Source organism: Amblyomma mixtum, unplaced genomic scaffold (assembly GCF_055824585.1).
Source record: "Amblyomma mixtum isolate Tamu unplaced genomic scaffold, ASM5582458v1 scaffold_19, whole genome shotgun sequence".
NCBI lineage: Eukaryota > Metazoa > Arthropoda > Arachnida > Ixodida > Ixodidae > Amblyomma > Amblyomma mixtum.
In genome coordinates this window covers 81,493-153,581 of record NW_028317716.1, presented here as the reverse complement: position 1 = coordinate 153,581, position 72,089 = coordinate 81,493, and the positions used below count along the sequence as shown (strand labels likewise).

Genomic DNA, 72,089 nt, shown 5'->3' with positions numbered 1-72,089 from the left:
GCCTTTGACCCAACTTACCAAGGCGGACGTGCCTTTTAAATGGGAAACGCCGCAAGAGGAGGCTTTCAAAGAGCTAAAGCGCCGATTACAGTCCCCTCCTGTGCTCGGGCACTTTGATGAAAACGCCGAAACCGAAATCCATACCGATGCAAGCAGTGTGGGCTTAGGAGCGGTGCTCGTTCAGAAAAATGGTGGAGAGGAAAAAGTTATTGCGTACGCTAGCCGTTCACTGTCGAAAGCCGAAGCCAACTATTCGACGACCGAGAAAGAATGTCTCGCCATTATTTGGGCCACGTCGAAATTTCGCCCCTACCGGTACGGACGACCATTCAAGGTTGTGAGCGATCACCATGCTCTATGCTGGCTAGCCAATTTGAAAGATCCCTCCGGCCGCCTTGCCCGTTGGAGCCTGCGTCTTCAAGAATTCGACATAACTGTAGTCTACAAATCTTGCCGCAAGCATTCCGACGCAGACTGCTTGTCGCGAGCCCCCGTCGACGCAGCAAGCGAAGAAGAAGACGACGACGCTTTCTTAGGACCGGTAAGCGCCAGCAGTTTCGCGGAGCAGCAGCGCTCGGATCCTGAATTGCAAAGCCTAGTTGATTACCTGAAAGGCAAGACCGCATCGCCTCCCCGAGGGTTCAAGCGCCAACTGTCGTGCTTCGTCGTTCACAATAATGTCCTCCTGAAGAAGAACTTCGCGTCCAACAGGACAGTACATCTTATTGTCGTGCCCAAGAATCTTAGGCAAGAAATTATGCAGGCATGTCATGATGACCCGACTGCGGGGCATCTCGGGGTTGCTCGCACGTTGCACCGCATCCAGGAGAAGTACTATTGGCCGCGGCTAGCTACTGACGTTTCCCTTTATGTGAAAACGTTCCGTGAGTGTCAGCGACGCAAAACGCCTCCGATTAGACCAGCCGGACTCCTGAACCGCATACCACCTCCAACTAAGCCCTTTCAGCAAATAGGAATGGACCTCCTCGGCCCCTTTCCGACTTCATCATCAGGTAACAAATTGATCATCGTGGCCACCGACTACATGACCCGATACGCCGAAGCAAAAGCGTTGCCTAATGGTACCGCAACAGAAGTCGCAAAATTTTTTGTCGAACAAATTCTCCTGCGACACGGCGCCCCCGAAGTGCTCATCACAGACAGAGGGACGGCATTTACAGCGGAGCGGACGCAAGCCATTTTAAAGTACAGCCAGACAAGCCATCGGAGGACAACTGCCTATCATCCGCAAACCAACAGACTGACAGAGCGTCTGAACAAGACCATCGCAGACATGCTCTCCATGTACATCGACGCCGAACACAAGACGTGGGACTCTATTCTGCCCTACGTGATCTTCGCCTATAATACTGCCGCCCAGGAGACAACCAGGTTTACTCCATTCCAGCTGGTATACGGCAGGAAGCCCACGACAACACTCGACGCAATGCTCCCGCACGTTTCCGACGAAGACAACCTCGACGTCGCTGCCTACCTTCATCGCGCCGAGGAAGCCCGAAGACTTGCGCGGCTTCGCATTCAAGACCAGCAGCACACCGACGCCCGGCGCTACAATCTGCGCCGACGAGACACGCATTACACGCCAGGTGATCGGGTTTGGATATGGACGCCAGTTCGCCGCCGTGGATTCAGCGAAAAGTTGCTGCGACGCTACTTTGGCCCGTACAGGGTTCTCCGCCGCATCGGTGACCTCGACTATGAAGTCATCCCCGACGGCATGACAGCATCTCAGCGACGCCACCCACTCCCGGAAGTCGTACATGTCGTACGCCTGAAGCCATATTATGAACGTTAAAGGACTCGAAGTTTTCATTCTCCGTGTTTATTTTCATTTTAAAGCATCGAGACGATGCTTCTTTGGAAGGGGGGTAATGCCACGTATCATTGTAGTGTTTGTTCGTTCACGCTCAAGGCTGCAGGAAAGGGCTGTTATCATTTTTGTTCGTGACGCGAGAAGCGACCAGTCTAATCTCGATTGATCGCAGCCATGAAAGGCTGCATCTAGGTTTTTCCAGATTACTGTAGATGATCTTGTCCTGCTATCTGGAAGTTTCCTTGCCGGCTTTAAATTGAGCGATGCCGCGAGCAGAGGACATTCGTAGTTCGACGATTGACGAGCACGCTTGTTGCTTACGCCGCCACCGAGTGATCCAGTTCTTTTGCGGGCGCAAGTCAACCCAAATAAAGAGCTTCGTTTTCAAGTCTTTCTTGTGTCTTCCTGACCACTGGACTGCCGTCACTACAACGTGACAATATAGTTACAATACATAATAAGCCAAAATATGTCATTTACGCAGATGACACAAGTTTATTTTTTCAAGGCACCTCAATACAGCTTCTCATTCCAATTATAAATGACGCAATGAATAGATTAAAAACCTGGAGTGAAAATAATTTACTACTTTTAAATACTGAAAAAACTAAAGCCGTACTTTTTCATGCTAGGCAATCAGCAATTATTCAGAACTTCGACATAAACCTTGGCAACCCCAACATAGAATTCAGACATGATTAAAACACTAAGAATACTTTTCCACAATCACGTGAGCTGGAACGCCCAAGTTGATTCTGTCATCGCTCATCTGTTACGGTGTATTAGTATTCTCGCTAAGTTCCGAAACTTCCTTCCTGTGTCAGTCAAGCTAAAATATATAACGCCATTTTTTTGTCACATTTAAACTACTGTTTTTTGGTGTGAAGCACTACAACAGAAACAAATATGCATACGATTTACACGCTGCAAAAAAAAAGCTGTCCGTTACATTGCCAGTGTTGACTACCATGCCCCTACTGATCACTTATTTTCACACTACCAGATTATACCAGTCCATAGCTTTTACCGATATTACTTAGCAACCAGATACAAGAAATCTCTACAATGTAATAATCGAGCGTTTCTAGACTTGACCTGCCTCACTCAAACTGTACCGGCTTATACCCTGCGCAATACAGGAAAATGGTTTATTCCTTTTTGTCGCACGAGCTACGGCAATCAGATGCTACGTTAAAATATGCCACACTTATTAAACGAATTACAGTCCATGAATATCGATATTTCCAAAAGCAGCTTGCGCGAAATTAAAGCTGCCTTTAAATAAGCAACAAAGCGTTGTTAAGTATATTCTTTTTTTATGATGTATGAAATATTTTGTATGTATAACTCTGTCGGTGTAAAAAGTTTTGTCTCTAGCGTTTGACCGATCTTCCGATGTTTGTTGCTGTATGCCATGTAAAGGGGGGTCCGGGGGTCCCTCAAGTGATCTGTGATCACTTTTTATCCGGACCTTCCCACATCTATGATGTAAATAAAACAAACTTCAAAACTTCAAACTTCAAACAATGCTTATGGTAGGAAGGTCCCCGTATCAGATCTCCATAAACGGTCCAGTCCTTGCACACTCGGATCACCACGAAGGTTGCACAGCCTCAAAATGATGTTCAACATTGTTAACAAACAAATAAAACCAGATTTCCAAACATACATGCAATTTAACGCGGCACGTCCCACCCGGATGAAACACAGCAAGGCGATTTTGGTACCTCAATGTCGAACAAACGCGCTCAAAGCTTCCTTTTCCCCAAGGACCATTGTTGATTGGAACGAGTTGCCGAATGAGGTGGGGAACATTTCAGCGAATGAATACTTTTTAGCAGCCATTGTTCCCTACTTGTGATTGCTGCGCATCCGTTGCAACTTTTTTTAAAGTGGCACTTTGCTAATAACTGCCGAATTGAAGTGTTGTTGATTGAGTGATGATTTTTCATCGCATATTTTGTTCGTGTTTTGTATTTCATTGGTCTTTTTGTCGTCATAGTACGAGAACGATTTGTAACAACCAGCATTGTGTTCATTTGTCCTGCCTTATAACCACTCCTGCCTTGGCGGCCAAAAATTTGTGGCAGTATTGAATAAATAAATACATAAATAAAATTGGAACACAAACGAAAAAACACCACATGCTTGCGTTGGGATGCGAAACCATGAATCTCATTTTTTTTCCCACTATTTCACTTTCAGACGTATATATGTTGCCCGTAACCTAATCCTGAAACAATTCATACAAGGGGAGGAAATACGCGAGGAATTTTCGTCTCGGCGAATTGGAAAAACATTCGCTTAAGCAGTAATTGTGCCTCCAGCCGCTTTGATCTTAACTCAAGAAGTAATTGCTTCTAGCGGCTATAATAAAAGACAAGATTGAACTGTACGATTTCAGCAGCGCGAACACGGTTAGGAAAAAACAGACAGAAAGGGGGACAGGACAGAGCGCTGAACCAACTGTAGCTCTAGAAACCAAATTGTGTTTTTTTCCGGCCATTCATGCGTAAGTTCTAGGGGTGAAACCGTATCCGAAAAAACTTGAAGAACTATGGCTGCTTCTGAAGTGAAAACGTCATGTTTCTGCATGAAAATAGAACAAAGGCGTTGAATGGCTTTTCCATCGATGTTAAAGATCTGTTCTATTCCATACCTCATGACTTCCTCATAAGATGTGTGCGTGAAGCCATTGACAGTCATGGCGTGGTATCCTTTCAAAATGCGTGTGGCATTAATGTGGACGGTTTTATTGAGCTGCTTTGTACCTATTTGAAATCAACTGTAACCGAGTGGAATGGCTCCCGGTTTATCCAAAAACAGGGGATTTGTATAAGCTCATGTATTGCCCCCATCTTGAGTGACCTTTCCTTAGCTATGCATGACAGGTCTTTAAATGACAAGCTTCAAAACACACGTGCTTTTAAAATTTTCCGTTACGTTGATGACTACCTGGTCTTGTTAGATTGCAACACTGACGTTTTCACTTCAGAAGCAGCCATAGTTCTTCAAGTTTTTTCGGATACAGTTTCACCCCTAGAACTTACGCATGAATGGCCGGAAAAAAACACAATTCGGTTTCTAGAGCTACAGTTGGTTCAGCGCTCTGTCCTGCCCCCCTTTCTGTCGGTTTTTTCCTAACCGTGTTCGCGCTGCTGAAATCGTATGGATTCCCAGCCCAGATTGTGTTATTCAAGATTGAACTGCACGATGTTTCTGAAAGGAGAAAAGATTTCTCTCTCTCCATACCTTTTTGTTTCTGAGCCGCGCGGCCCTTGCACCCGTCGCGCATCCTCTTGGTGTTTCGCGAACTCCTTCAGCCGCATTATCTCGTGCGCTGTCGCCTGCTTCGCGGTGTCGGTCACAGACAATGGCGTCGTGTTCCTTCCTGTGTTAGTAATATCGGTGCTGCGACAGCTACGGTCGTTTTCTGTTTTTGAAATTGCGAAGGGCGCAGTGATACACGCACGGATAAGAAGCGAACCTCTGCCTGCGCTGGTCTACTCGCAAGCCACCGCTCATTTCAGCTCTGTGGATCATGAACTATACCTCATTCACTACTGCTGACGAAACAATCATCGTGCTTGCTCCGTAGAAGAGTTAGCAAATTGTGGGAACCCATTATGCCCCTGTATGTTAATATAATTCTATTCATATCTCTCAGCACTTCGCGCACTTTAGCGTGCGTTCCCGACACCCTTAGAGCGTGTGCGGGTAGCGGTCTCGGTCGCAAAGCGGATGGTCAGGGCTCAGCGTAGTAGGCTCAGTCAGATAACTCTTACCAAGTGACAAGGGGTTTGGTTGTTTCGTGCCCAGCTTTCGCCGGCCGCAAGCCAGAGAGGGTCGGGGCCCAAGGTTCACAGAGAAAACATACTTTATACAGCAAAGATGTGATACAGAGGATTTCACAATCACTCTTACGAGCACATTAAAAGTGATTGACAAAACAGTGCAACTCGTGCAAAGTTACACTCGAGAGAGAGATTACAAAAATTAATTCTTGCACCTAGAGTGCACGAACACAAGAGAGAGAAGCAAATAAACAAACACAATTTGTTTACCGGGCACTGCGACAGTCCGACGATCAGAGCTTCACGACGGTGCGTCCCGCAGACTGGCGCGAGTTGCCTCGTTGGAGCATGGCTGAACGAGTGGTGTTGTCCAGGGAGCCGAACGGGCGCGCTTCGATGAAGCTTTTAAAGGGGCACCTCCAAGGGCCCATCAGAGACGCAAGAGTGCAGCGCCTACGCGTAAAAACGTACGCCGTAGCTGGTCTGCACATGGGACAGGCGCAGACGTGAGCTGGCACTGGCGCTTGGCAAATATCTGTCCATGTAAGATATTCGCGCCTCGGTCGCGCCGGTGCCGAAAGTGGCTCGCTGGTTTGCGGTCGGTGTAACCCATCAGAGAACGCGTTCTCTAGGCGTCCGGTACGGCCATTCGCGCCGTTTTCTTCGCTAAGCTGAGCTGAGCGCGGGTACCAGCGACAGGAGGTGACAGGCCATTGGGTAGAAACTGCTTCGATATTCTGGAAGAGTCGATGACATGCGCTGACGTAATTCCTTGGTGCGAGCTGGTGAATGATGGTGTAGAGGGCAGCAACACACACAAGGCGAAGTTTCCTTCTACCCTGTTCTAGCTGCGCGCGCTGTCGAGATGGCTTTCGAGCGGCGCTGTTTTCTTTATTTAAATGCGCCCAATTTGGTGACAATTTCACATATATTTGCATGGACACAGAAGAGCTTAGAGTAATAGTGGTTTGCTTTCAAGTGTTTACTTAAGTACTAAACAATTTTTTGCAATTATCTACGATTGCAAGGTACATCGTGCATGCATTAAATTGCGTGAACTCACTGTGCACAGAATGATCCTTCTCAATTGAGTAAACAGTATGCGCAAAATGACTGCAGATGTACTGCTTGAATGATGCCCAAACTGATGGACTTAGGATGTCAGGTGCCCCGTTTGCGATAAACTTAACACAGCTGGTCTGTCGACACGCAATATCTGTATTGTGTGGAATGCTGTAACTGAGACATACTATATTTTGAGAAATATCTCTCCGTGTTTGAATGTACCGACAAGGATATATGTGTCAATAAAACCATGGAGGAATGGGTTCTCTGCCCTTCGTACATTAGGCCAGAGTCCCGGTTACTACGGTCGACTAGCAGCACATTCAATTTTTCCATGCCACGACAGCAAAGAAACGGCGTAGAAAAACCCATGTAAAGCACGGTGCACGGCCACGCGCAGAGCAGATTGACAAATAAACATCCGCCGACCTCCCTTAGCAGGCCCGAGTTTTAGCACTCCGTGCCTAAAGCAGATACCTTGCCAACAACTCCCCCCGCCCACGTGTTTCTGGCGTCCGTTGCCAGATTTTCGGCCTCCAACGGTTATGAAAGCAAGTGAAAGAGGGATTGGCGTAGCGTCCGTAATTTGTGGCTGCTGGGGGATATAGGAAGTGAACAGTGGATTTATTAGTGGGTCACGGCAACCAACTCACGCAGCGGTCAGGTCGCAGCAAGACGGCAGAACCAGCCGAAGGAAGCAGGTCCAGCCCGAGACTCGCGCCCGAACCACCAGCGATGACGACGAAGTGCGGCACCGCGGAGACGTCCTCTTCTTCTTACAATGGCCCCGGCGAGAAGGAATAGCCATCCAGGCGACTTACGGCGAAGAGACGGCAGGAGGATTGTAGTATGGTTTGAGGCGGCTAACGTGGACGACCACGCGATCACGACGGCGGTGGTCCGAGGAAGGTGTAACTGGCTCATTGAGGTAGTTGACAGGAGACGTGCGTTGAATAACGCGATAAGGGGCATGGTACTTGATGGAGACCTTGCTGTAGGCAGGAACCCAAAGCCAAACGAGAGAGTCAGTGGAGAACGTCGGAGCAGGCCAAGCATTGTCGTGCACGTCTTTGCAGTATCCTTGTGTGTCGGAAGTAAAGGTGCGGGCCAGCTGACGGCACTCTTCAGCCTTGTGGGCAATGTCGGAGGTAGTTGTGCATTCAGAGGGATCGGGTCGGTAAGGTAAAATGCTGTCGATGGAAGAGGATGGTTCATGGCCGTATAAGAGGAAGAAAGAGGATAAACCTGTCGTCGCTTGATGGCCGGTATTATACGCAAGTCACAAACGGAAGTACCTGATCCCAGTTGAAATGGTCAGACGCAACGTACATTGCGAGCATGTCGCCCAGAGTGCGATTGAATCGCTCCGTGAGGCCGTTTGTTTGCGGATGGTAGGCAGTAGTCGCACGGTGTATGGTTTGACATGCTGAGAGGAGCTCTTGAACTACCTCTGAAAAAAAAATGGCTGAGCCTTAACTTGGTTAAGCCTGGAGAATGCGAAGCATCATCGTGTCGCGTAATTTGCAGGCGCACAACCACAGCGACGGCGCAAGGTGGGCCTCCGTTTCTCCACTGTCGTGACGTCATCGTGTCACGTGGTGTGACGTCATGTATCACGTGATTGGGAGGCGCACAACCACAGCGACGGCGCGAGGTGGGCCCCCGTTTCTCCACTGTCGTGACGTCATCGTGTCACGTGGTGTCACGTCATGTATCACGTGATTTGGAGGCGCACAACCACAGCGACGGCGCGAGGTGGGCACCCGTTTCTCCACTGTCGTGACGTCATCGTGTCACGTAATTTGGAGGCGCACAACCACAGCGACGGCGCGAGGTCGGCCCCCGTTTCTCTACTGTCGTGACGTGATCGTGTCACGTGGTGTGACGTCATGTATCACGTGATTTGGAGGCGCATAACCACGGTGAAGGGCTGAAGAGGTAGCTAAAGTAGTATGCATCGCATAAAAATACACGGCCCCTGTCACTGAGGAGCTCCCGAGGTGCGCCGTGACGGAGGATGAAGTGGTGTAGAATAAAATAAGCGACGTCACGAGCCGTCGCCGTGGGAAGGGCGGCTGTCTCGGCATAACGGGTGATGTGATCGACGGCGCCAATTACCCATCGGTTACCGGCCGGAGTGCAGGGAAGTGGGCCAAAAGGTCGATGCCGATGCGGTCAAAGGGGCGCGTGGGGCATGGTAAAGGTTGCAGGGGACCGGCCGAGCGACAAGGTGAAGCGTTTCGTTGCTGACAGGCATCGCACGATCGAATGTAGCGGCGGACAAAATTGTACATTCCACGCCAGTAGTAGCGCTGCCAAAGCCGGTGATATATTTTCAGGACACCAGCGTGAGCACTTTGCGGGTCAGTGTGATGATGGGCACCAACGTCGGAGCGGAGAACCAGCCGAAGGAAGCAGCTCCAGCACGACACTCGCGGCCGAACCACCAACGGTGACGACGAAGTGCGGCACCGCGGAGACGTCCTCTTCTTCTTACGGAAGTTTCACCCCCTTGATTGCAATGCCTTAAATAACACGCCCCTGATCTCCCTTTTCTTCTCTCCTTACACGCAAGACGCAAGCTCCACAGAAATTCCCAACAAGCAGGTGCATCGGGGCCAAGGCAAATAAGCAGTTTGATGTGCCGAAGTTGCAACATATTCCTTCCCGGTCCTTCTGATGTCACGACGACTAACTTGCGAGGTTGCACAAGGTATGGTTTAGTTTCCAACGTGCGCAAAGAAAAATATACGCTTCGCCGTAGCCTAATGCCATTTACATTTACTTGCTCTCAGAGCACACGGCTGTTAATTTGGAGTCGTGCCTGTATTCGCAAGGAAGGAAACTTTACAACAGTCTAAGAAATTTTTAAGAAGGCAAATAACTGCTTGAGAATATTCGAGAGCGTTGAGAGGAAAGTAAATTTTAATCGTCCACCCAATGTTGATTCTTGAAGAAACAACACTAATATCAGGCCTCCGAATTAAGGAACTCGAGCAGGAATTTCAATGCGCCTAGAACACTGATAGGTGTGCCACTGCCGGCCCCCATTCCTTCGACTAGCATTTTGAGGCTATGACTGGCCATGTTCACTTGCTGCTCGCACTTTCTATGTTCGCATCCTGCTGGCGCCTCTTGCGTCCGTCTCTTCGCGGGCGCGAGAATGCGTGAAGATACGGCTTCACGAAGAGCCAGTGATTTTCGGCGCTGGCCAGTTTAGTGATGACTGACGCGGCGCCACGGCTCCCTAAAGACGAGGAAGCGACTGACTTCTTGGGCGTTCAACAAATGAGGCTTGGGCTTAGTGTATCTTTGCAATCACCACAATCTACGCAGGTGGCGGCAATCGTTTACAGCAGATAAAGTGTCGGTGCAGTAATGCAGAGCGCTACGGTATTGAATAAAGATTAATAGGAGCGGTTCACAACCTGCCACAACAGGAGAGAGCACACCGCACAGCCTTCAGTATGTGTGCGCTTACTAAGCTTACGACGCGTAAATTGTGAGCCCGCACAACTGCGAATCGGTTTAGTTCAAGGTAAGCGTAGCAGGGGGCGGCAGAAAAGTAGGAGGCTGGTAAAGACTAAGAAGTTTGCGGAGGCATGGCACGGTTCTGTTTTAATTGGAGAGATATGGGAGAAGTCTTTGGCCTGCAATGTGCGTAGTCAGGCCGATGATGAAGATGATGACAACCGTAAAGTGTCTAGGGCTGACGTCATTGTACGTATGAACGAGCCTTCTGTCGTGCTCACGCAGTTGCGGTCAATCAGCACATTACAGACCATGGACTTTCTAGATTCGGGCACGGCTGCACAAAGGCGGTACGTGCCCCACTGAAGCGCATCGAAGCTCTGGAGTGGTAGGTTTTGCGTGTTTAGCACCCCGAGGCTGTACGTAGGGTGTGGGCAGTACGGTATTGGAGGGCTCTCGGTTAAGCGTGATTAAATATCTTGGCCATAATAAATAAGATATCAGCGTTAACTACGACTGTACGGGAGTAACGCCTCAGTAAGCACGGTAATGGAAGGCCGTGTTATCGTATTGAACGCACCAGCCCTACGTCCGTGCTAACCTATTTTTTTTTATCCACCTGAGATCCATTTGCGCACACCGACATTGCGAAATGTGTTTTTGTAATTTGTCTCGATCGAAATGGGCAACATTCGACCCGCGACCATGGAATCAGAACCCTGACCCTAAATCCACTGAAAACCCGCGGAAAGAGAAAAGAAGAAAGGACCACAGCAAGCTGAGAGAATTCAATACAATGAGCCGAAAAAGCTGAAGCGCATTTGTTCCGCAGTTTTGTTTGAAGACAGCTTTTAATTTCAGTTTACATTTCCGACACCACGTGGTTATTTCCTCTCGCCAAAAAATATGGGCTTGGCAACAATAGCGCGCTTTTGCGCTGTGTTATGGAAGCCGCGAACACAAGCTACACTTTCTCTAAAGAAATAGTGCGCGCAAAGCAAGATTTTTACGACTAGCGTGAAAGTTTTTCGTCCTTCCTGATAAAATGCGTAGAGTTGCTCAGACAAGGCACTGTTCAATGCCGTCCGTAGCGTCCTGTAGCCTGGTTTTCTGCCGTCTCCATTTCCTGAAATGGGCAAGGCCTAGAAGACAACCACATACTCGTTAAGCGCAGTGCCAAATTTATCGGGGTAGTGTGATGGTTCGTTGCGAATCTTACTGATACCATGTAGGCCTGTGCCACCGCCACATCCGTATAGATACGACGTCCTAGATATCAAAGGAAATTACTCGGTCCGGGCAGCATGCTGTCGGCTACTTTCAATAAAATCTGATACACAAGCTATCACAAGTACTACGGGGAAACGTTAGGACATGGATAGCTGTGGGTTGATTGAGAGATGTTATTAGCAAGCTATAGATATGAGCCAAAAATATGTAGTCGTCAGCATTGCAGCCGAGTACATTCTATGGGATCAACCTGTGGAAAGAAATGCAGGAACACTTGAAAACTGTGTCACTTTCCGATGCATTGCAGATGCAGACGAATCCATCCTGGCGCCCAACTGTAAAACAGGATTACTGTCCAATCGGGGAAGTCGGACTGTCGTCTGCCTTGAAAAAAATGTCTCGTAGGTACTATATGTAGCTAGACACCAGCACGAGACTGAATGGGAATAGCATTATCCTGAATTACCAGAAGAACCAGCCAGCATGGAGCGAAACCGATGATATACAGGAGTTAATATTCATTCGACCAAATATTTCGGGCTGTTACACAAAGCAGTGCTTAACGGCTATATCATTATAAACTACTGCGTGACAGAACTAAGGCTGAGTCGAAAAGTTGTTTTAAACTAAAAGTGTTTATACATGCAGAAAACTCATTTATCATCCACCAGAAATCCAGATTCGTCGAAGGCACTCCATTTGCTTCAGGTTCAGCATCTGCGTGTGGCTTCAATTATGGTGACAGGATAGCATTGATCTGATTTGTGATGAGTGGGATCTCGCTCACATCCAGTCGTGCATCGATGACCGCAAGCAGGCATAAATTCTTCAGTGTCGGTTCCATGTGCAACACATGAAGATCGGTCAGAGTCTCGTCCTCCTCAACAATCTCCCCTTCCTGAATGTTCGCTACCGGGCCATAACCGCCGAACACGAACACTCTTTCGCCAGTAATGCAGCAGCCTGGAAACCACCTGGCAGACGGTCCTGAGCCCCACGGCTTCACCTCCATCCAGCACGATGTCTCAGGGTCGTACTTGTGCATGTCTGCACAGAAAGTGTACTGAAGTTGTTTGAACCCCCCAAAGATGTACAGCTCACCTCTGTAGACAAAGGCTGAATGCCCGTGCCGACCCACGGGGGCAAAGCCTTGTACCTGTGGGCGCACCCAGGTCGAGGTGGTCGTTTCAAGGTAGAATAGAGAGGTGAAGTTTTCAAAGCGACCAGCGAGAAAAGTGGCAGCTAAGCCACCACCCCACACGTATAGTCGGGGACAAAAGTCTCCGGACCACGTGTTTCTCTAACGAAGCCGATAGCTCTGCTATTAGTCGGCGGCTGGAGACCACACTTGTGGAGGAAAAAGTTAAATTTTTGTTCTTTCATCTCCACAAGTGCGGTCTCCAGCCGCTGTCTGATACTAGAGTTATAAGCTTCGTTTGAGGAACACGTGGTCCGGAGACTTTTGTCCCTGACTGTACATGCGGGTGCCGATTGCAGAGGCCGTGTGGAAGGATCGCGGAGCAAGGATGTCTCCACTGGTGGGGACAAGATGCCACTCCATGGTATCCAGGTCAAGCGCGCTGACATCATTGGAAAAATCCGCGTCTCCAAATATATACATGCGCTGACCTACCATGCAAGCTGAGGTGCCGTAATGCGGTGTCGGCGCATCACCATTCACTTGAGGGCAGATCCAAGTCATGGTGTTGGTGTCGAAACGATAAAAGACGCTTTCCGACTGCGAGCCGTTCCGTAAGCCCCAAAGGTACGCGCAGTGACTGTAGGCGACAACAGTGCGACGAAAAATGTTATTCGGCCGGCCATTGAGCGGTGAATTTGTTTGCACGACATCCCACCGCGACGTTGCAGGGTCGAAGATGGACACGTCGACGAGGTTCCTTAAGGGGTGAGGCCCGTTTGCGTCAAAAGAGCCGAACGAGTATACCTTGCCGTTGATGGAAACGGCACCGTGGTTGGCTTGCTCTGGAACACCACTCAGTCGCACCGTCCACATCTTGACGGGGCAGCTAGTGCTCTGAGAAACGCAGCGCGATCGTTCCAGCGATTATGCCGACCTCACGTGGCCTATTCCTGAAGCAGCGATATGGTGATCAGTTTCCGCGGCGCGTGCGGCAGCGATGATTTGAAGGGTGACTATGTTTATGTTTGTCATATATTACAATATTTTCGTCATTTCGTGATGCGCAAGTGGTTGAACGTTTCAGGAAAAAATTGTAAAGTTGCTGTCGCCGCGGAAAAATGTTCTAAAACCGTCTTAACGTTTATAGGAGCCGTGAAGAAGGCGCTTCGGTGATTTTTCGAGCCTGTATCTAACTGATCTGTCTTGACGCTACGAGCTACGTCGTTAATGCTTCCCAGTTGACTCTATTAGACACTTTTAGCTGACCAGTTTTGCGGTCCGCTACACGGCTGAGCGGGGCGGACGCTGAAGAGCGCATGCGCAGTACGCTCACCCGCTGCGGGTCAGCTGAAAGGCGCCTCTGTTCTGCAGGTGCGCTGGTTTAGTGGAGCGTCGTATCGTATAGAAACGCTTCCGGTTTTACGGTTAGTTCAAGATGTCTGCCTCTGGCTCGACGGTCGCGTCTGAGAGCGCTTCTCCACTTTCACCGTCTCAAGGGCTCATTTTCCAGACTACATTCGTTGAAAGCGCTTCAAAATTGACAAAGATCGCTGTTTGCACAGTGGCGTAGTCGTGGTGAATCCTTTGGAGCGACTGTGAGCGCATGTGGAAGCGGGTGTCTGAAAATGCCGCAGTCGCAACCAAGCGCGATTTGACGTTGCGCGTTGCGAAAAACCGCGTAGGCCTCCTTACGGATTACTTCCAGCAAAAAAGCAGGGCTAATTTGAGAAAGTCGCTGCCTTCACGCCTGTCTCAATTTATTTTGCTAATGAGTAGACGTTCGTGCATTCATATGCAGAAGTGTTCACCCCGACAAATTGCAAACGTTTCAAAATGAAGAGATCCTCTATTTATCGCCAGTTTAGTAGCGACAACGGAAACATACACTGCCGTAATCTGAATTCTTGTTGTGTGCAACGTAGAAAGCAGGAAAAAACACTGAATTGGAGGTTCAAAGAGACGCTTCGCACGAACAGTGCGGCATTGGTCAAGATGGATCAAACAATTAGCAATGCAAGCCGCGTTTTCTTTCACTGAGCTGCCGGAACAGGTGCTCTTCAAGTAAGCTTGTTCACTTTACACCAATAAAGTTCCAAGGAACCGCAAAAGAGAGATATGAACTATACACGCAAATTTTGATTATATTCATCAAATCTGTCCTATTTCTAACCGCTAGATGGCGTCACAAGTCAAAACCACTCCTCTTAGCCTTAGCAGAGTAAAAATTTGCTTTAATAAAACATGCTCGCTGCATGCCCGCTATGCTTATGTTGAGTGAGCTAGCGTAACCGGAGCTGACCATAAAACCGCTCAGCTAAAACTGTCTTACCGCATCCTTCACAGCGAACTGCAGTGATAGGGGCTAAATTTCAGGCGACCTTATAAAGTTATGTGAATCATATATTGGTGGCAATCTGTTGTCAATATTTTCAGAAAGAACGTTCTTTCTTTTATTTTCGCATCTCTATGATAGCGCAACCTTACCATCTATCAGTCCTGATTTCAGTTGTCACGTAGCGCCAGCCCAATCACATTCTGAGCAATAACCAATGTGTCCAGCTCTGCCGCAATAAAAGAAAGGAAGTGAATGGCAGGTAATGAACAATGGTGTTTCCGCTTCTTTCATGGAGAGCCCGAATGGCTGAATAGCCGCACATGTGTCTTGAAAGCTGGCGTCGTGTCTCACGATCGCTGAGACAAAACAAATATATTATGACTGCAAACTTTGCTTTCCCGTGAAGCGCGCGCAATTCTTCAGCAGCTCCTTGAAACAGTAAGACATATTTCCTTTTCTAACCCCGCAAACGTACGCTGGAGAGAAGCTATCAGCTTCTATGCTTGGTATAACACCCTTGCGCCAAATGGAGGGCAGCCTGAAAAGAAAAAGGAAAATAAGATTAGGTTTTGTGTGTCTTCAACAGGTACGGTGCTGACAGTAACTCGTATGTCAAAATTGCGAAAGTTTTTCGTGATGTGCATGCGAGAGCTTTTACGTACATCGATTCTCAAGCACGCGGCAACTTCTAGCCTTACTAAGGAATCCAACAGAGCGTCAAGAAGCCGCTTTGTTTTCAAAGACGTGCTCGTTAGAACCGGCGTTACCACCGCCTGCTCCTGCATGTCCTATTGCTGCAGCACCATGTTTATAACTATCAAGGACCGAACAACGTGCAAACCGAGCAACGAGTTTTCCTGCAGTTCTCGAAAAAACACCTGTTACAGAAGGTAGAGGTGAAAAACTTGCAATGGTACGAGAAGAAATGCTAGTCATTCCATGTATTGGGATCATGCCCAGTGTAGTGCAGTAACATCTATAGTGTGGATTCCCCAGCTGTCTTTAGCCGGTGTGGTTTTGTTTGCCGGTTCCCTCAGATTATGAAAAGAAATTGAGCACGATTCTGCGAGAAAAAATATATAGCAGCTTTTTCTTACCGGTAATAACCCACGAGGCAGGAACGTGTTGGGTACCGATCAGGATTCAAATTTAATTCACAAGAGAGCTAGCTAGCGGAAAAGAGCAGAAGGTACCGGAAGAGGACAGAGTGGGTCAGAAAACAAACCGAGGTGAATGGTATTCTAGCCGAAGTGAAGAAGAAGAAATGAGCTTGGTCAAGACATGTAATGCCTCGCCGTGGGTGTGTGCCATGAAGCCTGAGGCATCATCATCATCGCATGTAATGCGATGGCGAGACAACGCATTGTCATCAGGCAACGACTTGGATAGCAAGAGAAGGCGGGCGTAGCAGGGGACTGCAGACAATTACGAGGGCGAGTGAAATAAAGAAGTTTGGGGGGATAAGGTTGCACCAGCTGGCAAAGGACCAGGTTAATTTTACAGGTATGGGAGAGGCCTTCGCCCTGCAGTGAACGTAGTCAGTTTGATAATCATGATTTGTGTGTTTGCTTGTCTGTTTGTCAGGAGCCTGCCTTGTGTTTTATTGGTTTATGGGGTTTTAACGTCCCGAAGCAACTAAGGCTATGAGGGACGCCGTAGTGAAGGGCTCGGGAAATTTCGTCCACCTGGGGTTCTATAACGTGCACTGACATCGCACAGCACACGGGAATCTAGAATTTCCTCTTCATCGAAATTCGAACGCCGCGTCTTTCGGGTCAGCAGCTGAGCGCCGTAACAACTAAGCCACCACGGCGGGGTACCTGCCTTCCTTGTGTCAGGCTGCCAACCGTCGCTCAGAGTTGTGGGCCACCCACCAGGCTTGCATATAGCGGGTGTTTCAGCGAACACTCTAAAAAAATTTTACATTAAGCACTTTGGGGTAAAAATATGGCTTTTGCGGCACAGTATTCCCAGTCTTGGCGGACACCAGAAAACCAGTGAATACTCTAAAGTCGTAAGCTGGTTAACTAATTATTAATAATTAACTTTTAGCTAGTGAAATTGGGCACCTAGTCGCAACTGTACCCGGTTTTTTCGTAGACGGTCGTTAGTACTAGCCCTATAAGAGTTTAGACTTTCGAAAACGCGATTATCCTTGGCGCTATGGCTCGAGAAAATTTGGCTTTTTCACCTGCACTGAAGACGTTGCTTTGCATGCATGCTTTCGAAAGCGTATGTATTTCCGCACTGTGCCGCGAAATTGGCGCTCTTTCTCATTCTAAAACACCGGTGGAGTGCTGACACAATCATTCGTTCTCCAAGCAAATTGAGTAGCTCCGGCTATCTCCCTCGCCACTTTGTTCACGTATTTGTGAGCTATCGTGGTCCTTCCGAACAAGTGCGCCAATTTTTCAGGACTGTACCCTGCAGTGAGTCAGGAATATGGTGAATTAACTCTGGGTCTCTTGGGGTCGTGCGAAATAGTTTTTTATCCTGCGTTTTGCTCACGGTGCAAGAATACTGAGGTGTTGACACTGCGCCCGCTCGAGCGTCCAGATTATGTTCGGCCGCGGCGGCGCGGGCCTTGCAGTTCGGCTGCATGCCGAGAGATGGCGCCGATGTCAGCGGGCCCAGGATGATTTTCAAACTTTGGTTAATTGCTGTGGAGACGAAGGAGACGCTCTAGGATTCAGTGCTAGCGCAACTAAATCAGGTGTGATGATTTTTAACGATACAACTGATCAGGCGCTTACAATGCAAGGCCACGAAATACCCAAAGTGGCCGAATACAAATACCTCGAGATATTGCTAAACGAAGGGCAGATATACACTGAAAAGCATGAACAGGCTCTTAGGGCAAAAGGACGAAGAGACGCTGGGATAATGAAACATAGGGCATTATTGGCAGTTGGCAGTTGGCGGCACGTCCAGAGCCGGCCCTAAAGATTTGTTCTGTTACTGCAGGTGCGCAACTACGTCCCAATAGTTTCAAGTGGTCCATCGGACGTCGGATGCTCTTTTGCACGGATGGTTCGTCGGTGTGACAGCTCTGCTGAAAAAAGTGGAACTTTTCCCGTTCTTCTTGACTTCGGTTTGCGACGCAAGGTGGTGCTCTGATCAACAAGCGCCTAGAGAGCCTACATGTCCGTCTTTTAGGGTGGTGACAGCTGGGCCCAAGGTTGCCTAACGGCGCCTGTGGCGGCTGCCAAACTTGACGGGCCGCCATCTTCGTCCCCAGCGTATGCCCTGCCTGCTTTGAGAAGCTTCCTGCTTGCTTGAGGAATATCGACAAAGCAGCTTTTCAAGAGCGTCCTCCTGCTGAACACGATCGAGATTGCAGGGTCGATCGTTTACTGCGGCATTCACGTCTTCGGTAAAGGCTATTCTTAGAAGCGCGCGAGTACGCGTTTCGCAAATTCGTTGTCATCGATCGTTTCTCATATTCAGAATGTTGCTAAGGCGTAATTAACTTTTCCCAGGTGAAATCGTGCAACAGACAGGAAAACATCTGAGCATTAGCTATCAAGGTGGAAGTACTGTTACGCCGCTTCGTTTTGCCGGAATTACGTTTCCTTGGTGGCATTGAAGTAACGCGACTGGCTTTTATCTCGGCTTTCTTCGATGTCATTTTTAATCCAGAAAAAGACTCTTTCTTTTCTGTTGTTAATCGCGTGAAGGCGCTGGATTAAATAGACAATGATTTCGTTAGTTCATTTTCAGGTTTTCTTACTTTATGTATATGGAAATTGTTCCGAACAAATTGTAAAACTACCAGTATTCTATATTTACGCTATTATAACGATTAAATGTGTAACGTCGCCAATTGCGCATTTTTGTGCAGATACAAGGCGTTAAGGAGATATTTTGCTAGGGTACCTCGCAAACAATGCTTACACATTGCCGGAGCATTACCATTCTCAAAATAAGAAAAAATGCTGCGCGTAAACTAGGCCACAATTGCACTACCCTCCGAGTCAATTCCGTGAAGCATCGTACAGAAACTGGCGAACTGAACGTGCCCAATGTATCGATTTAATGCGTAGCCATGCATTTATTGAGGAACATTAAAGAAGGTGCTGTTGCGACACACAATAGCGCATTTATGACTCAACTGCCAAGTCGGCATAGCCTCAAGCGCCCTTTTATTTATATATATATTTTAGTGGGGAAGACACACACAATTCACAACAGGTTACTTTATTGCAATGCTTGCCTGACATGCAACAACCTGCTCGACGAATCACAGGGGTACATGGGAAATCCAACAAGCATATAAATATATGTCCGAATTATGAACAGTAGTATCAGATTTCAAACAGCACTTTGCCTAACAGGGTAAGGCATATAAAAGCAACATTGATCATTTTAGACTTTTTCAATGCATGTACTGAAAAAACAACCTGAAAATACAGCGGCTAGAAGCCAAAAAGCCAAAATGGGCTGCACAAGTGCACAATGCTGTTGCGAGCAAAGCAGAAATAACCATTTTACACAAGTGCACAATGCTGGTGCCAGCAAAGCCGACATAACCATTTTACGACAAATCAGCTGGAGAAGAATACAGTTTGCTACACTGATCACAATGGGAAAGCAATCAATGCGATAATACCTGCATAAGTTGTACTTTGAGCATGGACACATACACGAACAGAAATATTGGAAAAACCAACAGACATAATGAAATTAATTACCTCAAACAAAACGCTGAAAATTACATGACATGGTAAAATAATGTACAGAAGAAATACGTCGTTAGCAACGTGCACTTAGCTATGACAGCTATAAACCAAGTTAACAAAAGGCATGATTTGAATGAAAGCATGCCAGCGTTTCTTGGTTTTGGGTACCTTTTGCAAGCTGTGATGAACAGTAAAAAGAAAACTTAACAGGAAAATATTTCACAGCTATTTTGAACACACACCTATGTAATGTTACGCAGAAAAGGTAAAAACTTCCCTTGATCATCAATGTGCGGCAGTGAAGTTGCGTAGAGTGCGTAACAAACGCACAGTCGGCAACGAGTCAATACACAGCCTCTCGTATTAGCGCCCTGTAGGTGTCTTCACATATAAAAAAAATTGTCACAACTGCAGCACTACTCTGAAGTCTAAGCTGACTGCAGAGCTATTCCAAGTTTGCGGCAGCACACGTTTTGCTCGATGCCCCGTTTACCCGTTGTGCATGCTGCTGTCGAAGGTAAATATTCAGTCTTGTTTTTACATACTTTTCGAGAAGCATCTTCTCTACCTTAGGCTTGTGCAAGTCGCAACATCATATGTGCATTTTTACAGACTTCTGCAGGGCATTCAAAATGCTAGAAAATGGTTTCTTGAGCTTCATGACTTCATCCATTTCTGCAAAAGTTTTGAAGGTCTCTTCACAATCTATCAAAATATTCATTACAACCCTGGCTTGGCTGAATGAGGTTTCCAGAATTCTTGACATATTCCTTCAGGTGAATAAGGCTGCTGTATTCGACAAACGTACTGTCAATCCATACTTTTTCACAGCTCTTGCAGCTCTCTATAGAATTCAAAATGGACTTGAGAAGAAAACCACCCACATAAGCTATGATGTCGCACTCCGCAGTCGTCAGACCGATCACAAACAGGTTCTCCAACTCTTCAGACTGCTGGCTGGGGCCTCCTGCCAGCTCCTTCAGGCTTGGATCAAGGAGGTCAGCCAAATGATTACTGTCATCAATGCTGTAGCTAGAAGACTTAGGTGTGTGCAGAAACTGGCTAACACAAATGGCCTTCAATGCGCATTTGACATCGTACGCACTTGGTACAGGTTTCCTGAGCCTCACTACTGAGAAAATATTTCCAAGGCAATCCTGGATTAACCTAGCAGTGAGGAGGTACAAGTATCCGCGCTTCGCCAGGAGCTCCTCCGACAGGCGCAGTACAACACTTGTCGACACCAAGAGACCAGCTTGAGATGGCTTCCAGTGTGCAGTCGCTCCGATGTTCATTCGACTGAATGTGGCACATGCAAGCTCCAAGGTTGTAACTGCTTCCTTGTGCTTTCAGAGATCAAAATGGCTTAAAGCGACGATGGGGTGTCGTGACGACATCAAAGTGTACCATTTAGTCACAAGGTCAAAAAACCATGCAGTTGCTTCTGCTTCCGGCTTCAAGACGTTTTGTTTGATTAGATACCGAATGGCAGGAGGTGCTTCGCGGAACATTTGCCCTGCGATGCTAACTTTCATTTTAGTGAAGTGTCCGTTGCTGACGTGAATGTCCGACAGTTTATTAGCAATTTTGAGGTCCTTGTTGCTATCATATTCGAGAACAGCTTTAACATGTTCAATGCTAACAGTTGTTCCTGGGATGCCGTGCTCCTTTGCTGTCTCTACCGCCAGGGTAAAACTTCCTGCACGAAGAAGCTGACCACGAATATTTTTCAAAACGTGGCAGGATCGGCCATGAAATATAGCTCCCTGCCATCCAAGTGGGGGTGTGCAAGAGAGCAGACAGTTTCCGAGTGCCTGTGGCTTGAAAGTCCAAGGAGGCGCCACACTGCCCTGTTCGCTCCTCCCATGTCACTTGTCACAACAAGCACTCTCAAAGAAACCTCGAAACAGAGTTCAATTAAACGAAACACTAGCTCCTTCAAAATCCTTCCGTCAGTTGAACGACTAGTGAAGTGGTAAGCGATGACTTGGTTCCATCTTGTGTTTAAACCCCCAACCATAAACACAAGGGCATGGTTGGCGACATTCGCAGTTGATTCCGGTAGAGTCGTACCTCCGAAAAGACAATCGAGGGAGGCATCATGTTCGAAGCCCTGGCTAATCTCCATTTCGTCCATGAAAAGCACGCAGTCTTTCTCAATGTCTTCCATTGTTTCTGCCTTGCGTTTTAAAACTTCCATCACCTCAGTGAGGATGCCAGGCAGGAAACGAATGTTCTGCATTCTTCGAATCAAGGTCCTGTTAGAAGGCAGCGGATATGACAAAGACCTGAGAAATTCGTAGCCTGTCGTACCGCATGCATGCTTGATTTGGAGAGCTGCTTGTATAGTCTTCTGCGACCACTTTCGAATCCTGGTTTTTGTTGCCAGAGCCTTTGTTTGATCTGGAGCAAGAAATGATTTTAGCGCACTTATTTCTTGCTCAGCTAACTTGATTTTCTTATTAAGACTCCGTACTTTTGACCTGGCTTGCTCATGCAGTCGTATCAAATTTTTACACTTCCTGTTTAGGTCGCTGTTTTTTTTTTCGCAGCTCAGCATTTTCTCGGCGCAACATGAGCAATGTGGGAGTTGCTACGCCTGCAAGCATAAAGGCAGCTGGCGTGGTTGTTTGACCGTGTGGAGAAGCAGTGCTGTCTGCGTCATTTGCTACAATGTCGGGACGGAGATCTGGCAGAATGGCTGCTGACACATCATCATGGCTGGACTCAGGAGTGTCGTCTGTGTCACTTGATACAGTGTTGGAAGGCAGATTTGGGGGAGAGGCGGCTACTGACGCACGATGACACCTCAACTCACCAATGTGGTTTGCACCATTCGCTGCCTTGTCTAGAGGAATCTTGGACTGTGCATTGTGGTCAGGAACCTTCCCGTCGCCAGGATGTAGAGGCAGCTGCGAAATGTCTCCAGGCGTGCAAACACGCTTGGTGCGAGACAAATTTGCAGGTGTCAAAGCACAAGGACGCTTCTTTGAGGACTTCCTGTGTTTTGGAGCGGCTGAAAAAAATTAAGGACGCAAACATCACTACAATGAAATGCTTGCCTATGCTTTCTTATTTAGGAAACAGCTTAGATACCCATTTTTACTTTCACCGTAAAAATTACAGGAAAAATGATAGCATTTTTCTTGAATGAAATGCACCACCCAAAGCATTTTATGCAGTTTTGAGTGCTTCGAGTAGAAAAATAAAATAAGGACCGGATACCTCTGTGCATTGGGCTAATGAGTTCAGATGTGTGTGTTTTTTTGTAAACATAAATTACATTTATGAATGTCCAAGCGAAATGGAACTTCTTTCTCTTCCAAAATAGATTTTACATATGTACTTACCACGATAGGGAAAAAGAGTTGGGACAGCATCCGGCCTCAGCTTTTTCAATCCATCTAGCCTGTTCTGTTCAAAACTTGCGTCTTCAAAATGTGCCTTGAATAAAAAAAGACAGTTTTAACAAACTTATTTGAAAACACAATAAGTTGTTTCAGTTGCTGGAAACCTCATGTAATGAGGGCCACAATGGAAAATTTATTACCTGCTATTTTTTGCAATTAAACATTTAGGCCATGCGGACTACATTTCCCAATGACGCACCAAAAATTACCGACAGAAAGCGTATCTTGAACCATTGTAATATTTTATACGGGCGTCGAAATTACGAATTACCATAAACATATCAAGTTTGTTTTCACAGTGTTTGAAAGAAATCGCGCCCTACATTACAATGAAATACACGAGAGTGCATAATTAAGTGCTGGTTGAACGAAAAATATTTCGTCCAAATCACTTGGTTGTTCGTGCCTAAAACACCATACGCGACCTTATCATTAAATCACCACAATCGGCTTTTACGGCCATGCTTGTTTGAGCTACGTTTGACAAGTTTCGCAGTGCATAACTTCGGTTTTTATCTTTTGCACCCAGGCCGGTCAATTACTTTTAATAACACGGTAAAAAAAAGGATCAATCATAAATTCTACACCCGTGCAGAATTTCAGTACGAACAACTCAGCGATTTATTTTATTCGTAGATACAATAAATAAGCAGCACACTGCGTACTCAGCCGATTGCCGAACGTAGCTGAACGATGCGTAAAACTGAACTGCGGGGCATTCCAAGATTAAAATGCGACTGCCAAGTTAGAACATGTTCACAACCAGGCTTAATTATGAAAATTTACGTTTCGTACCTTCTTAATTCGGGGTAATGGAACGCCTAGCCTCCACTTGCGCGCACGCTCGGCTACGGGCGGCCGTCGCAGGCAACTATCAGCTGACAGCTGCCTGCGACGGCCGTCCCCGCTCACAAAAACACAAGTATAGAGCCCTTCAAAAATGTAGAATATAGCAATAAGTACGCGCGCAAATACATGGTGAAGCGAGGTACAATACTCACAGCGCAAACACGAGAAGCATCAGTGGGCTCCCAGCGGTCCCTTTTCACTTGCACAAGCCAGCGCTTTCTTCGGTTAGGGCTAGCCGGGAAACGATACATTCGTGTGCCCTTCCTGCAGTGGTTCGTGCATTGCGGAACGCAACACCCGGGAATTTTCGGTGCTCACACAACTCTGAACGTGGTCACAGTGCTAGCATGGTGCCATTAAATACTTCCTTCTCGTCGAGACCGAAAATCACAGACACTCAGCAGCAGCAAGACGACAGTCTTATGCGCACGGCGACGGCATGCCGACTGGGGACCAATATGGCGCGGCAACGTCTTCTGGCAACACTGGTCAACGGCGGGCGGCGGCACGAGCCAGGTCAAAAGGCGACACCACCCTAGAAAGACGGAGGCGCGCAGCATGTAGGCTGCCTACAAGCGCCGTCATCGTCCCCATAAAAGCGCATCGCTTGCAAGCAGCAAGCACAGTTGGCGGCACGTCCAGAGCCGGCCCTAAAGATTTGCTCTGTTACTGCAGGTGCGCAACTACGTCCCAACAGTTTCAAGTGGTCCATCGGACGTCGAATGATCTTTTGCACGGATGGTTCGTCGGTGTGACAGCTCTGCTGAAAAAAGTGGAACTTTTCCCGTTCTTCTTGACTTCGGTTTGCGACGCAAGGTGGTGCTCTGATCAACACGCGCCGTCATCGTCCCCATAAAAGCGCATCGCTAGCAAGCAGCAAGCGCAGTTGGCGGCACGTCCAGAGCCGGCACTAAAGATTTGCTCTGTTACTGCAGGTGCGCAACTACGTCCCAACAGTTTCAAGTGGTCCATCGGACGTCGGATGCTCTTTTGCACGGATGGTTCGTCGGTGTGACAGCTCTGCTGAAAAAAGTGGAACTTTTCCCGTTCTTCTTGACTTCGGTTTGCGACGCAAGGTGGTGCTCTGATCAACAAGCGCCGTCATCGTCCCCATAAAAGCACATCGCTTGCAAGCAGCAAGCACAGTTGGCGGCACGTCCAGAGCCGGCCCTAAAGATTTGTTCTGCTACTGCAGGTGCGCAACTACGTCCCAACAGTTTCAAGTGGTCCATTGTACGTCGGATGCTCTTTTGCACGGATGGTTCGTCGGTGTGCTAGCTCTGCTGAAAAAAGTGGAACTTTTCCCGTTCTTCTTGACTTCGGTTTGCGACGCAAGGTGGTGCTCTGATCAACAAGCGCCGTCATCGTCCCCATCAAAGCGCATAGCTTGCAAGCAGCAAGCACAGTTGGCGGCACGTCCAGAGCCGGCCCTAAAGATTTGTTCTGTTACTGCAGGTGCGCAACTACGTCCCAACAGTTTCAAGTGGTCCATCGGACGTCGAATGATCTTTTGCACGGATGGTTCGTCGGTGTGACAGCTCTGCTGAAAAAAGTGGAACTTTTCCCGTTCTTCTTGACTTCGGTTTGCGACGCAAGGTGGTGCTCTGATCAACACGCGCCGTCATCGTCCCCATAAAAGCGCATCGCTAGCAAGCAGCAAGCGCAGTTGGCGGCACGTCCAGAGCCGGCACTAAAGATTTGCTCTGTTACTGCAGGTGCGCAACTACGTCCCAACAGTTTCAAGTGGTCCATCGGACGTCGGATGCTCTTTTGCACGGATGGTTCGTCGGTGTGACAGCTCTGCTGAAAAAAGTGGAACTTTTCCCGTTCTTCTTGACTTCGGTTTGCGACGCAAGGTGGTGCTCTGATCAACAAGCGCCGTCATCGTCCCCATAAAAGCACATCGCTTGCAAGCAGCAAGCACAGTTGGCGGCACGTCCAGAGCCGGCCCTAAAGATTTGTTCTGCTACTGCAGGTGCGCAACTACGTCCCAACAGTTTCAAGTGGTCCATTGTACGTCGGATGCTCTTTTGCACGGATGGTTCGTCGGTGTGCTAGCTCTGCTGAAAAAAGTGGAACTTTTCCCGTTCTTCTTGACTTCGGTTTGCGACGCAAGGTGGTGCTCTGATCAACAAGCGCCGTCATCGTCCCCATCAAAGCGCATAGCTTGCAAGCAGCAAGCACAGTTGGCGGCACGTCCAGAGCCGGCCCTAAAGATTTGTTCTGTTACTGCAGGTGCGCAACAACGTCCCAACAGTTTCAAGTGGTCCATCGGACGTCGAATGATCTTTTGCACGGATGGTTCGTCGGTGTGACAGCTCTGCTGAAAAAAGTGGAACTTTTCCCGTTCTTCTTGACTTCGGTTTGCGACGCAAGGTGGTGCTCTGATCAACAAGCGCCGTCATCGTCCCCATAAAAGCGCATCGCTTGCAAGCAGCAAGCACAGTTGGCGGCACGTCCGGTGCTCTGATCAACAAGCGCCGTTATCGTCCCCATAAAAGCGCATCGCTTGCAAACAGCAAGCACAGTTGGCGGCACGTCCAGAGCCGGCCCTAAAGATTTGCTCTGTTACTGCAGGTGCGCAACTACGTCCCAACAGTTTCAAGTGGTCCATCGGACGTCGGATGCTCTTTTGCACGGATGGTTCGTCGGTGTGCCAGCTCTGCTGAAAAAAGTGGAACTTTTCCCGTTCTTCTTGACTTCGGTTTGCGACGCAAGGTGGTGCTCTGATCAACAAACGCCGTCATCGTCCCCATAAAAGCGCATCGCTTGCAAGCAGCAAGCGCAGTTGGCGGCACGTCCAGAGCCGACCCTAAAGATTTGTTCTGTTACTGCAGGTGAGCTGGTTTTGCTGTAGCGACTCTTCTGTACACTCCATGCCGCCAACTGCAAAACTGCCATTTGCTTGATCTACCGCGTGTGTTCTCTTGTACGCATGTGTGATGGAGGGACAAAAATGTGCTCAATGTGGGGATGATTTTGCTGACGAGGACCGGTGCATGGAATGCTCCAGCTGTGCATCGTTGTATCACCTCGGTCAGGAGTGCTAAGGCGTGGCTGAAGGCACTTTCTCGTCGATGGGCCCAAAAGAGATAAAAGTGGCGATGCAAAACATGCAGATCAGCGGATTCTTCGCAAGGCAGTTCTAGCCAGTTAACAGCTATTGCTGAAAAGCTATCGTTGCTGGATTCCATTCGCGAGAAATTTGAGTCAATTTCCCTGGTTCAGTCCAAAATAAACGAGCTGTTGTGCCTGAAGTCCGTGATCGAAGCAGTGAAAAAAAAATGCAGGATTATACACGACTCGATTGACTTTCTTTCAAAGAAGTATGATTCCTTGCTGAAAGAATCAGCAACGCGAGAGAAAGAGGTCACTGCATTGTCTTCTAAAGTGATGGTGCTTGAGGATCAGGTCGCTTCTCAGGCAGCTGTCATTCAAGATCTTAGAGGCGAAATAAATGCCTCTGAACGGTATTGTAGGTCCTCAAACCTCGAAATTCACGGCCTACCCCAATTTCCTGCTGAAAACGTGACTACTACTGTTACTGAACCGGCCGCACAACTAGGCATTGATTCATTCCTGCCAGGCCATGTAGTAGCTGGCATAGCTGGCAGGCATACGTGACAGCTGGCTGGCAAAGCGAAAGAAACTGGAATCTCTGGCGAAGGAAAATGAGTCCTCGGTTTTCTTTGTCGAAAACGTGACGAAATACAACAGAGAATTGTTCTGGGAGACAATGACTAAGGCCAAGGAGGCCGATTTGAAGTTCGTATGGCTGAAACATGGCAAAATGTATGCCCGAAAGAAGGAGGGTGACCCAGCTGTGCGCATAATGAGCCCTTGTGACTTGTCTCGGCTAGTCTGACCTCTTCTATTCTCCGTTTTGTCTGTTGTAATCTTTTTCCTTGATTCATGGCTTCGTGCGAACAATTTCGAGACTTTCATTCTCTTTCTGTTTTTTTAAAACCAGGCGAAGGCACGTTCACTGTTTTTCATGTAAACGTGCGCAGTATTCGCATGCACTGGAATGAATTTTGTGTCCACGCTGGTGCAGTACGTGATTTCGCTGATGTTTTTGTCTCTTTTGAAATTAATATTGGGCAAGAACATACTGGTCTGTTTCAACTCCAAGGTTATCACAATCATTTTTTGACGCGCAAAGACGGCCGTGGTGGTGGAATTGCCATCTTTATTAAAAATGGTTGTATTTCAAGTCCTCTGAACATAATCTTCACAAGTGCTGAATCGCTAGCCCTTCGTATTCACACACAATCTTTTGCCATCACATTGCTCGCTATTTATGGGCCGCCAAATCAAAATGTCAGAAAGTTTGTAGATGAATTGCGTCTACTTGCTTTTCCATCTGGTCACCTGTGCATGATAGGTGATGTTAACATTGACGTGCTGAAGAAAGAGCGGCACATTGTAGCTGATTGCTTGAACACGCTTGCTGACGTTGGAATAGAATCCATTATCAACCTTCCCACACGTGTCGAAATTTTGGGTGCATCACTTGTGTCTTCATGCATAGATCACGTCAACGTTCGCACTGAGAACGACCAGGTATTTCCGTTTATTATTGAGCAAAAGCTATCCGATCACTTCTTTGTTGGGTGTAGCTTTCTATCGTCTCACTATGCTGTGGCTAATAACCCGGTATCACAGATAGAGGTTGTTGATAAAAGAAAGCTGGACTTGTTGTTGCGACGCTATGATTGAAAAACTTTCCTTGCGAAAGTTCCTGCCAGTCACCTGTACGATTCTTTTATTACCGTTTATACGCAGACAGTGCACTCTTGCAAAAACGTAGTCGTCTTAAAGCAACGAAAGCCGGGATGCCCGTGGATAAATGGAAATGTTCTAACCGCAATAGCTGAAAAAGAACTGGCCTGGGCGCGTTGTCGTCGCTCCCCTAATAATCAGCATCTTCGTGAAGCTTATAAGATGACTCGGAATAAAGTCACTGCTGTGCTTAGAGGTGCCAGGCGAAAGCACTTGCAAGGTAAATTTTCTGAGTTTAGGAATAACCCGTCCAAGGCTTGCTCTGTGGTTAACGAATTAAGGGGTCGTCCCCGGAAAGGCGCATACCAAACTGTTGCTAAGAATTTCTGTCCACCACGTATAACGTTAGCAGACCAATTTAATTCCTTTTTCTCGTCTACTGAAACAAGTTTGTCTGGTAATACGGCTAGTTATTGTATGCCACAATCGGTGGTTGAGTCTGCCTTCCTGCCCGAGTGTACCGAAGATGATATTCGTCATATCTTATTCAACTTTAAACAGCGGAAGTCGGTTGGATTAGATGGTGTGTCTGTGGACGTCCTTCGGAGAAATTTTGAGGCCCTGAAGAATGTTCTTTTAGCAGTTATATATAACATTATAGCCACACAAGTAATACCGCCTGGCCTCAAGGAAGCGCTTGTAGTTCCTCTTTTCAAAAGCAGACAGGTTAATGTTGTCACAAACTACAGACCCATTTCGATACTTTCGTGCATTGCTCTGATACTTGAAAAAAACATATTTTTCACGTAATGCAGAGCTTCATTGATGCGCACAACATACTGTCGCCTAATCAATACGGATTTACTTGCGGGCGTGGCACTAGGTTAGCATTAGATGAATTAACCGATTTCCTTAATAGTACTCTCGAAAGTATTGCATTCGCTTGTGCATTATTTCTAGATGCATCAAAAGCTTTTGACTCCGTAAACCATGAAATATTACTTCGTAAACTTCATAGCTGTGGCTTCCGAGGGCCCTTCCTAACTTTCCTTGAGAATTATTTGCACGGTCGAATCCAAACAGTAGTTTTCGGAAATATTAAAAGCAAACCTAGACAGTTGACCGCCGGAGTTCCCCAGGGGTCGATTTTAGCTCTCCTTTTATTCAACCTGTGCGTTAATGATCTCAGTGAAGCAATTTTTCACTATAGGGTGTTTCAATACGCAGATGACACGCCTTTAGTACCGCGTCATACTAATTACCATCAAGCCGTGGCTGAATTGCAAACTGACACTGTAAATGTTATCAGTTGGTACCGTAACAACTTAATTTCTATCAACCAAAATAAAACTAAACTAGTCTGTTTTCACGATGCGATGAAATCTGTTGCTGTCATCACTCCAGTGTTTCTTCATTCTCCTCTGTGTAACAATTGCTTTTGCTCTCCTATTCCATACCTCTCAAGTGTCAATTATCTGGGTGTCCATTTCGGTTCTAACATGTCCTGGAACACTCATTTGGCTAACGTTTGAGAAAGGCTGCGCAAAATAGCCTGCCTGCTATATTCTATTAAAGCACTATGCCCAATTTACATAAGGAAAACAATAGCTCATGCATTGGCGTGCAGTGTGCTGCGGTATGGAATTTGTTCTTTTTATTTTTGTTCAGTGTTTTGGCGCAACAAAGTGAATTTTTTACTAAAATCTATAATTCGGGCTGTGATGTATAGTGTGCACATTACTAATAATTCCAATCTTTTTTCATGCTCGCACATGCCTTCGTTCAGGCTATTATTCAAAGAAAGTGTGAGCCTTATGTATATATGGAACAATGAGTTCTGCCTCCCGTATGTCCCCGCCAGAGCATTACGTCCACGCGACCGCTTTAGCTTGCCCAGAGTACGGACAAGATATGGTAAACGTGTCCTTTTATGTACCTGATGTGTTGAACGACCTGCCAGATAATGTTTTTTTCTTTCAGCACTCGGAAAGAAGTGAAATCTGCTATCTTTGATTTGTATGTGTAATTCTGTTTCTTTTCTTTTTTTCCTTCCCCCCCCCCCCCGTCTTTTCTCACTGCCTTTCCTTAGTTTCATTCTAAATTTGTGCAGTATTGATTAATTGTGCCGTTCTCTGGCTTGCTCCATTCTGCCGAGCACTGCCCCACAAGCCCATTGTTGGCTTGGGCAGGCTCGTATTTGTACTGTGTCTTTTTTCAATTAAATAATTTATTATTATTATTATTATTATTATGAGGGTACAACAAATGAGAAGTACAAAGAGGTATTGGAAAGGAATAATGGTGCCGGGACACACTTTCGGCAATGCGGTTCTGTGCTTAAGGGCAGAAGCTCAGTCGAGATTAGACGTAAATCAGAGAGCTTTTGGAAGATTATTACTAGGTGCCCACGGCAAAGCAACAAACGAGGCAGTACAAGGGGATATGGGCTGGGCATCGTTCGAAGCACGGGAAGCTCAGAGTAAAATACTATATGAAGAACGCCTGAGGGAACTGGACGATAACAGGTGGGCAGCTAAGGTATTTAAATATTTATACAGAAAGAGCGTTGACTCACAGTGGCGGAAAAGAACTAGAAAACTAACCAGTAAGTATGCCGGTCAAGAAGACGGAGAAAGAAAGAGCATTAAACAAAAGGTTAAAAACGCGGAAGTTAAAAATTGGATGAATTCAATGGAAAAGAAACATAGTGTAGAACTATATCGATACTAGAAAAGGCAGATCAGGAAAGAATTTTTCTATGATGAAAGAATTTTTCAGATTTTTCTATGAGAGGCAGTGCCCTACTTTTTGAAGCTAGGTCAGGGTGTCTTAGAACTCGCAGCTACAAAAAGAAATTTAACGAAGAGGATGACGCATGTGCAGTGTGTGGTAGATCTGTGGAAACAACTGAACACCTCATGCTCAAATGTGATGGTATCCATCCGGATATCGATGCAGGCACAATCACTCTTTGTGAGGCCGCAGGGTTTAAAGATTACAATGGTCATGTAAATAAATCTGCAGTGGAAGTTAGCAAAAAGTGATTAGATGTTTGGTGGCTGAAAAGCAGAGATGTGGCATAAAATTATAATTGAAGGAAACCGTAGGTAAAGATGATGGCGAATCGTAATGAGAATTGCCAACACAGCAAAGAAAGAAAAAAATAATAAAGAAAGACAAGCTGAGCATGGTAGCAATTGCCACCACCCCGTTTCAAAGGGCGCGTTCCCGTTCGTCCGTCCACCGGTCCATCCATCCATCCACCCGTCCGTCCGTCCGTCCGTCCGTCCGTCCGGCCGGCCGGCCGGCCGGCCAGCCAGCCAGCCAGCCAGCCAGCCAGCCAGCAAGCCAGCAAGCCAGCAAGCCAGCAAGCCAGCAAGCCAGCCAGCAAGCAAGCAAGCAAGCAAACAAGCAAGCAAGCAAGCAAGCAAGCAAGATAGCAAGCAAGCAAGCAAGCAAGCAAGATAGCAAGCAAGCAAGATAGCAAGCAAGCAAGATAGCAAGAGAGAAAGATAGCAAGAGAGAAAGAGAGAAAGAGAGAAAGAGGGAAAGAGAGAAAGAGGGAAAGATATAAATAGGGAAGGAGAGAAAGAGGGAAAAAGGGAAAAGGAGAAAGAGGGAAAGAGAGAAAGAGGGAAAGAAGGAAAGAGGGAAAGAAGGAAAGAGAGAAAGAGGGAAAGAGAGAAATAGAGAAAGAGAGGAAGAGAGGAAGAAGGAAAGAAGGAAAGAAAGAAGGGAAGAAGGGAAGGAAGGAAGGAAGGAAAGAGGGAAGGAAAGAGGGAAAGAAGAAAATGCGGAATCTCGTTTAATCGTAGCTAAGCGATTAAAATGAAAGCGTTCTACAGATGTCTATCTGATTTCGGATGAAAATTTAAGAGACAAATGAACGCCAACCAAGTTTTTGCTTAAAAACACGATGTTTCGCAACCTTACTCGGTTTGTTCGTCAAGTTGTGGTAGCGGGCGAGTTGCACCTTGGCTTTAAACAACACATAATAATTGTCCACCAGATCGCGAACCTAAACTGCCGATCTAGTGAGGGCGAGCCGAGGCAGCGATTAATATTTTCTGGCTCCTGTTGGACGTGCCATGATTGAAGAGGCAGCGTTGTGCGCGTATTTGGCTTGGTGTCGAGTGCACAATGATTGCGTCACTATCCTGTGGTCACATGCCTCGCAGTGCTAGGCCACTGCGCTTCACTCATTTTGACATCAACTTTGTGGTGCTTCACCATTTCCTTGAAGTGCTTTCTTGCCACAACTCACAGCACCTGGTACTGCGAACAGGATTTTTTGTAGACAACGCTTTGCGCCTTTTCTTTTGAATGGCGCTCTTTCGGGCGAGCCAAGATACGTCCAGTGGTGGTACTGACTTGAGTATTATTCGCACCCCTTCCTTTCCGAGAATACGAGCCGAGATTGTGCTGGCACTTTTTACGCATGCACTGCATACACGTCTTTCACGCTGGCGCATGCTTGTACGTGCTAGGCGTAGAATTTTTTGCATGCGCTTTTTTGGTTTCAGGTGATACGTGGAATGAACAAACTGTAGTATCCTTTTCTTTGGAGGTCAGTAAAAAATAGTCACCATATTCGCTTTTCCAACACCCCGGAAATCTGCGATATGCACTCAACGCAGAGCCGGATCCGATTGGCAGCTTCTCCAGTCCTCAAAGAGTCGTACGACCGCTTTGTCCAATCACGGGCGGCGGCGCGGCGCACCGTGTGCCCCGCGGCACAGGCCGTACATTTCTGCTAGAAAAGGCAATTCGCGTTTGGTTTTGACTTATTTGGGTTCGATATTCGGGCATACAGCATGAAAAGCTGTAGAACGCAGCTGCCATCCTGATTTTTAAAAAAAGTGCTTCAGTCTCCCTTTAAGCGAATTGCAGTTGCTGCCCCAAACATTAGCTTGGAATTTTACTGCTGCAAAATTTGACTTTGGTAAGCAGCGAAATTTTGTACACATCGAAGCAGAAGAAAGGTACGGAAAGCATTTCTATAACGGACAACACACAGCAGATAAATTTCATCATCATCATCATCATTTATTTTACCCTTAAAGGCCTCTGTTGAGGCATTACATAAGGGGGGGGGGACAAAGCAAATGCAACTGAGAATAATACGTTAATACAACAAAACATAATGCAATACAATAAAATGAAAAACGATACATCACAATACAACGTTGGTCAATAATGAAGGGCGCAAGGCTGAATTAGGCGGTAACAACAACAACAACAAGAAAAAGAATAAGTGTAACTGGGTGAAGTTTGAGCAATGTCTTTTATTCAGTACAGTGATTAATTAATGCCTGTCGAAATTTAGTAGCGTCGCGCTCGTTAACAATGTAGTCGGGTAGCAGGTTCCAATTTTCTATTGCAGTTGGAAGAAAAGATTTATTAAATGCCAAGGTCGATCCATGTATACGTTGAATGCTGAGGAGGTTAAACAGGCGGCGCGATGTTCTGATGGGAGCTAGTAATAATGTGTCACGAAGATCAGGAAAATTGTAATATAACTTATGAAAGAGGCAGAGTCGTGCGATTTTCCGTCGGAGCTCTAGTGGCGGGATGTTAAGTGAAGATTTAATACTGGTGATACTGCTGTGTCTATTGTAATTTGAGGATATAAAACGGGCTGCTCGGTTTTGAACGGCTTCTAAGGTGTTAATTAAGTATGCTTGGTGAGGATTCCATATAGCCGCTGCATAATCAAGTATGGTACGGGTGAATGTTTCGTATGCTAATTTTCGAACAGAAGGAGGGGCTAGGTACAGGGATCTTCGGATGAGGCCAAGTGATTTTGATGCTCTAGATGCCAGATATAAGATGTGTTCCGACCAGGTTAATTTGCTGGATATAGTGATTCCAAGGTACCGATATGATTGGACTTGGGTTACCGTGTTTGACAGGAGTGAATATGCAGATCTGATGTTGGAACGTTTTCGCGATACTTGCATGAATTGGCACTTTGAGACATTCAGCTGCATAAGCCAGTCCGAACACCACCGTTCTATTATGTGTAAGTCATTCTGAAGCGATAGTTGATCCCTGTTAGTGTTAGTGTTCATCCGCTTATTAATGCACAGCATACTCACAACGTGACTGACTCTATGAAAACGCCGCTGCTCTTTTTGTTTGAAGAGTGTTCAAGTTATCCTATGTGCTTTGTTACATGTAGCGCTCGGGCACACATTCGTAGCTTGCCTCTAATGTAATGTTGCCTCCGATCATACGTACTTAAAACGTTAGCGTTTCTGTATTCGAGTGTAAGTGTGTGTTTGGTTGCCTCCTCGGGCATGTCATATATTTGCACCACAGCTAGGGTCCTCGTAGCTTGCACCCGCCAGACCAACCATACCTCTAGCTCGTAACCCAGTTGCACTGTACATGAACTTAAAAACTAATGCATGCGCCGAGACGCCGATTACAGGTGACGATTCAAGCAAATGGGCGCACACTACTTTTCATTAGGTGCTTACAAGTGCCGTAATGAAACAACTGCCCACATACTTCGGTGAAAAGCTTCCTTGTTTTGCTCTATGTGTATGCGTGGCATCTAAACATAGAGCAGCGAAAATGCTTTCCTGATATCAGGTAGTCTAGATACTGCACGTATTATGCCACTACTTTTTTTTTCTCTGAGGAGGTTACCCTATGCGCTATATGGAAAAGTCCGCCTAAGGAGGCATGTGTTTATCGAAGCGGACAGCCATACAGCGTAGACCCAAATTCCCAGGCATAGAAACGCTGCTGCGCTGCATTGATAAATTACCAGCTGGCTGAATGTCCAGCATATGAGCGGGCAGCAAAATGCGTCGGCGCTGCTACACGAACCAACTAGCGAGATTGGCGGCTGCGAGAGGCTTATCAACTGAAATGCCGCCAGGAACGCAGACGACACTGCACGACGACCTGGGGTTCTTTAATATGCACTGATACCACACACTACACGCGGCTCTAGCATTTTGCCGACACCGAAACATGACCGCGTTGGCCGGGATCGGACATTCGTCTTTCGAGGCAGCAGCCGAGTGTCATAGTCACTGGGCTAGCGCAGCGGCGTTTCATGGCTTTCGAGACAAGAACTTGTATGGATTCGAAACACTCCTGATATACCACGCTACCCCGCGATCACACAGCTCTTACGGTGTTTGACCGCTCAGCATGCGGTCGCTTGTCCAATCTCGGCCGTGGCGACTGCTTTGTTTTGAAGCGAGAAGCTTCACTAGGCTCGTTAACAGCGCGCTCCGCGTCAGACGGAGCCCAGATTTGCCACATCTGCGCATGCGCGAAACCGAGCGACGTCACGCGCAGCGCAGGTGGCCGCAGACTCCGTAATAAAAAACGAATAAAAATAAGCACAGAAATGACACCAAAAAAAGAAATGAAAGAAGTAAAATGCCTATGACGAGGTCGCGAGGACATGATGCCTATGACGTGGTCGCGAAAAAAACCCCACTTGTCCTCACTTGATCACTCACCGCTGCCATGATTTACAATATATCGGACTACTCTAGGAGCTTTAGGTAGCGAAATGTCCCATCTTTTAATAGATGTAAAGTATTTTACATTTGAAAGAGGCAGAATGTTTCCCTGGCTATTTTTCTATTCATCATGCATCCTCAGCATCGGCAAGAAACGTGTGGCGCCCTCCCTTGGTGCCTTTGGCTAGGCGCACGTCTACGCTTTTTTTGCTTGCTTTAAGGAGATCAAGTCACGCCTTGTGAATGCGCGCTTTTATTAAAAGTGTCCCCATCGGATGTAGGCACACAAACATGGGCCGCTACAAGAAAGTGCTCGCCATGTATGGGTATTATAGAGGATTATAAGCAAACTCCGGAGCTTTACAGACACATTTACTATTGCATACGCATACAGTGGCTACTTGAGGATGAGTGATAGTGGAAATGCGTGCGCATTAACTATACAAAGCCACGAAACTTAGGTATTAGCGCATTAATCGCTACATCTTAAAGCTCAATAGCGTTCAGCTCTTCGAAAGTTTAGGCGATGCGGTCAAAATTCAGCAGGGATGCGTTGAAATCAGTGTACCTCTGTAGTCTCTTTACTGAATATAAAGCTATTTCTGTAAGGGTACAAGCCCAATCAATCCGAATTCGTTTGGCTTCTTGCTGTACTCCTGTCATCTGTACATATATAGATGCCCATAAGCTTGTACGTTGCAAGTACTGCAGGATTCTATGCAAGAAACCTGGTGCTCCGTTTCGTGCCTGTTTCACTAACTGATTGTGCGCATTAGGCAATTTGTCCAGTGTAACAATTCGTAGTGTGGTAATTCACAGCATTTCTTCTAGGTTGTTAAAGTGCCTCCATTTATTCGATCATTCGCCGTCGCTAAGGGCTTTGCCATTGCCGTAATCGCTCCTAATTTCCGCGTTCATGTCAAAAGTGTGTGCAAACTATGAAGCGATAACGAAGAGTTCATAGAACGGCATGTTGTGAGCTATTCTGACAAATCTGCCATTTGCTGTGCAGGAAGCTACTCCTTTTCCCAAAGCTGCAACCCAGAGGCAAATCCAATTAAAATTTTATGACTATATTTTGCATTTATTTGAGCAGTAAACGCCAGCCAAATAAGTTCTTGTAGGATAACACGACGTTTCAAAGCCGGCTCTGTTTCTGCTTTAAGGCGGCAGCTGGGCGCTCCATCCGGGCCACTTGCGCAATGCGCCGCTCGCGCTGTCCATTACCGACAGGACGCTACGTGCACGCGGCCTAGAATATGGAGTTAATTTACGCGCGTTGTAAATGTGTACAACAATGCTTAGGCACTAGCTTGCGAGTGGCGCGAACTTGATACTTTTTTGTATTTTGTGAATTGTGTACAAAGCTTCCCCGTCTTTTCTGCCGGTCGCTTTCCTCCGTACTTTTCCTCGCTATCCTCTCCCTGTGACTTCCGCCGGCTCTGAATTCCGTGAATTCCACCGGCTGCAACTCTCGTGCTTCCTTTTTGTATTTTTTGTCAGTAAACGATTACTACTACTTTTCATTTCATTTCATTTCATTTCTTGAAGGTGCGACTGCGGGCGCGTTGCGGAGCCTTTTTTAAGCCCACATAAGGTCGACCGCAGGGTCACGGAGCTTACACCGTGGATGTAGGAAAAGGGAGTGGTTCCCAGAAAACATTCAACATTCTCCTCCGTCATGACTCAGGTAGAAGGCTTCTGCGCAGTTTGGTTCGGTTTCCACCACAATAGTGCCGTCAAAGTCACCCCTGTGGTGGCATGGCTGGGAAGTACGGCCACTGCGCTTCTGTTCATTTGCTTGACATAAGCTTTGTGCTGCTTCACTCTTTCCGTCATATTATTGGTGTCCCCAGCCTAAGCCTCGTTTACATGAACCGGACTGCGGTAGATCGAATCGGGGGGTCAAGTTGTGTAAGGTCAGCCCGACTCGACGATTGCGTGTTTACATGAACTAGATTTTAGCGAGTCGAGACCGGTTCAACTGCAGCGACACCAAGCGTCGAGCAGCGCAGCGGGTGCGGGCAGTGGCAGCCTCCAAGATTGCGGCACGGCGCACCGCTGTCTCGCAGGCGCGATGGCGCAAGCGTAAAAACAGGATCGTAATTTATGCTCTCCACTCCTACTAACCCGACCCTTCGTCTCTATCCGGTTTACGTGCTATCTTCCGTTGGGATTGAGTGAGAGTCAACCCCCCCCCCCCCCCCCCCTGCAGCGGAGTTGACTGGACTCACTTCCTCGACTCCCGGAACCGACTGTGCGGTGTTTACATGAAACCAGTAACCGGTTTCAACTGAATTCCTCAACTAAACTCCTTCAAGTAAACGCCGCTCTAGACACCATGCACTCGAGCAGGGTTTTTGCGTACCACGCCTTGCATCTATTCAGTAGGACGACGGGTCTTCGGGACAGGGGAGGAGGCGCCTGATAATGATGTCCGGCTGGTACCCAGTTTCCACCGCTTCCTTTCCGCGAATGCTGGCCAAGGTTTTGCTGACGCCTTTTACGTACAGATTGCATACGCGTTTTTGCTCCTGGCGTGTACTTAGCCTACGCGTAGAATTGTTTTCGTTGCGTTTTTTCCCATAAGGATGTTTTCTTTTGTTGACAAGTTTTAATGGTGCAAGGGCCGCCTTGCACCAAAGAGCGCCATGGAACAGTGTTTTCTTCTACATAAGGTTAGGTGAAAGACATTTTTCGAGTCAGTTCACCTCAGAGAAACCACGAAAAAAATTTTATGCATTGGAAAGCGATAGGTACCCGGGGGGCACTGGGAATCGAACAACCGAACCGCCCTCGAACCGCATGCTAAAAGCACTGCTATCGCTGATTTTAAAATAAATAAGGAAGAATTGGGCATCGCTTTCAACCTAAACTTGCTTGAATTTCGCGCTACCCTTCCGACACAACTCTTTTACAATATGTTCCTCTCAGAAAGGCTATGACAACGCCACACAAGATTCGCAGTATTAAATGGATGACGAACACAGGCAGAAATGGGCGTTATTTTCAAGAGGTACGTAGGTGACCGGTTGCGGTGGTAAGGGGGAGGAGAGAGCAAAGGGAAGTAGGGAGAGGGTGCTGACTCCTGCTGTACCTTTGTGTGCGCCTTTCTCTTTTTCCCCTTTTACTTTTCCTTGAGCCGTGGAGCGCAGGCCGAGCTTTCTTCTAAAGTGCGCTGTTTTTTTTTGCTTCCGACGCTGAAGAACGACCAAGCTGGCGCGTCTGCCAAACCGGTCCTGAAAGGTCTCATGCATGAACGCATGCTTGCCGGCTCACGTAAAAAAAAAAAAAAAAAAACCTTACAGCTGCTAGTGTGCCACTCCTGACTGAAGCGGTCAAACATTTCCCAAACATCCCATCAGAGTTTTTGGAGAGAATCAGTTGCATTCTCTGACGTCCTGGTTACGCAAGACTCCCACCAGCTTTGTGAAGAGAGCAGTGCAAGGCACAAAGAGTGACACAAAAACAAATTTTGGTCCATTTGTCGTGGCTACGGCAGATGCGAATTAGGTGTGTTAGCACTGCGGTTTCGATATTCGAATCCACTGATCACGGCTGCAAGTTGATGCAGAAGATACCCAAAGCACAGCGCGAGAGACGGGTAGTTTAGGACACGGGATGTTCGGCTGCGGTGATGTAAGAGCGAGTGCTGTGTTGCTGAGGTGTGTCGTATTACGTGTCATGTCGATCTGCTACTGTTTTCCATATGGTTTGAACACGGTTCATGTACATAGAACAAAAGGCAGTGATGTAGTGGTCTGATGCAGTGGCCAGCAAAACTAATCTAATCGCGCCGTCCGGATTTGCAACCCACTCGGTCCGTAAGGTACTTTCGTTTAGTTAATTTTATTTAAGGTCAAGAAAACTCCAGACGTACAGACGGACCTAGGCGAACACTAAGAAGCCTCACCACCGGGTAAAAAAAAAAGAAACTTTGATCGCATCAGGTCGCTGTTGTTCCACTGCCATGTGGAGCAAGACCTTTCTGCGGCCACGTAATTGGTGGAAGCTTCGGAAACCACGTGTCCTCAGCCTGTGTGTCAAGAAACCAGCCGTATTGCATTTATTTTTTCTTTTCTCACCCAGCGTGTTCAAGGCGGGCTGACTGTGCGGCTGCCCTCCGTGCTCCCTTTGTTGGCGTGCAAGAAAAGGAAAAGTCGGGTCGCGGCTAGCAGGGCTCTGTGCCTTCTTCGTGCGACTTCGAGCGATGATTTGTCAAAAATTACTGCAAGTATACACATCACATAAGACATGACTAAACGTCCCATAAGCGGCACAGAACTTTTTCGAGACAATGGGACAAGACTTTGCTGCGATAATCAGAGAGCGGAGCCCTAAAAGCCTGACAGTTGCTATCATTAACAACATGGTTGGGAAGGTATCTAAACTGTGAAGGATGAGGTAAATGGGATAGTTGGTTGAGAAGCAACACAACTTTCAACCACACCAGTACTTCTCAGCATGAGGGGTTGTTTTAATAAATATTTTTTGTGTTGGAGCTCCACAATACTGGTATTACTGCAACAAAATGGCGATATTTCTACTTCACAGCTGCATCAGAATGCACATTTTCCGTTCCATAGTTGCCCCAGAACGCCCATTTTTGTTCTCCAAAAGCTTTTTAACAAAAAAATTATTTTGGCCATTCCAGCACTGTTGTCAGCGCTCCGTCACTCAGTCGCTAGCTTTCGTTGCAAGCAGTCTCAGTCACCGGAAGCAGGACTCCAAAAGTTCGCGAACAATGCTGAAACGGTGAGCGCAAGCGGCGCCTATGTGTTGATCCTGCGTGAACTGAACGAAGCCTTCAACGGTGGGCAGAGGAGTCACGCGCGATCTTGCGATGCCACCATTATTAGGAAGTGCGCGCCCACGAAGTCAAAACCGCCAGACGCAAGAAACAGCAAAAACAAAGAAGGTGCCATTTGGGCATTCGAATGCCAGTTCAGCGTCAATACACTCGGCTTTACGTGTTTGGCCAGTGAAATGCAGACTAAGACGCTGCCAGGTAAGCTGTAGGTACTCTGAGCAGCTCCATTTTTCATAGTGAGGCGGGGCTAAACAAAGTGCAAGCGCAGAATAGAAGGCTTGATGATCGATACAACTCATGAACAGTACGACGAATACAAACTATGGCTTCACCGATTGGCATGACGCCGTGACATCTTCCACCTGTCAGCCTGTCATCACGAGTTTTTGCACGTTAAATGGGATTACTGAGGATTAGGCAGATTAAACACGACGATAGCGAAACCCGGTAGACGGCATTTGACGGAAGGCCTCCTTTCAGCGGAATTCGCCGATTACGGTTCTTGAGTTCTATTCGACAATTTTGACCTTCTCAGCTTCTCAGATTATCGGCTCTTGAAAAAAAGTATAGTATGTGATTAACGTAAATTAAACCAAGGATAAAAAATGGAGTTCCAGAGCTACGTGAAACCACCCACAGAGTGTTTCCCGTCGTATGCTCCTCCTCAGAGTATTTGATAAATTCCGATCAATTAGTTAATTAGGTAAGATTAATTATGCTAAAATTTAAACATTCACTTTAGGTTAACGTGCTTTTTGTTAAGTTGTAGAGGAGCGTTACGAAAGAACCGATCAAGTTTTTTTGTAGGAGCGTGTCTTCTACGTGGTTCTTTCTTCAAGTTTTTAAAAAAAAGCCCGCGAAATATGAAAACACCACGTGTTTTCTCTCTTGCGCTACCGTACTGTCGCGTTGCAAGCCAGCTCTGAATGAACGAAGCGTGTGCGCTCACCGTGTCCAAGTAAGCGGCCGGGGCGTAGTTCGATGGGCTGCAAAATTATGAACAAAAAAAAAACGAAGACTACCCTGGAATGCACGACTTCACTACTTTCACTCCATTTTTTGGTTTGCCTGCGCGATGTCTCATAAAAGCCCTATCGCAATTGGCAGATCACGCCGTGCGCTTTCCATGCTGGAAGAATGTGCTGATCGCACTTTCAAGATTATGCTAAGAGCGGCGTCGACTGCTCACTTCCAGAAGGTGAGCGCGCACGACTAAAAAGAAAATAATGTTTTTGGGAGCAGCCACGTGATGTCGGCAGGGCTATCAGCTTGATGTCATGCAGCAAGGTGTATATAATTGTGCTTGTGTATCAATAAACCTTCAGTTGAAAGTAAGCGCTCGTGTTGTCCAAGTCTCTTCTCTGTCCGTGTTTTTTTGCGCTTGTACGTATCTGTTTCTATCTGGAGCAGGCAATAAAAACAAATGACACCAGTCTATCACACTCCGGGTATTCCAGAAAAAAAGAGAGCATCAGGAACAGACAACCTTCATTACACTATGCTTGCCCATCTCTCTGAGGCAGCCGTTGAGCTACTATTGAATTTTTAAAAAATAAATATATATAACAGGGAAAATATCTGAGTAGTGAAAAAAAGCAGTCATAGTGCCTTTTCTGAAACCCAGACAAACACTACCAAGTCCTCGCAGTTTATCACCGATAACACTAACCGGCTGCATTGTTAAATATTTCGAAAATGTAATAGACATTAAACTCACCTTCGTATTTGAATGTCGTCAAATATTAGGCGTATATCAATGTGGACTTGAAAAAGCATGTTCGGCCACTGATCACCTTGTCCGCCTAGAAAACACCATCCGAAAGGCGTTCATCCACAAGAAGCACTGTATCGGAGTCTTCGGTCTGGAGAAGGCCTATGATACCACTTGGCAGTTCCGCGTCCGCAATGACCCAGCAGAGTTAGGTATCAGTGGCTCTATGCTGAATTGCTTGAATGACTTCCCGGATAACCGTAAATTCCCAGTCCACCTAAGAGCAACGATGTCCATGGCTTTCACCAAAGATAACGGCGCACCCAAGAGGTGTATTCTGAGCACAACACTATTCATAGTAAAAATAATTTTCTTAGAAAAAGTAGCACAAAAGGCCATAATGAATTCGGTTTATGTTGATGGCCTACAGATAGCATGCACATCTTCCAGCATATCTACCATTGAAAGACAAACATAAATCACTCTGAATAAGTAGGATGCTTGGGCACAGACAAATGGATTCAAATTTTCTCCAAAAAAAACAGTAGCTGTTCTGTTGTCCTTGCACGAGGCCTACAGATCGATCCCAATCTCTACCTGGATCAAACCGCACTACAAATTAAACAAGAACGCACATTTTTAAGCGTCATTTTTGAAAACACTCACATTTCTACCACGTATTAATAACATTAAAAGAGAAGCTTCTCAAGTCCTCAGTGCCTTAGAAGTCATTCTAAAACAGCGCAGACAAGACAAGGACGACGGAAAGAAACCTTCAACACGAACGCTGAGCTCGAATTTAGGTCCGAGATTGAGCACATGGCGCACGGGGACCCCACTTGAACAGTAGATGGCGCTTGCAGTTGTGCCTGTCTCCTTCGGTATAATTCTCGCAGGTGCGTCAAAACAGGCTGCCAGGTGAATTCAGTGCATTTCTCAGCTACAGTGAGATGTTCTCTGAACGCCTCCTTGCTTCTGGTGGGGCCACATGTGGCTTGCAGCTGAAGGAGCAAAGTCTCCCGGTGAGCTGCGAGCCGACGTGGCCCCACCAGAAGGAAGCAGGCATTCAGAGATCATCTCCCCACAGCTGACAGATGCTATGACTTCATCTGGCAACAGGTTTCTTGTACCCCACGGATACCGCAGCTGCTTCATTCCGCATATCATCCTGCGGATTGAAGGAGGTAGGGTATCCGTGCTTTTGGTGGACGGAGAAATCGCGGTTCTTTTCGCAGCTTTTTTTTGTTCTGGACAGTGACAGAAGGTGTCTGCTCACTTTAGTAATGGTCTTACGACAAAAGCTTTGTGGGGAGTGAAGTGGCTGGAGCCGAATTGGAAATATCGGAACACGTGGTTCGCTTTCTGTACATTGCAAACCTAAGTCCCTCTTGTGCCTTGTGAATAGAATTCGTGAAATGGAAAGCCGCCCCGCTGTTCGCGCTCGAATGTCAACTGTCGGCTGGTTTGCTAGAATTTAGGTGAGCTTCGAGGGTCACAGAATCGACGGTCTACGCAGCTACTTTCTGTGCGGGCTTAGGGTGCGAAGGGCCAGCCTCCCCCAGTAGCACAAGGTGGCGGGCCCAGGCGGGTCCGATATGGGCAATGAGGGTTGGTGGCTGCCCGCAGTAAACCCACAGGGGTCCCCCGTGGGTGCAGTGCTGGCACAAAACGGTGGGGCTGCCCACTTCGTGCCCGAACGGGACCCTCCTCGGCTAGGCATAGGCTTAAACAGACTAGGCAGCCCACCTAGGTCCCACCGCAGATACATGCGGGCTAGGATGCGGGCTCTATTATGGTGAAGCGCGGGCAACCCCAAAAGGGGCTGCCCGTACACCACCATGAGGGAGCCGCAGTGTTTTTGTGTGGGCAAAGAGCTAGTATTCCCGCCTTCAGCCGACATGGGTCCCGCGTAGGAAATGCAGGGGCTAAACTATGGGCTTCACAGTGGCGAAGCGTTTCAGGCATGCAGTTTGGGCTGTCGTAGCAACACCGGCGAAGGTCCCGCGTGGGCTGGGCATGGGCACATTTGCCATTCCGAAGTCTTCACCGCCTGTATTCTAAATCGAGTATGAAAGGGGTAAGCATGGGCTGCGTGCAGTTCGTGTGCATAAAAGATGGGGCTTACATGACGGTGAAGTGCGGGCACACCCAACAGGGGCTGCCCGTGCAGCGCCCTAACGGAACCCATTGGGCTGTAGGTGGGCTAACACCAGTATTCCCGCCTGTAGCCTAAATTAGTCCTGCATGAAAAATATATGGGCTAGCCATGGGCACAATTGCGATTCCAACATCTTCTCCGCCTGTATCGTACATATCTGGTAGAAAAGGCATAAGCGTGGGCTGCGCAGTAGCAAGACATACAGTGTGTGCGGGCGAACGGCTAGTATTATATCCGCCAGCAGCCTTCGCAAATCCTGCGCAGACTACTCTGGGCTTCAAAGTGCAAAAACATCATGCGCCATTAGCGAGTTGCCGGGCAGAACCTATCGACAGTCACACGTACACTAGTTGTACACGGGAAGAGTAGACATTCTTGCATTTAGTCTGCCTGCATATCCTAAATCAGAGGTAAAAGGGTTAAGCGTGACCAAATAGCAAGACCTTGCACGTTTCACTCTGACGAAGAGCTGCTCTTTGAACGTCGTAATAACAAAATAACCAGCTTCTGAGATTTGTTGGTGCTTCTTTTGCGTTTATCGCATTGTATTTTTTTCTGGTGTGCTGCGGTCGCCGCGGAGAAAGGTGCCAGGATAAGGTTTCTTGCTTGTTTCAACGCACTTCAATTACGCCAGCACTTCAAGCGCTTTCGTCGTCTCCATGCAACATGTGGCGCATGGAATTCATGACTAGTTGATGAACATAGAGAGCCTCCGGCGACTGCGCCAGAGGCTGCAAAAGGTTTGTTACTGTCGCGTTAATTGCAGCAGCTTTCTTAACGTCCGCTAGCAGCCGTCTGTAGCGACGCATCGATCAAGACACAAAATTCTTGGTTTTTGCGCAGGCATTCTTTGCGCGTCTTCTTCGTCTAGTGATCGCACATTGATAACGCAACTTGGCCAAGCGCCATCGCGAGCGGCACCACACTTCACCCTATCAGGAAGAGATACTAATCACAAATCGCCGAGAACATTTCTATCGACGAACAAGAAAAGGTTAGCTAGCGAAAAGGTACAGTGCTAGAGAGAACAAAATAAAAACAAACTCCTGTAGAAACGTCACACGAGTAACCTGTCTTTGCGCACTTTTTTTTTCAAGTTTTTTTCTCCTCTCACCACCGCCTTCCCTGCTTTTCCTGGGTCCACTCTCAAAAAAAAAAAAAACCTGCTCAACCCTGGTTTTTCTGTCTGCCTTTGTTCCCTCCCCGAGGGCTCCTCTGTGTCTGTCGTGTCCCTCCCAGCCCCCTTCCCCGAAATGGCGCGGAGGCACTCACTCTACAGCCCACTACGGAACATTTTAAGCCGCCCTCCCGACCACACTCCCCGCGACGCTCCATGTAGTGGAGAGGGGGCTCCGATTCTACTTGTTCACTGTGTCCGGTCGCTGCACCCCCGTCTTTCATGCGTTTGTTTGGAACAGGTTTTTTTTTTCCTGCGGTTGGGTTGAGTGTCAAGGGATGAAGGTAGCTGCGAAAACACGCTGGCACTCGCTAGTCCTCGTTGAATTTGTGTTATACAGTTTTTTTGTGCTTTTCCTCGTGTTGCTTGATCAATCCACGATCGAAGATGACATCGCCTTCCATGCGAACGTCTAGTGCAAGTATGGTGGAACCCTGTCGTCCTTGTCTCAGTGTTGAATAACTTCGCTCCGAAAGACGTGAGTGGTGAACAGTGACATTTACTGACATTTGAGCGGTGGAGGCCACGGCGGAGAAGGCGGATTTTATGACGGCGACGTCGTGCTGCTAGGACGTAAGTACGCATTTGAAATCACTCTGTTGTCTGAGTACTGCCGCCGTCTCAGTTATATGCTCGGCGTCAACAGAAACTTTCTAGTTGTTCAGTGTCTTTTTTAACCAGCCAGTTCTAGATTGCACAGCGTAGAGAGACAAAATACCGAAATATTTTCTCTGTTACATACCAAAATTTCTTGTCCTCCATGGTAACAAGACTAAAATTAGTTTTGTGGTGTGTATTCTTTCTTTACACAGGCATATGGTGCATACGTGCGAGCGCAATCAGCGATGAGCGCCCTGAGGGGGAAGCGGCTCAACGCCCTGAAAACACATCACGCATCGCATCGATGCTGCGGAATGTGCCGTAAATAAAGGAGGATGACCAAGCAAGCATTGGAATTGTCCGAGCAACCTGTTTACGCACCAACAATGTTACGACACACATTTGAAACACAATATTGATTTAAGTACGAAAGGCGTGAGCTCTTTTTAAGTAATGTGACGTACACCTTCCGCTGCGTGAGATTCTCGGAAGCTTCTTTTCCTCTTTTTTTCTTTTTCTTATTTCTTAGCGATTACCAATCCAAAATCACTTTACCGATAACGATCGTCGATTACAATCCCAATTATTGATTACCTATGATCAATCCTTATCTAGCTTACAGAGCACGGCATACTACGCCACTTTTACACATACACACCATTTGTTCCAGTACACTGAAGCACCATAACACCCCTTTTCATTCCGTCCAATTTCTGACGCGTAATTTGCATATTAATATTTGTCTGGCTCCGCGGTGGCTCAATGGCTACGGCTGTCGGCTGCTGACCCGAAAGACGCGGGTTCGATCCCGGCCGCGGCGGCCGAATTTCGATGAAGGCGAAATTCTAGAGGCCCGTGTACTGTGCGATGTCTTTGCACGTTAAAGAACCCCAGGTGGTCGAAATTTCCGAAGCCCTTCACTACATCGTCCCTCATAGCCTGAGTCGCTTTGGGTCGTTAAGCCCCCATACGCGACACCAATATTTTTTTCACTACTGTCAGACCAGAACACATCCCAAACACAGGTTACTAAGCCATACACCCGACAACGCGTTCAATGGGTGTCGCTCAAACACGCCTGAAGCAATTACCCTTCGTGGCCTACGGGAATAAAGAACAAACAAAAACCTTCGTGGCATACGCGTTACTTGCCCACCTGGCGCAGTGGGGCTATTTTCTTTTTCTATTTACAGGAATTTGGGGTTTTCTCCGACGGGCGGAGCCGGGATTTCACCTGAACGAGCTCCTTACGCTGTCGCTTAATACCTGCGACTGTCCAATACTAGACCTTTCCCGGAATGCATCACAGCTCGCGTTTCATGTTCAATGGGAAAAAGATAGCGCGCTCCGAGGTGTCTCTAACAAGGAGAAGAAATTGGGAGGGGGAGCCATCACCCAAGGAAAACCGGTTGAGAAGCAAAAGTGGACTGTTTTGCTGGGAAAGAGGTCCAGATTGGGCTAATTAGTGTATATTCATAATGATGGTTCAACAGCGAGAAACACCAAGACCAAGAAAGAAAGAGAACACACACACCAGCGCTGAATCCAGCGCTGGTGTGTGTCCTGTCTCTTTCTTGGTCTATGTGTGTTTGCCTGTGGGCCGAACTTGGGCTAGCCCACGTGGGCCGGACTTGGGCTAGCCCATGTGGGCGGGACTTGGGCTAGCCCACCTTGGCCGGACTTGGGCTTGCCCATGTGGGCCGGACTTGGGCTAGCCCGTGCGGGTCCCCGCTGCACTGCTGCCTAAGCCACCCTGGAAGTCCCCTCTCAGAAACCCATTACTGCCCCTATGGGTCCCACAAAGGACCGAGGAAATCCCCCTGTATCGTTTTTATGCATGCAGACCATAGGGGTCCCCTGCTGGTCCTATGTAGCAAGCCCATTGGGCTGCCCCTGTGGGTCCCACGCGATGCTGAGTTGCAAATCCCGCACATTTCTCACATCGGGCCCCCATGGGCTGCCCGTGTGGGGCCCACGAGGGCCCGCAATTCCGAGCCCCGTTTGTGCTACTGGGGTCACGATGTCCTCCATAGTGAAGTCACCCATTGTGACTGAAATGGGCGCCCATATAGGAGTTATTGTACTCTGCTTGAATATTTGGAGGGGACACTTCAGCTACGCTCAAAGGTGTTACACGATAGCGTAATGGCTTAATTCTTATATGTGCAAGAAGGTCTTTCTCTACTTTTCAATCATAAATCCCAACAAGTCCTTATACCTCGCCTGGAACATTGGTGAAGCAGAAGAGTGATGCGCCACTGCCGTACGTTGGCAGGTGCTCCCAGCAGTGGATTTTCTGGGGCCCAGGTTGGTCTTCCCGTGTAACCAATCATGAAATTAGCTCCCACCTGTCATGGGGGGCACTATGGTCGCTATCGGTGGCAGGTTTTGTTGACGTCGAAAGTTCACATCTAGTTGGCCCACCTGCCTCGTAGGTTGCTCTCTGGGGACCAATTGCCAGAGCCATCCTCATTATTTTCCACTCACAAAGCCGACGCAGAGAACGCTTACACCGGATTTCATGGGGAACGGGGCCTTTAACTAAGCCGCTTTAAAAATTGTCTTGAAAAGTGACATATCTAATGCGGAGGTAAACAAGGAGGCAGCAACTTGGTCGATTCTCTGTGGCGTTCGCCGGTGTGGTGTTGGGTCAGGTGTGGTACACAAGATACACCTCAAAGTACTCGCCGTCGTAGATTTGCAAACGCCCTAAATTTCCCGCAAGTAACGAAGGAGCACATAACGGAAGTCAAAGAATGAACAGGGATCGAAGCTTTGGAGACCGAACACTTAGACTTGTGTTAGTACAAGGTTGGCATCGAACGAACCAGTCTCCTGGGCATCGAGCTGCACCTGCGCAGGAGGCTCTGGGCGCATTGAGCTGACGTGAGAAATGTTAAGTTTCCTCAGTACCCTTCCAGCCTCTTGCATTCGTGGTCTATGGTCAGTGAACCGCAGGGTTAATGAAAGAGGGCTTAAAAAGGCAGGATACAACTCGCCCGAAGTCACACTTGATGAAGAAAACCGAGTACGTTCCGAAACGTCGTGTTATTTTATTTAATTTTTGGTTGGTCTTCTAGTCCCCGTAAAATTAAATTGCTTTTCGAACCAGGCAGACCTTTCTAGAATATTTTCTTTCTGAACCCATCAAGAGCAGCTACATAGTGCTGTTCGCATGCGAGGGGCAACATAACTCCACATCCAGGTTGAAATACTGCACTGCGTAGGTTCCAAACAGACGTGACATTCCTGAGCGGGAAAATTTAGACCAGGCTGAACCACGTAAATAGCAATGAAAAAACTTCACTGATATAGTGTTGGGCGGATAGAAATACTGAGGCAGACGTCTACTTGCGTCGCAAATTCTGCCGTCGGTAGTGTCGGTTAGTAATTAGCGTCGTGAAAGTTTGCGAGCTGAAGTCCCGGTGCCAAAGCTTTTCGCTCAGTGCACGGCGGCGAATGGTTGTCGAAATCTGGAGACGGTGACGTCGGCTTTATTTGCGCGGTGTAGGTTGTAGTTACAGGTATTGGTGCGCTGTTTGTTCTTATTTACAGGTGGCCAAATTTTGGACCTTCTCCGCGCTGCAGGTAAGAAGCAGCGTCAAGCTTGTCCTCATCGGTGATGCTCGGCAGCGTGGTGCAGAGGGTGGTGGCTGCCTCACTGTCCTTGTCGACCCAGGACGGCGCCAGCTAGAAGGACTCTGGACGGCGCTTATCAATGCAGTAAAAAGCTCCTTTTTAAATTCGTCCTATCTCGGCAAAGAAGCTTCATGGTTTTCGTACTATTTCCAGGCAGATAATTATAGTGCGAGGAATTCATGCCTTAATATAGTTCTATTATCTCACTTGGAACCGTAACGTAATCGTGCTAGTCAATCCATTCTCCAGGATGACCCCCAGGAACGCCGCTAAAAATTGGTGACACGCGTAGCGTGCTAAGGGTTGCCGAGGATGGGGTCGTAGTCATAGATAAGCCGAAGACGCCACTCTGTTTGGCCGGATGGGGCCCTAGGGTAGCCCGTGCTCCGTCTTGAGCACAGCCTCCAGATAACTTGTGCCCATAAATAACTGATTAGTGTGGTAGCGTAGATAGTAACAAACGTGCTAGGCGTTCTTCAAGCAGTATAGTACAATGTGTTCTCGACCGCACTAAATTTTAAGCTGCAAAGAGCCTTTGAGTCAAGGCGCAAAAGTAACTGCAATAATATACAGCGGTTTTCCGTGGCTGGTAACATTCGAGAATAGTTTGTTCGCTTCTCGCGTCACACACTGGTGAAGGCGCGTGGCAGCGGCTATGAGCAAGAACGATTATAGAAGCTTGGGCGCCAATATTTATATTTCTTTTTTTTTGGATTATCAAAACTTTATGGAGTCTAAAGATAAAAGCAGATAAGACTGGCTAATGCGGCTCTTGGCACCATGTAAAGATACAAAATGCTCGAATACATTTGGAGCACCACTGTGGGTCAATGTTTAAAAAAGAGACCAATGAGTTTGATGTAATGAAAAATAACTCTTGAGTAAGGTTGTGTAGAGCAAAGCACTAAGAACATGAAACATAACGCCTCTAGCTGATGAGGTAGTTGAAACAATTGAAGCACCCGTGAGGGCGACAAGCAGCACTCAAAGAAATGTGAGTTCCATCCTGCTGTCGACCGACAGACTACTATAATTACGGGGAAATCTAACCGCACTCTGAGCGATTTGTTACACTTTGTGACCCTTTATGATGGCGATATGACCTCAAATTTTTCCGAGATCGCTACGCTAACAGCCTTACCACCACCCCTTTTGTTCTGTTCAAATAAAACCTTAAGGTGCCGTGATTAATGTTAGGAGAAGACTCGTCGAAATAAACACGGGTTTCGTAGATTACTAGACAATAATTCAGAATGATAATGAAGATTCGATACGGTTGGTCATGAGGTTTGAACCACTGCGGGCTCTTTACCGTGCACTGATATTGGTACGAGGTGGCAAGCCAAGGAGCCAAGCGACATGATTACCGATGAAACATGATTTTAATGGGTGCGGGCCTAGCGCAAGCGCTTCATCCTGCGCCACAACCCGCTTCTTCGTTATCTGCTTCGTAACACTACCCGGGGCCACCGAGCGACCGTCACGATAAATTACGTGAATTCTGGAGCATGAGCTGAAGGTGATGATGGTCGGAAAGAATAGAAGAAGATGAAAGGCTTGCCACCGCGATGGATGAGATGGTCTGATGAAGAGTTGCCACCGGAGCATCAGGGCCAGCGGTCGGTCGCCAGAGCCGAAGGGCAAGGTTTATGGACTCGCCGGACAGCTTGGGCGGTGTGCCGTCTTGGTCCTTCCCTTTGTCGGGTAATAACGGGTCTGGTCCTGGTCGCCGCGTGTTATGTTCAGGGCTGGGGATGGGCCGGGGGATAGCGGCTGGTCAGTTCTGGTCAAGTCGAGCAGGGGCGAACCAGGCGGCGGAGTCCATGTCCCCTCGGCCGACGACCAAGGCGAGCAGAAGGAAGGCGGTGGTGCTCCAGGGACCAGGATGACGATGAACTCCGCACCTCACATCAAATGATACGAGGTGGCAAGCCGAGGAACCGAACGACACGATGACCGAGGGAATATGATTTTAATGGCTGTGGGGCTAGCACGAGCGCTCCATCCCGCGCCACTGCACGCTTCTTCGTCTTCTACTTCACAGTTTTTTTTTCACAGTTTGAAGGTTTATTAAAACGAAATACAAATGTGTTGTAAGTTTCATAAAAAAGTTAGTACAGTAGAAGGTCCCAAAGTGAAAACTGTCTGGGGGACCTCCCATCAGGAATACATAAGGAAAGTGCATAAGTTTGGCAGAGGAGCTGGAATAAAAGTATACAGTCAAGTTAAAACCTATTAGTGTAATTTGAGGCAATGAATAAGTTATACAATAGCGGGCAGAATTTAACAAAAAAGGCATAAAATAGTAAAACATAAGAGCAATAGAAAGAACACAAAAAGACATCAGATAACAATGGGCATTGAATAAATGCAGATATAAAACACAGGCGGAGAAAAAAAAAAGAGGTTCCAGATGATTAACAATATGACCGTTTGCTGTCAGAGTGGGGAACAGAAAATAAGATGAAGGCAACCTTAAGCATGGCATGAAGCTGAATGGGTTGATAGGAGATGTTTTTTTAGTAAAGTGTAGAAAGCGGGCTGCGAACGTGCGGATTTGATTGCTAGTGGTAATGAATTCCAGGTTTTGATGGCGGAGAATGGCAGTTTGTTTTCCATAATTTGTCCTCACTTTTGGTAGAAGCATATTGTTTTGTTCAGAGAATCTAGTGTTATTGCTATTAGAGAGGAGAGATGCGGAAAAACAGAGAAGTTGGTTGTTATTATTGCGAGCGCGGTAGATTAGAAGACCTAACCTAAGATTAAGGAGGCATTTCAATGGCAGAATGTTTAGGTCAGAGTAAAGAGGTGAAGCAGTGGCTGTGTATGGGCTGAAAGATAAAATTCGAAGTGCTTGATTTTGAAGATGAGAAATACATGACATATGGCATGAATAGGTATTACCCCATGATGATAGGCAATAATTAATTGACTGTTAATGAAAGCATAGTACAGGGATAAGAGAACATGGCGTTGAAAGAAAAGTCAAGTTTTTATTAACACCCTTATTCCAAATGAAATTTTTTTACCGATAGATTTGGTGTGTAGATGAAATTTTAGATGACATTCAAGCGTGATGCCGAGAAATGTAACGGATTCGGAGGCAGTGATAATATGATGTCCCAGATAAATGGCTGGGCTCGGGATGACATGCTTTTGATGAGAGCGGAATATCATGAAAGTGGTTTTTGTAGGATTAAGTTGTAGTAAGTTATTTTCACACCTTAAAACAATATTCTGTAAGTCCATGTTTAATTTGTTTATTAGGCTTGTGAAATTGCTACCCTGAGTGAATAATATCGTATCATCCGCGGAAAGTATACATCTTGTGTAAATTAAGGACAAAGGGAAGTCATTGATGAAAATGAGAAAAGGAAGCGGACCTAAAATGGAACCTTGTGGCACTCCTAAATTAATAGTTAAGGGGGAAGACAATGTTTCTTGTAGCTGGACAACTTGTATACGGTTAGTGAGATAACTGTGTAAAAGAGCTAAAGCAGGCCCACAGATGCCTAGAGATTCTAATTTAGTGTACAGTATAGTGTGGTTAATTGTGTCGAATGCTTTGGTGAAATCTAAGAAAACAGCACCGGCAAACAACCCATTATCAATATATTGCTTAATACTGTCTGTGAATTCGATTAAAGCTAGTTCTGTGGAGTAATTAGGCCGGAATCCAAATTTCTGATCTGCTAACAGCTGGAATTTAATGAGGTAGTTCATTATGCGATTAACAATTAAATTTTCTATTATTTTACTAAAGAAAGGCAATATATTTATTGGACGGTAGTTACTTAGGCATTCTTTGTCGCCTTTCTTGAATATCGGCGTCGCCTTACCTTTTTTAAGTTCAGTTAGAAAAACACCAGTCCTAAATACTAAATTAATAATGTGACTAAGAACGTTAGACAGGTCACGACCCACCAGCTTTACTTTGAAGGAAGGAATTTCATCGATCCCAGGAGCGATATTTTTTAGGCTAGAAATTATTTGGAAGACTTCGTCTGGTGAAGTAGGGCGCAAGTAAAAAGAGTGAGGGCATTGACGAGGGCCACAGTAACTACTTGGAGGCGGGGAACCGCGGCGCGAGAAGAAGGAATTAAATGCATTAGCAATGTCAGTTTGATCAGTTAAAGTACACTCACCGTCAGAGACTTTCGTTATGCTCGTTTTGTTTTCAGCTATATTCAGAAATTCCTTAATTGTTACCCAATTCTTACGAGTGTCATTTCCATTTCTAAGTATTTCATTTTGGTAGTAGTCTTGTTTGGAGCGTTTAGGTGCTGCGGAGAGAGTATACGAGTATTTTTGATAGCGCTGTTTTAGGCGCACGTTAAATGGCTGCTTTCTAACCTTTTTGAGAAGGTTATTTTTTTTATTTATACAACTTAGAAAGCTTTTGGTTATCCATGGATTCCGGAGAACTGAATACCAATGAGTGATGGGAGTTACTGATGTGCATGAGCTAATTATTTCTTTGAGCTTCGCAGAAAATTTACTGAACGCTTTATTGGCGCATGTTTCTTGTAGTATGCTATCCCAGTTAGTCTCAGCCACTATCGCAACAAACCGGTTTCTATCAAATGTTTGCTTGTAGCGTTTTCTGGGGGGCGTGTTATTAGGACATTCAATTAACAGGAAAGTGGGATAATGGTCCGTGATATCAAAGTTGATGACTCATGCGATATGACGCGTAATGACATTAGATAATATATGATCAATGAGGTTGCTAGAGCCTCGATGAGCAATGCGCGTTGGTGACGCTAATAGTGATTCCAAACCATGGCCGAGAAAGCAGTTTGTGTATACAGAACAAGAGCTGTCAGAAATGGCAGTTATGTCAATATTAATGTCACCTACAATTACAATGTTCTTGTTTTCACGATTTAGAATTTGGAGGATGACTTCTAGTTCATGGAATATTGCTCACTACGCTGTCCTCTAACGTTTCGACTCCGTCGAAATGTGACTGCCGCGGCTGGGATGGGATGGATAGTATACATTGCTTGGATGGAAACACACTCAGCAGCTGTGGGACCAACGAGACGATATCCAACAGTGTCTGAGAGAATCTTGTAGAATACGCAGATCGGTTTCTTCCGTTCACATTTTTTAAACTTTATTTTTATCTGCAGCTGCTGCCGAGTGATTACAGTTCTATCCACCTTGATTGCGTGTTTCCGTGGTCGGCACATTTCGGTGATGGCTTCTTGTCTTGCTTGCCATGAACTACTTCCCGATGACGAAGTGCACTTCTCCTGTCCTGAATGCGACTTCAGTTACCACATTGGTTCCTGCTCGGGAGTTAACGAATCCTCGCATAAAAAAGGGCGAATCCCGCCGCGGTGGCTCAGTGGTTACGGCGCTCGGCTGCTGACACGAATCACGCAGGGTAGATCCCGGCCGCGGCGGCCGAATTTCAATGGAGGCGAAATTCTAGAGGCCCGTGTACTGTGCGATGTCAGTGCACGTTAAAGAACCCAAGGTGGTCGAAATTTCCGGAGGCCTTCACTACTGCGTCCCTCATATAGACTGGGTCGCATTAAGATTTTAAACCCCAATAAGCCAAACCAGTAAACCGAAAACAAGAGCGACGCTGCCAAGAAAAAAAAAACTGCAATTGCCTTACTTGCAAAACATGTAAGGCTAGAACCAATCAGGGTGCTTGAAGAGAATGTGACCAGGCAGATGTAGTAAACACTGCAAGTGAATCCAACGAGATTAACCACAAACTGACCATGCGTCTTGAAATGAAACCCAAACTATATGCACTCCACAACATCAGAACTACTGTAGATGCCATAGAGGATTCAATGCCGGAGATGTTCAACAAATACTTTGAAGTATTAAGTCGAAAGAAACGTCGGGATGCGTAGATATTCGGCCTGAAGTAGCCCATGAAAAAGCAAGACAGAAATGCTGAGGAACAATAAAAGATCAATATAGTAGATGGATGAACCTAGAGATACATGGCCTCCGCACCATGAAAACGAAAATCTAATAAATAAGCTTAATGACTTGGAGACGCACCCCAATCTCTTGCAGCTTACAGAGACGGGTGCGGAAGCTGTATGCCGAATCCCCCGAAGGTTTTCAAATAATAACACTGAAGAAGAGAATGAAAAGGTTAACCCCCGTGAGTACTCGTTTCGCGTGCCGCCGTACGAGCGATACACGGCTTGAAAAAGTTTTCATAAATAAATATTTGAGAGCCGTAAACCGAAACCTTTTCTGGATGATGAAAACTGAAGCTTCTGAAATAGAGTACAAGTTCGCTTTCATGAAGAGCTGGAAAATGTTTGTGCGTTGTAGCCCCGCCACCGCACTATCAGAGTTTGTTTGATACACCACTTGGAAAAGGTAAGATAGCCCAGCCGCTCGCTTTCAATATTTGCTGCACCTTCTAACATGACCAGCCCAACTAGCAGTTTTAATGACACTGTTTCTTTCAAGCGCAATAAATCCAAAAATCCAGCACGCTCTCCCAAGCAACAGCTCTTGCCCCTATTTGAATAATTTTGCTCTGAGAATGTAATACATATGCCGACCAGAATAACCAAACACGGGCGAGTCTTGGATCGATATGTGTTTTACTAACTGTGATGTCAAACAGATACAAGCTGGTGTTCTAATATCCTGTAAAAGTAACAATCTCCCTATTTTTATTCGCTTCACGACTGTCAAGTTACCGCAAAACATATCGTCTGCTGCCGTTGCCACGAGGTAAAGAAAAATTGATGAGCATAATATTGCTATTCTCCAAAACTTCGTTGCTGCAGTTGAGTGCGATGATGTATTGGAAACAAAGGACTCTGAAACCGCGTGTGAATTTTTCATGCTCAAAATTACCTAACTTTACGGGCAAGCATTTTCAAATAGAGAACTGCTGAAAATTACCCACTCGAGAAAACCATGCATTGTTTGCCATATGTATTAAAACAAAAAACTCAGAAGATTTAGTATTACTTAGAAATAAGCTAGGCACTGATATTAAACCACCGCGCGAAACATATAAGAAATAAACTTTGCTAGCGATTCCCATAACTCAAAGAAAAAAAAAGGTAAATATTTAATGTTTTATCGTCAAGAAGAAAGAAGAGCTCAGTTTCTGAACTGCCAATTGAAGGCCTACCGCACCAACTTTTTCAATGAAATTTTTTTTTTAATTCTGTAAGATAAAATGCTACTACATGTAGCTCTGATAGCATTGTATTCCTTTCTCCCACAAACGACTTAGAAGCTGTTTACTTACTGCAGTACTCAAAAACTAGGAGTGCACTGCGGTGATGACGAAATAAAAGCATCGCCTATTAAAGCAGTTGCCACATATTTTGCAAACCTCTCTCTGTCCTATATGTAATATAATCTTATCTACAGATGTTTTTCTGAATTAATTAAAAGAAAATCAAGGGTCTGTGTGGTTTATAAAAAAAGAGATCAATATAAACTTAATAATATAAGGTTGATATCGCTATTACAAGTTTTTTCTATATTTTCGAGTACATTATAAGCATCTACTTGTATGTTTCTTTCATGCTAACAAGATTATAGTACAACAATAGTATGGTTTCAAACGCACAAATTATCTGAACAAGCACTGCTAAAATTTTTAATTAAAGTAATCTAGAATTCTTATTAGAAAATATATACAGTGGCATTGTACCTTGACTTTAGGAAATCGTTCGAAGCTATTAAATACAACCTGCTTTTCGTTAAATTACGGAATATTGGCATCATAAGTATGTCATGAACTTATAGAAAGTTACCTAGCCAACCGCTCACAATACAAAAGTATTGGCTGTGTAAACAGAGGCATGGGATACACAAAATACGATGTCTTGCATGGTTCAATTATTGGCACTCTGCTATTTTTCAACGACATAATCAACGACACAGACCATATAGCAGGTACTTCGTACATTACACTGTATGCCGACGACACAGATATATTCTTATCTGGCACAAACCTGCTCAAGCTAGTGAGGGATACCAATTTTTGGCTTCACAATCATTGGTAAAGGCTACAGAAAATGAAGACGATGTTGAACACGAATAAGGAAAAATATATTATTTTCCATCTACGTAACAAACCCATTCGCCACGATATGTCAATCAAATTCCATGATTACGCCATAGAGCGAGTTCCCGCGTGCAGTTTCTTTTGCATTTTTTTTCAAGAAAATTCTAACAGTCTCCACACATACAATAAATAAGATACGATATATCACTGCCAGTAGGAATTGTCTGCAGATTTAGAGACTCATTGCCCACCTGGTTTAAAAAAAAGGAGTTATATTACATGCTCGCCTACTCGAGGCTCTATTACTGTCTACTTAAATAAGAAACAACTACACAAACAAACACGATAAGTTTGCTTTTGCTGATTGAAATTTCTTTGTACCAAAGCCACATTACACCGCACTTCAAAACACATCAAGTACTAACCATGAGAAACTTAACGAGAAAAAGTTAGCCATAGTTATTTATGCCCAATTAAAATTCTACCGGATAACTTTGCACAGCAATATATTGGAAGGAAACGCTATTATGATTTCCGTCACAGAAAATATGCAAGACAGAAAATCCGTTCTATCTATTGAGCGCAAAAAGGCACCTACCAAATAGCAGACCTTAATCATCTTCCTGAAATCATACTCATCATAAATGAAACCGAATCTCTAGGGATGTTCAAGAGGCATCTCGATAAATATGTATTACGCTTGATGCCTTGACAAAGTGCTTGCAATTAAATGATTGCTTTTAGCACCTGTAATTACTGCAAGTTCTACTGTGTCTGTGTTTTTTTTTGTGCAGGTCAGTAGAAAGGACCGCATTCGTGAATTCAAGAGCGATTCCTTATTCTTTTTTGTGCTCTCTTGCTCAGAAGTACTCTGCAATTATGTCATAGGATGTTTTGAACTCTTGTGCCTTCTTGTGCTCATGCTAAGTAGGGTCTTCGGCACCAACGAAGGTCAAAGTGTGGATGAACAGCTTGAAGTTATCATTGCAAACCAGAGAGCATCCTCTTTTGATTTTAAATCTATCCTGGATAGTTTAGACTGTCATATCGCACAATCAAACCAAAGGTTGGCCTCTACTAAGCAAAAGAGTGAATCTTTCGCACAAGGGAGTAAAATTGGTAGAAGTCCGTGAGAGCTCTGTCTAGAAGCTGCAGGAATGCATTGCGACGCTATCCAGCAAAGTTGATGAGCTAGAAAATAGTCCTCGGCGTACTAATTTGATTGTCTACGGCGTCAAGGAACAAGACGAATAAACGCCGAATAGCCTGAGGACTGCTGCATTGGCCGAAGCGTTCGAAGGAAAATTGGGAATTTAAGTAGGAAGCGCTGAGCGCATTCATCGCCTTTACCAGAAATCAATAAATAAGAGACGACCGATGATGATACGATTCTTTGACTTCAATGGAAAAATCAACCTATCAGGAACTCAAGAGTACAACGTTCCTGATTTAATTTTCATTAGAACTGCTCTCCGCTGCCTTTCTCTGGATGTGATGGATGTGTATTTTAAGCTATCTAAATATCGTTTTGAATGTTCGTTGGTTGGTTTATGGGGTTTAACGTCCCAAAGCGACTAAGGCTATGAGAGACGCCGTAGTGTAGGGCTCCGGAAATTTCGACCACCTGGGGTTCTTGACAGACTGGGAAGTTAAAATTAAAGATTTTGCAGACGAATGTGTTCTTTATACAGTAGTGCACTCCACAGCAGGTCAAGTTATGTTGAACAATTATGTACGCAAAATATCGGTCTGGTGCTCTGAATTGGGCATGTTTTTCGACCCTCAGTAGTGTTTGTTATTCCGGATATGTTAAACGAAAACGGTTCTGCCACACCTGTACACTGTGGGTGGAGCGACATTCAGAAAATGGTCAGTTGTAAAATACCTAGGAGTTCAAATCACTAACAGTTTGAACCAGGATACTCATATTGACACTATCTGCACGAGTGCCCTGAATTTTCTTTGGTACTTGCCGCGCAAGCTGGCCAAAGACCCATTAGAGCCGAAGTTGGAGGCGCATAAGGCTGTGGTGCAGCCTCGCCTCGAGTAGGCGTCTTTTTATATGGGATCCACACACAGCAACCAAATAAAAAAGCTAGAAAAACTATAAAGGATCGCAGCCTGATTTATTTTCAATATGTAAAGAAGAACTGACAGCGTAACAAAAATGATCAACTTTCTTGGCGTACGATAACTCAAGGAGAGACGCACAGAGGCCAGACTGAAGTTGCCGTATTTAATATAATATAATTTAATCAAAATCAATAGGCACAAGTGTATTACCCATGTTTCTGGCGGAAGCACACGTCATAACAATGGAAAAATGTTTGAAGAATAACGACTTGATAGTAATACATTTGAATACTAATTTTTTGTGAACACAGCTGCGAACAGGAACAAACTGCTGAAGTGTGTATTAGATAGTACAAATGTGGAAAATTATCTTGCTAATTTGAGGGCCTTCAGAATGGTGTAGCTTTGTAATGTGTTCGATTAATGAAATAGAGTTAATTAATGAAATGATGAAATAGAGTTCGGGAGCCACAGAGTGGCCCCGCTACATGGTCGGCGTCCCTAGTCCGGGACACCGCATTGCAAGGCCCCGTCTCTCGCCCGTTTCACCAGAGCCCTTTGGGACTCAAGCGAGGAGAAGGTGAGGGCAGTCTCCCATGCCTCTCTGGAAGGAGTATGGAAAGGGGGGAGGTGGGGATTTTAAGTGCATGCCCACAACATGTGGTGGTGGTGATGAAAATCATTTAATACAGGTTATACAGAGACGTAGTTTGGGAGGTGGCCCCTAGTGCGCCGCCCCCTCACAATACTAGGTTAGTGTCCCTATTCCGGGACCCCATGTGACTCTACCGCCACTCGGGTACGCCTGACCATGGCCTGTTGGGCCGGAAGGTCGTGGCAGCCGAGCAGGGCCGCCTCCCAGTCCTCTCGGGTTGGGTTGGGGTGGGGGGTGAGGGAAGGATTTTTCTGGCATGCCCACACCATATGGTAGGTGTCAGCCACCTCCGTACAGTATGGGCAGAGGCCAGAAAAGGAGGGGTCGAAGTGTTTCATGACTGCCGGGCAGATATCACAGGTCTCCCCACAGTGAGGGCATAGGCCATCCGTGTTAGGATCGTAATGTTTTATGATTGCAGGACAGAGTAGAGTGCCTATCTGCAGGCGCCTACTCTGAGTGTGGAACAGGACAGCGTCTTCAAACGCTGCCAGTGAGTCCACAGAACGCCATCGCCCATTCGGCTCCACGGTAAATTGGTTTTTGAGGAAAGTAAATGTATCTCTCTCGCATATCTCGGTGGACACTTTAACCTCGCTGTAAGGGCTGTGAGGAAGATGGGAGGGAACGAAGACGCCGTATCGGCTAGACGCACCTTTGTTCATTCGAAACCATCGAGGTGGCATGGCGGAGTGGTTAGCGTGCTCGTCTCGCACTCCGGAGACTCTGGTTCGATTCCACAACTCGACCAGTTTCCTACTCGGTTTTGTTCTTTCATGTGGTCTCACGAGAAAGAATAATTAGGCTAATTGGTCTTTATTATTCTTCTAATGCCATCCATTACGTCCTGTCACTGACCTGTGAAGTGATGGAACTCTCTAGAATGCTCGAGGCAATGTCTATGAAAAGCCTAGGAACATCTAACAATTAATGACGGTTAATGATAGTTAAGCATGACCTCCACATTTTGGGATACTAGTTAATGTGTGGTTAGGGATAGTTAACGTGACGTTAACAAGTACTCTGATTAATTACTGTGTTTGGGTACAGGCGCAGTGCACATTCCCAAATGCCACTTCTCAACTACTCCTAATTACCAATTAGCCATTTAGTCATTAAGTACAGTGATATAATCATAAAATTCTTTTATATCATGTTTCTATGTCATTCGATTGCACCCAATTAAGTATCGATGGCTATTGATTGGCATATGCCCATATAAGGCATGCCTCCGAAACGCGGACACATTTGCTAACACGTCTTCGTCATGACAGTTTGAGGCATTAAACGCTTTCGCCTTAAAAAGTGCCGAAGAGAAAAAACAGCGGCCAGCAAGATCTGGCCAATTCCCCGCCGAGTGTATGTGGCATTAAGCCCGAGGACATCATCATCATCATCACTGGCGAATGCTGGCTCGCGCAACATAGAACGCTCGGGACCTTGGCCTCGGCCGGACGCTGCCGCCGCCGCTCTGCCGCTCTCATCTCTACGGAAGCCTTCAAATAAACGTGGCCGCAGTCGCCTCCTGGGCGACCTCCACATCGACCTCCACAACGTGGCGTTCCAGGATGGCGTACTGGCAGGACCCAGGTTTCGACCCGCCGCTTCCAGCGTTCCGGCCTCCTGGGTGGTTCGCTCAGTTGGAGGCTGCGCTGTACATGAACGGCATCACGGCATCACTATCCAGCCGTTCAAACACGCGATATCCTCTGCGGTATCCTCCCGCCCGGCCTTTTGCGCCGACTCGCCTGCTCTGCCTTGGGCTTCCGGCCATACGATGAACTGCGTGCGGCCGTCTTGGCGGACCTCGGTGCCTGCTATGTTCCGCTGCCGATATACGACGCAGCGGACCCGCTTTGGCCGCCGCCGACTTCTGGTCCTGCAGCCTATGCATAACCCGGCCTGCCTCAGAACACCCTCGCCACCACTCCTGTCCAGTGTCTCCGGCCAGGCTATCCCTCACGACAATACTCCAGGTGGGCTCAACACGGGCTTTGCAGCCCGTCCTGCTCCCACAGCTCTGCTACTGCGCGTCTTTAGACCTGCCTTCTTGCACTTGTTCCTTGCCGCCTGCGAGCCCGTCCATCGATGCTCCTGCTGCGACTCAGTGCAATGGTTGCAATCCAGACGCAAATTGTACCCAGTCCTCACCGCATCGCCCTTCATCGACGTTGTCGCCAGAGCCGCCTGCAGGCAAGCAAGGCTGTAGTAGCAGCCTTGCCGTGGCTTCCGGCAACACCATCTCCCTCTTCACTGCCGCCAGCAGCTCCACGGGTCTCCAGCAGCGTCGACGCCGCGGCCACCTGATTTTAAAGAGCTGTCAGCAAAGAAGGCTGCTTGTGGGTGAATCCGCTATCGCGCAAAGAAAGTACCAAAGCAGCAGGAAGGCTATCATGCTGCCGTGACGCTTCAGAACCAGTTGCCTTTCTGTCAATGGGGAAAATTTCAACCAGGACTTGAGGCAAATTCTTGCAATTGAACTTGTGTCCTATCACAGTCAGCGGTTTCAATACCAGCGTTCATACTTTGATGAAATGCTTCTGGTGATTAGGGCGATCACACTTCACAAATCGTGTTTATTTTCGGTGGACATTTGTTCCCTGTAAATCCAATATATCCGGGGTATGCTTCTGAGTGCGATCGAATCGTGTAAAGGCGGTCAGCTTCCGCAGTTTCGCTGCCAGATTCCGTCAATTTCGGCCTGATGTCTTCTTTGGATCGGTGCTGTCGGGTTTCCTCTCTCCTTTGCAGAACGCTCGCTTTCCCTCTGGCGTTGATGGAATGGCTGCTTTGCCTCGTCTCGTAAGTTTTGCCTTAACTTTTTAATCAACTTCGTAAACATATCTTGCGCTTAGGTACATTATGGAGTAGTTATCGGTTGGGCTGCGGGAACTCCTCGCGGTCTTGCTGCATTTTCTTCTTCAGTGGTTGCCGACCGTGTTGTAGCTCCTCCTTGAATTGACTGCGCTCATGCCGGAGCGTGCTGGCAATCTTGTTTCTTAACGTCTTCATCTCGCGTAGGAGTATTTTTTCTATAAGCCGTACCATATTCTATGCCTGTTGCCCTGTTCGGCTGTAAGATGTTTCAGGCTAGGTGCTACTCTGTTGAGCATTAGGGGCTGTGGGTTTTTGAAGAAGAAAGCGGGAAGAGGGGGATTTTTTTGTGTGGTAGCAGTTGAGGGAAGCTGTTATAATCAGCTTGTCTTCGGCTGTTTCCTTCCGGATATCTTGTCATCCATGGTCCTTGCAGGTGTGGGCGCCTCTCGTCGCCCAAATGTTAGAATGGGCACTGCGTGTGAGTTCACAAAGTCAATTTCGGCCCATGCTGCCGAGGTGCCTTGTTTCTTGGGTGGCTTTTAGAGCGAGGTGTTCTTCTGGATAGTTTCCTTTTGCACGTTCAGTAAGGTGGAAAGTTTTGCTACCTTAAACGATCCATCTAAAAACGGAACACACAAAAAAACACGAAAAACACAGGGAGAGCAGGGCGGAGAATAACGCAAGTATCTTCTACTGGTACTAGTTGTGGTGTTCTTTCGTGCAATCAAGAACCACGAAGTTGCAGCAAAGTGCGTCGACGAAATTTTTTTATTCCATCTAACAAAGTTAATGGCCAGCGCCAGCACAGCTGGGCTGACGTCAATGACAAGCTAGGACGAAGTGCCGCGACAGCGCTCGGTGCCGCGGTATACAGGGTCTGTTCTGAAAGTAGTAGGACTGGTTTTTTCCTGGGCAAACGGGCGAACAAGAGGTGGTCTGCGCGTGCAGGATCGTTGAAGGGGGATATTGGGAATGCTGGGGAAAATCGGCACTCAGCTCCCGGCAGTTGAAGAGAGGAGGTCGCTTGTACTGGGAACCCCTGTCGAAACGTCTCATCACGCAGAATCATCGAGCGTTTACTGGATCAGCGATACGCGATCAAATTTTGAGTAAATCTTGGTAAAACGGGCAAAGAGACTCACAACATGAGTAAGGAGGCCTATGGTGACTCTTCCATGGGTAGATCAGGTGTTTTTTTAGTGGCACAAACTGTTCCGAGAAGGTCAGGAAAGAGTGGAGGAAGACGACCGCTCCAGAGGCCCTTCGACCAGCAAGACCAACGAAAATGTGTAGCAAGTGAAACATTTACTTAACAGTGATCGTAGAATAATAAGTATCAGAATGATTGCTGATGACTTGAGCATTCCTCAAAGCCAAGTTTTTGAGATCGTGACAGAAAACTTATCCATGAGGAAAGCGTGCGCGAAGTTGGTGCCGGGAGTGTTGTCAGAGGAGGAAAAGGCCAACCGGTAGGATCTTCTTCATCATGTGAATGAGGACCCCGATTTTTTGCCCAGCACATGGCGGCAACGCTGCATCAGCCCCCCTACAGCCTCGACTTGGCCCCGCCAGACTTCTTTCTATTGCCGAGAATAAAATCGACGCTCAATGGGGAACATCACAGATCGGTAGAGGAGGTTCAACAGGCCGTGACGAGGGAGCTAAACAGCATTCCGGTCCAGGCGTTCCTGGAGGCGTACGAAAACTGTAAAACTCATTGGCAGCAGCGTGTAGGTGCGGAAGGGTGCTACACTACCTTGAAAAATTGCAATGGTTTGTACTATTCTCTTGAATAAATTTTGTTTAAAAAATTGAGTCCTACTACTTTCAGAACAGACCATGTATAAGCCCTCATCAAAGAGGCGTCTCCCAGTAGCGCGCGTGTTGCTATCAGTAGGCGCGCAGCCACTACACTCCTCCGTTATTTTCATTCGGGTACATGAAAATGGAACACAGAAACATCGTAGTTCATGGCAAATAGCGGTCTGGAGGGCGTCGGTGCCTCTCAGGATAACGGCGCTCTGTCGTGGCTGGCAAAGGAGATCAATCTTGCTGCACCGCCGTCGTCGCTGGATGCGGCTGCTCGGAGTCATGCTGTTCAGGCGCGGAACCAGAGTCCATGCTCATAGCCTGAATGATCTGGTTCTGGTGACGGTTCCAAACAAACACACCTTGAGTGGTTTCTACTCGCAGTCTGTACGATACAGGTCCAGTTCTTGCCACCACAGTCGCAGGTAACCACTTTTAACCGCGTCTGAACTTTCGCACCAGAACACTATCACCCACAGTAAATGCACGTGTACGCTGCTTGCGACGCACTGTCTAGACAAACTGCCTTGTCGCAACATTCCGCTGAAGCAATGGCTTGACTGCGTCCAGTCGGTTGCGCAGCTGCCGCCGTAGCAGGAGTGGCCGGCGCCTCGCCCGTGGTCGTGCGTGGAGTGTTCCTGTAAGACAACAAAAACTCCCCCAACCTTGTGCTTAAGATTGCGGCGGTACTTTTACGTAATGCCACTTTCAAGGTTTGGACAAATCGTTTATCTTGTCCATTACTGCTAGGATGGTAGGCTGATGTGCGCACATGCCGCGTGCCAATGCTTTAAAGGTAATTTCAAAAAGCAGCCGAAATGAATGGCGGGCCATTGTCGGACACCACCACTTCGGGGTAACCAAACCTGCAGAAGATTTCGTGTTGCCGGTTTACACTCCTTCCTGCGGAAGTGTCACGCATGTGGCACACCTCAGGCCACTTGGAGTGAGCGTCGACCACAACCAAGAACATGGCACCCTTGAAAGGTCCTACAAAATCGATGTGCAGACGTTCCCATGGTCTGGTTGGCCATGCCCACGGCTGCCCACGGGTGCAAAGGAGCAGGGCAAGGCATTGTGCGCTGCGTTAGACAGGGATTGCTCGAACGCACATGAGATTCAATGTCGCGATCGATTCCTGGCCATCACACGTAACTGCGGGCTAGCTCTTTCATTCTAACAATGCCAGGGTGTCCCTGGTGCAATTCCTCGAGCATTTGAGGCTGGTATTTTTGAGGAATAACAACACGCATTCCAAGAACGACGCATCCTAGCTGTACAGAAAGCTCAGAGCGCCTGTGAAAGAATGGCTTCATTTCTTTACTCACGACGTGCTCAGGCCAGCCGTTCATTACGTGCTGCCTGACCTGTCTTGAAAACGAATCTCGGCTCGTTTCACGTGCTACCTCACGATAGTCAATTGGCAGGGACTGCATGCGTAGGAGATAAAATTGCTCATCCGAGCGTTCTTCGCTGTCACTTGGCAAAGGCAAACGAGATAAGCAATCTGCGTCGGCGTTTTCAGATGACGGTTTATACTTCAAGCTAAAATTGTAAGCAGACAGAAATACAACCCGCCGTTGTAGTCTAGCTGCGGCAATGGTTGGGATTCCCGTCTTGGGACCGGAAATTTTCGGCAAGGGCTTGTGGTCCGTAACAAGAACAAACGAGCGCCCAGAAAGGTAGTAGTTGAAACGCTTGACGCCAAAAACTAGAGCAAGTGTTTCTTTTTCCAACTGACTAATTTACCTCTGCTGAAGACAGTGTACGCGATGCGTACGCCACCGGATGGCATTCACCGTTTGGCTGCACATGAGAGATGACAGCTCCTATACCGTATGCCGATGCATCGCACGAAAACTGCAGCGGTGCACTGGGGTCGTAGCGCGTAAGAACCGGTGGTTGTGAAAGCAGCTTCTTGATGTCCGAGAATGCTGCTTCGCACTCGCCATTCCAGGCCCAGGGGAAATCGAGCCGTAGCAATCTGTTGAGAGGAAAAACTACGCTTGATACGTTGGGAACAAACTTGCTGTAGTAGTTTATCAAGCCCAACAATGAACGCAACTTTGCTTATACGTAGGACGAGGAGCCTTTGCAATAGCTTCTAGCTTGTCAGTAGCTGGTTCTACCTCGTGCCTGCTAATGACATGGCTCAAGTACTACAGCTTGTCTTTTAAAAACTCGCACTTTTCCTTCTTTATTCTGATGCCTCTCTCTGACAACCGTTTCAGTACCGCCTCCAAATTCTTCAGATGCTCCTCTTCTGTCCTACCGGTGACCATTATGTCATCGATGTAGCAAGTAACTCCGTCAAGACCCTTCAGGACATTGTCCATGAGCTTTTGCAAGATCGCGGGTGCTGAGGCTATGCCGAAAGGCAAAGAATTAAGCACATACAAGCCCTTGTGCGTATTCAAAGCCAGGTAGGCTTTCGACTCTTCGTCCATCTCTACTTCCTGAAAAGCCCTATTCAGATCGATTTTCGAGAACTTTTGTCTCCCGCCAACGCTGACAAAAGTTCATCCAACTTTGGAAGCGGGTAAGTCTCCATATCTAAAATCGGGTTCAGCGTGAGTTTATAATCACCACAAATTCTAATTAACCCGTCGCGTTTCACTACGGGAACAATTGGCGTAGCGTACTTGCTACTGGTGATGCGAGAAATGATTCTAAAATTCTCGACCTTTTGTAGTTCAGCCTCCACCCCTTCGACAAGAGCGACAGGTACACTCCGTGCCTTCAGAAAACGGAGCACTTGGCCATCCTTGAACCGGAGGCTTGCCTGCTCTCCCTGTATGGTTCCTAGCTCGTCCTTGAACAGGTCTTCGTTTTTTCATAGCAGAGTTTCTGAAGCTGCCGGCGGACTGCCTGACGTAGCGGACACCTTGCAAAGGCGTTGGAAGCCTGCCCAATCCAGCCTGATGTGCTGTAGCCAGTTGCGACCAAAAAGTGGTGTCCCGTTTTGCGGTAGAATGTACAGCGGCAGTAAAGCCTCTTGGTTGTTGTGGCACACGAGCACGTGTATTACGCCAAAAGGTTTTACAGTTTCCCCTGTGTACGTCTTCAGTTGCATCTTTGTTCGCTGCAAACGTATACCCGGAAAGTACACTTTGGCCTGACGATGCGACATGACCGATGCTGCTGCTCCAGTGTCAACATCCATTTGTAAGGTAGTTCCTTCCAGATTAACTTCTACCATTATGGGCGGCGTTCGAGACATGCCGACACTGTTCAGCTCTGTTAGGTCGGGCTGGGCGTTGCACTCAAGAGCGCGCATGCACTGCTTCCCTCCTTTCGATTCTGTCCTTCTTTTGCACATCTTGCATATGTGTCCTCGTCGGTTACATTCGAAGCAAGTAGCTCTTAAATGCGGACATGCCTGTGCGCCATGCTTGACAGAACCCGAACGATAGCATGAATGAGGCTTTTCGCGACTGCTGCCGTGTGTTTGTTCAGTAGGCGCGCAGCCACTACAGCGTTGTCCCCGGTAGATCAGTTTGGCGTTTTTTCTGGTGCTCAAATGAATCGCGGCTTGGTTCATGGGGCACAACTCCACCCCTGGACGCTGGAATATAATGGTGTTGTGTGGTGATGGTGTTGTCCCAGCATATGCAGGTATGCATAACACAGACCTCGATGAAGACATAACAGAACAGGAGGTCCGCTCCGCCATACAACCACTGCGTACCTCATCGGCACCAGGGAGCGGCAAAATCTCTAATAGAATGATACGCAACATAGTCGACGTGTCTGTCACCAGGATCACAGATTATTTCAATGAATGCTGGCAGACAGGCACCCTCCCCCAAGCATCACGATGCGGTAATATCATTTTCATCCCCAAACCCAATAAACCAGTTTCAGTTCGAAACACCAGACCCATCTCCCTCACCTTTTGTCTAGGCAAGCTTTTGGTACACGTAGCACTCAACTGATATACAAATAAGATGGCCACGTGCAACCTGGGCCCACACAGCATGGTCGGTTTTCGTCCGCACCTATCTGGACAGGACGCCATGGTGCAATTAACGCACAACGTCCTCGACTCCACTATCTCATCCACACTAAAGCCATAATCACCTTAGCCCTCTCAAAGGCCTTTGACAAGATCCATCCCACCCCCATACAAATCACACTTTCTCCATAAACATTGAACATAAATGTATTCGGTTATCTGCGCCTTCCTCAACAACCACACCGTGAAGGTTCACGTAGGCCCCCACTCCTCCTCCTCCTACACATCTCGAGGGGTGGGCAGCCCTCAAGGCTCGATACTATCACCATTCCTATTCAACAACACCCTCATCCCCCTAGTGCTTCTCTCAACCGCATACCACATCTCCAACAAAGTGTATGTGCCGACGACACCACCCTGTGGACTACGACGGGCAACGATGGGCACATAGAAAAAATTCTCCATCAGGAAGCCACACATACACAGCAATACGCTCCACTATAGGCCTCACCTGCTCCCCAACCAAATCCGAGCACCGAATCGTACGACCTAAACCCCGCTCCCTTCCTACAACACCCATCAACATAACACTGGACGGACAACCCATGCCGGAGGTAAACACCATACGGATACTTGGGCTCCACTTTCAAAACAACGAAAGCCGCAGTTTCGCTGTCAAAAAACTTAAAAACACAACAACCGCACTGGCACACCTCATCCGGCGCGTCTCCATCAAACACTATAGGCTGGAAGAAGGACATATGCGACACATCCACAACTTCTTACAAAGCCGTTTTCTTTATAGCATACCCTATATCAAAGTAGACCGCTGGGTAAGAGACACGCTAGAAGCGCTCCTTAGGAAAGCGTACAAAATCGCTCTCCATCTCCTGAGTAATACCTGTTGGGGGGAGGGGGGGGGGCTAGTTGGTGCATGTTTCCATAAAATGGTTGTAGCGGCGAAACAGACAACACACAGAAAGCTAGACGGGACAGGCGCAACTTCCAACTGATTTATACACCGCGAATTAATATAAGACAAACAATCAAGAAGGATCGCAAGAACCACACATGCGCGGGAGGGATGTACAAAAATTGAACAAACTGAAAAACATTTTTTAAAAAAAAAAGAAGATGGCCGAGTCACAAAGGTGGCTCACCTCCGTGTATCTAAAAAAGCAGTTTCATTCTTATATATTGCAATTGAGGGGGTACTAACACAGTCGCTACAGTTGCTTTTTATATAGAAAGCCTCTAACAGTTCACGGGCTGTCTGGTCCTGACTTCTGCTTAAAACCTTCGTGTCTTTCAGCCTTGCTGTACGCTTAATCTTTCTTTCTTCCCTGCAGGCTTTACAGTGATGGGGAAGATGTGAGCCTGTGCCATTTTTTAAATCCCGACTGTGCTCTGCTAATCGGTCGTTAATACAGCGGCCGGTTTGGCCGATGTACTTCTTTCCGCACGTCAGAGGAATCTGGTAAACGACTCCCACAGCACATTTAACAAATGGAGGTGCATGTCTTTTGTTACATGCAGTTTTCTTTGCCTTGTTGGGATCAGTTTTAACGCACAGGGCAGCCAGTTTCTTGGGGGCGGAAAAAACCACAGGTACCTTGTATTTTGTTGCCACATGCTTCAAATTGTGCGCCACCTTATGGGTGTACGGGATGACAACCGGTATACTTTTGGTTTCGGTGGCCTCATGTTCATTGCCTTCTTTACTAGATTTTTTCTTTAGTTTTCTCAACAAAGTTTCTGCTACTGTGCTTACGATCGACGTTGGAAAGCCTGCTTGTTCCAACTTCCGAACCTGGGTTTGGAAGCTTTCGCTCGCTTTAGGGCAACATGATTTCTTCAGCGATGCTTCTTGTAGGAACTCTCTTGATGTTGTTAAATTTTTGCATGACAACAAGTGTTCAGGCTATATGTTTTCTATTGACGTTTTCGATCTGTTCTATGCTATCGCACAGACTGAGTTAGCTGCTGTACAGTCATGCATTGAAAAGAATGGTGCTGTTTCTTTCGAAATGCTGCAGGTGTTTCTGTTGAAAATTTCATGGCAATGTTAGAGTTTTATCTGTCTTGCACTGTGGTATCATTTGGAGACCAGCTGTTTGTTCATAAAAGGGGAATTTGTATTGGTTCCTGTGTCGCTCCTGTGCTGTCTAACATCTTTCTTGTGGAGCTCGAGAGGTTATTGGTAGATACTTTTGACGAAGCCAAAGTGCTGAAAACTTTTAGATATGTTGACGATTTTTTAATTATTAAAAAAAAACAGGTTCCCTCATTTTGCTCAGAAACAGTGGAAGAAGTTTTATCAGCTTTTAAACTACTTGGGAAAGGTTTGGACTTCCACGAGCTTGCCCAAGGCAATAGGTTGGAGTTTTTAGACATTAACATCACCTTTAAAGACGAAAGCTTTTGCTGGATTTATTGCCCTCGCGCACAAAAGGAATTAATGCCCTATGATTCTGCCCATTCAAAGACTGTAAAGCGCGCCATTGCCCAGATGTGCCTGGAAGCATCGCTGAAGAAATCATATTGCCATAAAGCGAGCGAAAGCTTCCAAACCCAGGTTCGGAAGTTGGAACAAGCAGGCTTTCCAACGTCGATCGTAAGCACAGTAGCAGAAACTTTGTTGAGAAAAC

At 46.9% G+C, this 72,089-nt stretch overlaps 1 protein-coding gene and 2 pseudogenes across 1 annotated transcript; all 3 read right to left on the bottom strand.

Annotated features, from left to right (window-relative positions):
- Positions 1-19,130: 19,130 nt before the first annotated feature.
- LOC149324747 (uncharacterized) lies at positions 19,131-21,103 on the bottom strand (annotated as a pseudogene).
- A 959-nt stretch (positions 21,104-22,062) lies between these two features.
- LOC149324746 (uncharacterized) lies at positions 22,063-43,705 on the bottom strand. Its single transcript, XM_089565285.1, has 4 exons — positions 43,483-43,705; positions 23,961-24,121; positions 22,900-22,993; positions 22,063-22,565 (listed from the first exon to the last, which is right to left on the bottom strand). Exons 1-4 carry the CDS (start codon positions 43,703-43,705, stop codon positions 22,063-22,065), a joined length of 981 nt encoding a protein of 326 aa, XP_089421411.1.
- Positions 43,706-65,720: 22,015 nt separating this feature from the next.
- Positions 65,721-67,822, bottom strand: LOC149324745 (uncharacterized; annotated as a pseudogene).
- Positions 67,823-72,089: the final 4,267 nt, after the last annotated feature.

Coding starts and splice junctions, on each gene's coding strand:
- LOC149324746 (XM_089565285.1), bottom strand. CDS start 43,705: ATGATATGCGGAATGAAGCAGCTGCGGTATCCGTGGGGTACAAGAAAC. Junction 24,122..43,482: donor CGTTCAGAGAACATCTCACT/GTAGCTGAGAAA, acceptor GAGTTGTGTGAG/CACCGAAAATTCCCGGGTGT. Junction 22,994..23,960: donor ATGCTTCTCGTGTTTGCGCT/GTGAGTATTGTA, acceptor TTTTTATTCAAG/GCACATTTTGAAGACGCAAG.